This window comes from Sarcophilus harrisii, chromosome 3 (genome assembly GCF_902635505.1).
Source record: "Sarcophilus harrisii chromosome 3, mSarHar1.11, whole genome shotgun sequence".
Taxonomy (NCBI): domain Eukaryota; kingdom Metazoa; phylum Chordata; class Mammalia; order Dasyuromorphia; family Dasyuridae; genus Sarcophilus; species Sarcophilus harrisii.
Window position 1 is genome coordinate 251,767,807 of NC_045428.1, and position 60,948 is coordinate 251,828,754.

A 60,948-nucleotide genomic window follows, 5' to 3' on the forward strand; every position below is an offset into this window, starting at 1 on the left:
AACGTTTCCTCTAGGGAAAAAGGCAACAGCATAATTCCCCAGAAATTATCCTCATGGTCCCCTTCGGGAGACAACCTAAGCCAGGACTCGAAAGTGGAATGCTAAACACGGCTGGGAGAGGGAGGAGGGGGAAGGGGGGGAAAGGGAGGTAGGGAAAAGAGGGAAGAGGGAAGAGGGGGAAGGAAGGGGGAGGGAGGGGGGGGAGAGGGAGGTGGGGGAAGGGGAGGGGTGGGGAAGGGGGGGAAAGGGAGGTAGGGAAAAGAGGGGAGAGGGAGTTGGGGGAAGGGGGGGAAAGGGAGGTAGGGAAAAGGGAAGAGGGAAGGAAGGGGAGAGAGGGAGGTGGGAAAAGGGGGGAGAGGGAGGTGGGGGAAGGGGGGAGAGGGAGGTGGGGGAAGGGGGGGAAAGGGAGGTAGGGAAAAGGAAAGAGAGGGAGGGGGGGGAAGGGGGGGAAAGGGAGGTAGGGAAAAGAGGGAAGAGGGAAGAGGGGGAAGGAAGGGGGAGAGAGGGAGGTAGGGAAAAGGGGGGAGAGGGAGGTGGGGGAAGGGGGGGAAAGGGAGGTAGGGAAAAGGAAAGAGAGGGAGGGGGGGGAAGGGGGGGAAAGGGAGGTAGGGAAAAGGGGGGAGAGGGAAGAGGGGGAAGGAAGGGGGAGAGAGGGAGGTAGGGAAAAGGGGGGAGAGGGAGGTGGGGTAAGAGGGGAGAGAGAGGTGGAGGAAGGGGGGGGGGGCGGCGGCGGAGGAGAGCTAGTCTTCGGGAAAAGAGAGGAGCCTGGAGGGCTTTGACGTAGGAGCAGCAGCCTCAACCTGCACCTCTCCTAGTCAGAATGAGGAGAGGATGGGAGAGGACTGGTCCTGCGCATCAACGCTTCTCCAGTTAACCAGCCCAGCCCAGCTTCATTCGCCGCCCTGAGAACCGCCTTTTGCCCAGCGGCTGGCTCATCCCCTCTTTCTTCCCCCTCCCCCCCGCGAGTGCTGCTACGCCCAGGCCACGCCCCCCCGGCGCAAAGACATGACGGACCTCGGCGAAAGCAAGCACAAGTTGCTGTCGGAAGTCTCCTACAAGTTCCCCTTCCGCTCTACAAAACGCTTCCGGTTTGGTCTGCCAACATGGAGGCCGAGGCCTCTAGAGCGAGTGGCTTCTAATCAGTGGCGGTGCTCCTTATTTCCACCCCCCCCCTCTTCTTTTCTCCTACACCGTCCCCATTCCGGCTCCCGAGGCGCTGAATGGGGTCGGGGCTTCCCTCCGTCCGCCCCGGTCCCCGCTCCATTGCGGGACAGCGTTAGGTAGAAGCGGGTTGGCGACAGGCCGAGCCGAGGCGGCGGCAGCGGCGGCTGCGCCAGTCCCGGGTTCCAGGCGGCGGCGGCGGCGGGCGGGGGAAGGAGGCGGGTCTCCCGAGCCGCGTTCTACGGCGCCGCCGCACGAGAACCGCCCCCGCGCCTGCCCGCGCGAGCCGCCATGGCTCCGGTGCAGCTGGAGAGTCACCAGCTGGTCCCGCCCGGAGGCGGCGGCGGCGGCGGCGGCCCCGCGTCCGCGCCCGCGCCGCCTCCTCCCGGGGCCGCGGTGGCTGCGGCGGCCGCGGCGGCGGCCAGCCCGGGCTACCGGCTCAGCACCCTCATCGAGTTCCTGCTCCACCGGGCCTACGCGGAGCTCATGGTGCTGACAGACCTGTAAGTGCCCCCCCCCCCTCCGCCCGGGAGTCTCTGCTCCCCCCCGCTCCAGCCAGCCCGAGTTCCTCCCCCCCACTCCCCCCTGTCGCGACCCGGGCAGTTCCGGCGCGAGCGACGCAGGCGGTGCAGGACGGACACAGCAGAAGCTTCTTAAGCAGGCGCTTTAGTACAATCGCAGCGAAGATTGTCCTGAAGTCGTCTTGTCCCCTGCCCACCAGCCCCATCCCCCGGCGCCCCTTGACTAGAAAGGCGGTCCGTCTGTCAAAAGACGAGTCTGTCATCTTCCGCCTGGTACATCTAATCATTTTTTCTTCCAGCACCGAAGTGGGGAAAGGGAAGGAGAGGGAATCTTTCTGACTTTTTCCATCTTTTGTTTTTCTAGATGAATCTTAAATTAAGGTAATAAATATGTTCATTTACTTGTTAACAGCAGTCTCTAATTATTAAACTTAGAGGACCAACGGTTTGGATCTGAAAGTAAGTTCTTTTACAAAGGAGCAGTCAGAACTTAAAATGACTTGCCCCGATCACGTATCTAGTAAGCGTCTGAGCTCACTTTAGAACTAAGTACTCCCAACCAACTCCAACTCTTTCCAAGTAATTTGCCTTTAAGTGCTCTATAGCAACTTGTGTAAATAAACGGTCTGGGCATTGTACTTTGTGAAGAAATGGGGGGGGGCGATTTTTGAGCTTTTGAAATTCTTGAATTTTTCGTTGTATTTAGTAGAAATAAAAAGTGTTTTTTTTTTCTCACCTGAAATTTTATAAAGTAGGAATCTTAATGCCATTCAATTAAGTTATAAAGTGAGTTATGCTATAATTGACAGGTGCAGATTTTAGAATTGTAGCACATATATTTTAGACTTTTTTCCCTCTACATTAAAATTTATCCCCATAGAATGGATTTTTAAAGTTCTTCTGGAGAAAGCAGAACCATATCTTATATATCTCTATACTTTTTCTAAAGGTTCATGCTATTACTCTCTTGTGAAGCAGTGGGTTTGAATTTTATTACACGAAGCATGTAGAATTCTTTTTTTTTTTTTAATTTAATAGCCTTTTATTTACAGGATATATGCATGGGTAACTTTACAGCATTAACAATTGCCAAACCTCTTGTTCCAATTTTTCACCTCTTACCCCCCCACCCTCCCCCAGATGGCAGGATGACCAGTAGATGTTAAATATATTAAAATATAACTTAGATACGCGTGTAGAATTCTTGAAAGAAAGTTTTGAAATTCCTAAACCACAGTCCTTGAAATGGTCCTTGCTACATGATCCTTCCTAGATGCCTTAGAGGATAATGTGGTTATGTTCTTGCTTCTGTCTGACACATTAAGGCCCCAGGCAAAATGAAGAAGTAAAAGATCTTTGTGTTAACTAACCCTTAATCTCCTTTTGCCTTATAACACTTTTTTAAAAATTGACTGATTAATTATCCTTTATTTGAATCTTTCCTTCTCTTAACCTTTGCTATCAATTACATTTTAAGTGTAATATCTCAAAGTCACATAATGGATGGAAAGTTCTGGGGTCAGGGAAGTCTGTGTTACCTTTGACTCTTAGTGACTCCGAGAAGGTAATGTCACTTCCCAAAACCTCAGAAAACTCCTTCTAGACTGTATAATTTTGGAACAATTGTTGATTCTCTTAATAAGGAGACCCTCCCCACACTTAAGAAATTATAGGTCGGACCAAAAAAAGAATTTCCTGTTGTAGAACAAAAAGTTTTGCTTCGTGTAAAACACTTCTAGGTATCTGTTGGTCACTCAAATAATGTTTATAAGGCCATTTCTGAATCCCAGACTAAAGTAATACTTTTAAAATGCATGGTTTGGGGATAAAGGGTCAGAAAGGATTGATCATAATCTCTTTCTGAGAAAGAAGACAGTGGATGAATCTGATGTATCTGCTGACATAAAAATGGGTCACTTGGTTGCTTTCCTTTGCCTTTGTAGATTTGGAGTCTGAAGACTTGTGTTGAAATCCCAGGTTTGGTTACTATCTGTATGGCCTTTTGCAAGTCACTAAACTTCTTTGAGCTTCAATATTTCACCTGTATTCATTATAAAATGAAGGAGTTCATCAAGATGATCTTAAATCCCATTCAGCTATCTAATCCTATATACATTTGAATTCTGAAACTGCTTAAATCACAGATTTGATCTTTTGAACTCCCTCTTTTCTCCAGTATCTTTGTTGGTTCCCTTTTTAAATGGCATCAGATCTGTGATGTCACTTCAAATCCTCTTCTGGTAAATTGGTGCTATGACTGAAAGACATCTGGTGGCTAATTTTCTGGTAATAAAAGTTCTCCAAATTTAATTAGGTTAGTTCTTGAACAGAACTTCTCTCACTTGGCTCTACTGAAGACTTTTCATCTTGATAGGATCTGCCAGAACTCATGCTATGCAGAGCATAGTTTTTAACAACTGAGAGTAATCTTTATTAAAACAATAATCTTACTGTATGTTTCTGTATACATACTTCTCTATGATATCACATAAATCATCTCATTTGATTCTTAAAACATCCTGTGATCCAGACCTATCAAATATTTTCTATATTTAATAATTTTCCAACATAATATAATTTGTAATATTTAACAGATATATGAGTCTTAGAGAAATTAAGTGACTTGCATAAAACCATATGGATAATCAATAATAAAGTCAGAACTAGAATCTTGTTTTTTAATTTAGATACAGAATCTGAGTTAAAAAGTACTTAATACATCTCCACAATATCCCTGAAAAAGTGGTCTTTCAGTTTCTACTTGACAGCCTCCAATGATAGGAAACCTTTTATTTCCCAAGACTTTAGTTATTAGAAAATTTTTCTTTAAATTCTGCTAAAATCTGCTATTGCAACATTTTCTATTACTGTATAGTTTTGTCTTCTGGGGAGAAACAAAATAATCTTTTTCCAAATGATAATTTACATTCTTTGATAGCTATCATATCATCTGGCCTTCTCTAAATTAAAACTCCCTGTTGTTTAAAACTCATTTGATCCTTATATGTGGTCTCCAATTCCTTTCTGAGTGTTGCTATTGCCCTCTTCTTTTGAGTGCCACATCCTTAGTATCCTTCCTAAGATATAACAACTGAATTATGGTCTGAGCAGGGCAAAATGTAGAATGATCATCACCTCCTGAGTCAGGACAATAAGTTTATCTTAATGTAGCCTAAGATTATGTTCTTTTGGTTTTGATGACACCTTATTTACGCACATTGAGATCTTTTAATCTTAAACCTTTTTTTAGTTTTTCTATATTTTTGTTCTCTTGGAAATCTGATTTCCTCTAAAATAGGGCTTCTTAAACTTTTTTCCACTTGCAACCCCTTTGGCCTCAACTCTGGATAGATAGCTAAGTAAAATAGTATACAAATCAAATATTTACTGATGATCATAATTTTGTGACTCCACATGAGACCCACAGTTTAAGAAGCTTAGCTTGTGACATTGTGTCCTTGACCACTCTTTCAAGTACCAAATGCTCACTTTAATGTTCCTTTGCACACTAGTTCAGAAGTAATTTTACTGGCTTGTTCCTCACTACCACTTCCAAACCTCTCTCTCTGCCCCCATCTTTTGGCAGCTTCTCCCCTTTTTGAAGTGTTCATTCCAGCTTTTATTACCTAATCCAAATCTTCTTCAAAGTCATCCAGTGGAGGTTTATTTCCCTTCCTTTTTCAAGTAGTTCAGTACTTGGCTCCCAGTCTTCTTTATACTAACCCCTATCCTTCAACTCAGGGACTGTAACATTGATGTCCCTTAGAATGCCTCGGCCTCCCATTTCACCAACTTCTTCAAGTCCTATATACTATGATTTTACTATATCTCAGCCACCCTAGCTCTCACTTTCTTCAGAACTCTTCTTCCTCTATTAGTTTGAATTAATAAATTTATTTCTCTGATCATAACTATTGTTCTATCCATTCCAACTTACTCTTTCTAAAACAGAGTCTGTGTTCTCAACATGACTTTTTAGTCCCTTCCCTTCCCTACCCCCGCCCTTTTCTTCCAGTCATTCTAACTGTGATCTCACATTTCTCCCTTCAATAATAGTCTAATTAATCATTTTTACTGTATAATTATCTAATCTCACCTAGACCCCCTAATAATAACATTTTTATTCTTCCCTGGCTTGCTATCTTATAACCTGCAGTAGCTGCTCCAGAACTTTTTTCTCTGTTTAAACTCCTCATATCATTCTTTCTCCCTCCCTCTCTCTCTTCCTTCTTTCCTTCCTCTTTCTCTCCCTCCCTCTCTTTGTCTCTCCCTCTCCTTCCTCCCTCACTACCCCCCTCCCCCAAAGAAGTCCTTATTTCCTGCTTTGCTGAGAAAATTAAAGTCATTCCCCCCCCCCCCTTTTTTTTTCTTGAAAATGACTTTAGCATTTACCTGCGTCCAGACCTGTGGAAGCTGTGTTGTGCTCCATGGGTTTATTTGTTTGTTCTTAATTGACTTAGATTATCTCAGTCATAGTTCTCAGTTATTTCAGTGCTGGCATATAGTTCAACCCAGCCTGTCAGTTCTTTGAACATAGTTGATCCGTTATTTTCTCCTACTTCATTTGTACCGTACTATTTCTCACCTCACCTTAACAGTCCTTTGCCTGGAACTTGGAACTCATTTTTTCTTTGTCCTGTGATCTTCTAGGTTTTTATCATCTCATTCTTGCAATGTTGTTAGCATTCAGTAATTCTAAACTGACCATTCCACAACCATGGAAGCATAGCAATTCTATTTTCCTCGGCTTTTGGGTACCTAGGATTTCCTGGAATGTGTGCATGTAGAGGAGGGGAGGAAGAGATGCTGTTGGACCATAGAACACTATTCTGGATCTTTCAGATAAATGACCAAATCCAGGGAAGGGAAAGTACATAGTGAAAGGAACCTACTGTTGGAGTGTCAAATACAGGATTTAGGGGACTGCCCGTGGATTTAATCAGATAAGGATTAAATTCTATTTGGTTGGGAGGTGGGGAGAACTATAATTTTGTTGCTGATTATAGATACTAGAGTGTTATTAAGAAAAGAAAAGCTTAAGGAGTTTGGTTTATATATAAATAGTTCTAATTATAGTCATTTCTCAGTTGCTTTCATGTCGAATCACTGAAATACAGTAAGTTTTGCAATTATGTATTGATTATCTTGTCTATGTCCAATTTTATTATAGAAAAAAGTATATTCATAAACCATCATTTTGTGCATTGAATAGTCTTCACAATATTAATCTGTTCAAAAGTTCAAGAAAATGAGTGAGCATATTTATAGTTTTTTCCAATATTTTCCAGTGAACATATTTGTAGTTCTTTTGATGAAATTAACTTGTTCCTATGGGCCTATGGTTCCTGAACCTATGAACATTTCAGGTAAAAAGAAATGTCATACTAGGCAGAACTTGTGCCATAGCTCCTAACATAATGGGTGTGTTTAATAAATGCTTATTGATTAATTACTAGCCTAAAAAGTGCCAATGAAATACTTTAAGTAGAAAAATTTTAATTTTTCCTTATGTTCAAACTTGTGAAAATGCTTGTATTGCATGCAATTTTATATTCCTAAAAAATAAAATCAGGTTGCTAGCCAAATTGGACTTAGCAGTATACAATGACAGGTATTATAATACTGTTTTCTAAATTATCAATAATGCTATGCAATACTACATTTTAAATAGTGTAATGTTTTGATTCAAAAGTGATATTTATATAATTAAAATATTTTTGTTTCCTTAGACTGCCAAGGAAATCGGATGTGGAAAGGTGAGTTTTAAAGATATTATTTCTGTCCCAGCTTAAATATACCTAGGACTTTGTTCTAATATGTTATGTGAAGAGAAAGCATTAGTGAACAGATTTAGCAAATAAATGTAGATGGGGCTATAACGTGTGGTGGCTATAAACTTCTTGAATGATTTGATCATAAATGTAATTCAGATTATTTATTCACCTATGCTCATTCCTATTTCATAAGAACAAGATATAAACAAAAATTTCTTTTGTGAGTTGGATTTACTTTAGCCACTCATTACTTCATATAATAATAAGAATTTTTTTTAAGGCCCTTTAAGTAAAGCCCTCTTCTTTTTGTAGGTCTATGTAGAACTTAACTTTTAAATGTATAAAAACTTTTTTTTTTTTTTTTTTGCAAATGCAGAGGATTTGTAGGGATCAGGAGCCAATTTTTTTTGTTGTTGTTGTTGTTGAAACACTTTACTTCACCCTTGAATTCTTACCCCTTGACCTTATTATTAGAGGAGCTCAGGAGATAGTTTGGTTTCTCCATTTATCTGCTTACAGAATTTACATTATATAGGAACAGTATATAGCTGTTCATTACATACAATCTACTGTGTCTGGCAAGTTGATGTGTTGGGATATCATTATATAATCTGTTTATTGATCCTATTCAGTAAACATGTACTAAATATTTAACTACCTACCAGGCAATGTGTGAAGCACTGGAAAATTAATGAAAAGAAAGACAGCCCTTGTCCTCAAAAGAGCTTAATGACATCTAATTATGGGCAAAGAGTTACGTGGCAATTTTAAAGTCCCTTTAGTTTATCCATTGTTGCGTTTCCGTTGCAATATTATCTTAAAGAAGGGACGGAAGTACAGAATTACCTGGTTTCATGTTTTTCAAAGGCTTTTGTATAAAGGCTCAGATTTTTATGCCTTAAAAAGACCCTTTTCATTTTCTTCTCTTTTACTCTGATTTTTTCTGAAAAGGAGGCTATTCACTTCAAGGCTAGCCCCCTCTTACAAGTATCCTTGATCCTATCTCCTCCCATTTTCTCTAATAGTTGTCCTTATAACCATGATCCCTTTCTCTAAACTTCATCTCTTCCTCTCTACTGGTTCCTTCCCTCCCTTAAAAAACTCACAGTAGACTCCATTATTCCTTCAAGTCATCTTTCTCGGCTCATCCTCTTAGCCAAACTCCTAGAAAACACTGTCTACATTTGTCACTATTCCTCCTTTTCCTTGTAAGCCTTTTGCAGTCTGACTTCTGACCTTATCACTCAAAACTCCTTTTTTCCAAAGTTACCAATTGTTTCATTATTATTAATTATTAAATTATTAACCTCTTAGTCCTCATCCAAATTCATGACTTCTCAATAGTGTACTATATTCTTGACAGATAAATTCTCCTTTCTGGACTGTTGTAATAGTGCTTTCACTTTGTTCTCTTTGTGGTCTGCTTCATTTCATACCCCTTTGCTATAAGAGTACCCCAAGTCTCTTGCCTGTGTTGTGCTTCATGGGTTTATTTGTTTGTTCTTAATTGACTTAGATTATCTCAGTCATAGTTCTCAGTTATTTCAGTGCTGGCATATAGTTCAACCCAGCCTGTCAGTTCTTTGAACATAGTTGATCCGTTATTTTCTCCTACTTCATTTGTACCGTACTATTTCTCACCTCACCTTAACAGTCCTTTGCCTGGAACTTGGAACTCATTTTTTCTTTGTCCTGTGATCTTCTAGGTTTTTATCATCTCATTCTTGCAATGTTGTTAGCATTCAGTAATTCTAAGACTGACCATCCCACAATCATGGAAGCATAGCAATTCTGTTTCCCTCGGCTTTTGGGTACCTAGGATTTTCTGGAATCTTGAATTTTTTTTTTTAAATTATTTTATTACCCATGATGGAAATTAAGCTTCCTAAAGTTGATTGTGCCTCTAGAAATAGTGAAATAATAACAATATAGATTTAGACTGAAATAATTGCTTACAACTTTGTTGTCATTATTCTTTTTTGCTATGGTTTTAAATGAGAATGGTAAGATTTTTCATATTTAAACCAAACAAACTACAAAGTATACATTTTGATATTTTCTATTTACCTACAATTATGTTTTATTTTTATAGGAAAATAGAAATTGTGCAGTTTGCTAGCCGGACACGTCAGCTCTTTGTTCGATTGTTAGCTTTAGTAAAATGGGCTAATAATGCTGGGAAGGTGGAAAAATGTGCGGTAAGTTCCTCTCCTTCTCCCCTTCTCCCCTCCCCCGGAATTTGGTTCAAAATTGATTTACGGTATGTTTAATCTAGTTATGAATTTGCTTTCTAACCTTTTCATCTTCTGATTGGTTGTAAGAGGCCACATAATTATTTGAATCATCTCTTCTGGATTTTAACATTTAATGCATTCCAATGTAATTATGTTCATGCGGATTGTATCATGTCTCATTTCTACACCAGCAGTGAGCATTATGAATGTGTTTGATTTTTGGATTGAGGTATGATATATGTTTAGAGACTCTTAAGAGAAATATGATTTCAGGGATGAGAAGTTTCTATCCTTATAGCTGCTGATAATTCTGATGAGAAAGAGTGAGACTAGAGATAGAAAGATGGACATGTAGGGAGAGGAGAAATGGAAAAATAGACTAAGGATGAATACAAAAGAAAATCAAGAGCCTCTGAAAAAAGAATTTATGGGCTAAATTCTAGATTGAGCTGAGACCTGGGAGAAAACTGCTTTTAAAAACCCAAGTAAAACAAGTTTTGAAAACTAGAATATTAAGAAGGAAGAGGAAACTCTTCTATTTGAGAGCTAAAAGGCAGAGCTGTTTAGATCATTTTTTTATTTTCTATTTTCAAGAATAATAGTCTTCAAAGTGAAAAGATAAAAATTCTTATTATGAGAAGATGATTAAAACCCAAAGTTGGTGAAGAGATAAATAATAGAACTTTTAAATGTCCATTTCCAGTTAAAGATTCAAACTACCAGAAAAGTGACTAATTTCTCCCTCCCTTCCATTATGTGGCCCTGGGGCACTTTTCAATTATATTTAAGAAATTGTGGAGAATTAATAAGAGTTGCCAACAGCTTAGTGACAGATGAATATTGTCCTGGTTTCCAGAAATGTTAGATAAGTGAGCATAATATTGGAAGAGGATGTAGTGCCTGTCAAATATGGGTTCTTTTAAAAACAAGTAGTGCCAGCCATTGGGAAATCAAGGGAATACCTGAAGTATAACATCTTGAGGTTAAAAAGTATATCCAAAGTGTCTTATTTTACTTTTAGAGAAATAGTTTGTACACTTAGGTCTGTTTGCGGCTGTTTGAAAACTTTAAAAAAAATTTTTTTTGATAGTAATTCATAGTATCTACCTAGAGAGGAATCCTTCAGTGAAATGTCATAGAACACTGAACAGGTAAACATTTTTATCATCTACATAAAAGAAGCATAGAAAGTATGCTAATTATATTTGTGAAGGCCACAAAGCAGGGAAAGTAACTGATCTGATGGCTGAACAAATCAAGATTCACAGTGCAAATGGATTAGAATGCTAAATCAGAACTATAAAAATGAAAATTGACAAAGATGAACACAAACTTTTCTATCTAGGTTTTTAAAACGTCATTTGCAGTAAGTACAGAGAATACCTAACTTAATCATTCTTATGGAGATAAAATCTTTATGGATTTCCTTTAAGGTGTCACTACTCCTACTCCCACCTAGTAAACTTTAGTGGTTCTCTGTTATTTCCAGGAGCAAAATAGAATGCTTTGTTTATCTTCAAAGGCTTTCATGCCCTAGCCCCCTCATACTTTTCCAGTCCTTTTACATTTTATTCCCCTTCACGTACTCTTTAATCCAGGGACACTTGCCTCTTGGCTCCCAAGAGTTTCTCTGTCTCCTGTTCCTGGCTACAAGAAACCTTCCTGAATCTCTCTTAATTCCAGTGCTTTCCCTTAGTTAACGGTCCTTTATTTGTCCTATTTAGCTTAACTTTGTATATATTTTCTTGCATTTCCCCTCATTAAACTGTAAGCATTGTAAGGGTAGGGACTGTTTTTTGCCTCTTAGTGTAGCTCCATCACTTAGCACAGTGCTGCCACATACCTAGCCTATGTAATTTTATTCTTATACTGTGCTAAAAGTAGTATAAAGGCTGGAGACATAATAAATGGTCTGTCTGCTGGTCAGAGCACAAAGCAATAGACCAGAAATCTCATGGCATGAGGTTCTAGTTCTGGCTTTGTCAGCTACTAGCTTTATGGTCAAGGGCAAATCACTTAATTTCTGAGTCTTAGTTTTTTCCTGATTTTAGAAGAGGGGTAATAATGCTTGCTTAATTTTAGATTTTTTTTTGTGAGAGTCAGATATATGAAAATTTTTAAATTGTAAATTGTAAAGCAATAAGTGAATTAGAGTGATAATTCTGGATATAATTTCAAGAAGGAACTTAAATGAATATTCACAAAACAGGGAATCTTAGTGGAGAAGTAATGAACCACTATATTCAAATAGAGTTTAAAATAATTAAAGAAGAAGAAACTAAGGAGAAACATTTGTCTTTATAGATCTATAGAAGTTCATGCTGAAGGAGTGATAAAGTTTCAAAAGTATCAATGGATAGAAATTTCAAAACAGGAGAATTTTGGTTCAGCATTAAGACTGGACTTAATAGTGGAATACAAGCATCTTTATGAAGTTACAAGTTCAGAGCACGTAGTTAATGCAGTGGATAGAGCTTTGACCCTGGAGTCAGGATCTTGGAACTGAGTTCAAATCTGACTTCAGACTTTAACACTTACTAGCTGTGGGATCCTGGCAATTGCCTCCAAATTCCCTCTGTTCCCCCCCCCCCCCCCCCCCAAAAAAAAAAAATGAAGTCACAAGTTCTTCATTATTAAGTTTTTAAGTAGAAGGTAGGTTGACTTATTAGGAAAGATATGGAAGGGATTCATTGATTCATAGACTTAAATTTGGAAGTGATCTTATATGCCATTTGACACAACTCTTCATCCTATGGTCATCCCTAAGGTTTTGTCCTATTTTCTTTATTCTTTCCTTGGTGATCTCATTTGTTCCAGTAGCTACAATCATCACTTGTGTTACTCTTTTAAGCATTACCTTGCTGTTTCTCCTAACTTCAGTCCCATAATTCCTTAAGGTCTCTTATAATTTGGAGAGTTTGAGAGAGTTTGGTCCAGATCTTTGATTTTATCAGTATAGGAAATTCCCTGCATGGAAATTTCTACCACCAACACAGACATGCTACAGCTTATTATCTTAAGGGTTGCTGAGGCACTAAAAGTTCAAGTTAGAGATAAAGCTGGAACCTTTGTCTTCCTGACTCTTATGCCCTACCTCCTATCTTCTAACCATAATAAGGAAGTGCAGAGCAGTGACCAAAAAGTGGCATCAGTCAGTAAGACATGGACTCAAGTTTCAACTTTTCTATGTGACTGTGGACAAGCCATTTAACTTCTTAGTGACCTAGGCTACTCTGAGACTAGAAAATAGCGCTCTATATTGCCAAAGGAAGTTCCTTTCCAGGAACTCCCTACACTAATGAAAAAAGATCACAGAAGAAGTAAAAAAAATTGCATATTAGCTCATATTTTCAATCTTGCAGTATGTAAGATTAAAAAATTCTAAATTTTATTTAGCTTTTTTTTTTTTTTTTTTTTTTGCCCAGGGTCACACAGCTAGGAAGTGTTAAGTGTCTAAGATCATATTTGAACTCGGGTCCTCCTGACTTCAGGGCTGGTGCTCTATTCTGCACCAACTAGCTGCCCCAAGCATTCTTAACATAACCATTATTTCTGTTGTACTTGTAGATAAGAAAGAGAAACTAAATGGGAAGTTTTCAAAAGGGTAGTGTTAAATGATCTTTCTGGCAACTATTTTTCATTTTTTTGTCTTTTAAATTACATTGCGTTAGAACTATTTTAATTTTCATTATTTTTATTTAACATTTTAACCTAAGAATGAATAAATAGGATGACGATTAAATAGATTTCAAGAAGCATAACATTTATACTTTCCTTTAAAGATGATATCAAGTTTTTTAGATCAACAAGCAATCCTCTTTGTCGACACTGCTGATCGTCTGGCATCATTGGCTAGAGATGCATTGGTCCATGCACGTCTACCCAGTTTTGCTATCCCTTATGCCATTGATGTATTGACCACTGGATCTTATCCACGTCTACCAACCTGCATTAGGGTAAGAGTTTTTTAGTATATTTTTTAAAACATTTTTTTCTATAGTGTTGGTTATTTGGTTTTATTTTATTTTGCCACTACAAATATATTTTTACATTAAATTAATTGGAACCAAAATATAAGTACTTTAAAATCATTTATTTTGTTTTGGGGCTCTTTGGGGAAGACATAAGGAAATAACTGAACTGAACTGAAACTTGAACTGAAAAATAAATATTTAAAGTGAAAATGCCATAAACTAATTATGCCCATGATTTTTTAATGGAATTAATCATTTGAAATTATAGTGTTAGTGTTAAAATATAACTAGTGCATTTATTTTGAAGTAGTTCCAAGAATAGAATAAGAAGATAGAACTAATGTAACCGTAAACCAAATGTTGATTTTTGTTTTAAAAAAAAAAAAAAAAAAAAATTCAAATTCAAAAAACAATTGGATTTTTTCAGTTACATGTGAAAAATAACATTTTGTATCTTTCTAAACTGGCTTTTAAATATACTTTTTTAGGATAAGATTATTCCTCCTGATCCTATTACCAAAACTGAGAAACAGACCACTCTTCATCAGCTGAACCAGATTCTTAGACATCGTCTAGTAACTACAGATCTCCCTCCTCAGTTGGCAAATCTTACAGTGGGTATGGATCTAAACTTTCTCTTAAAGAGTAATTTTGTTTAAATGATTTCTTTTTCTTCCCAGCTTGATTTTGAAATGTTTAAAATATTAACATACATATCATATGTTATAATCTGTAAAGATTGTAGATTAAGACTTCTCACTTTGAAAGTAGTAGAGAATTATGGAGGCATGACAAAAGAAAAAGAGATTGAAAAGATAGTACAAGAGAAAAAGAATAATGAGAACATGGAAGATGCAGACAGAAAAAGTATTCTTTTTCTTGTTTTTTCATTAATAAAACAATATTTATTAAGTACATGTAATCAGCACCTATGGTTTCCAAAGAAGTAGCATGTTGCTAGTCTGTCAGATAATTCAGGCATTCAAGTGCCTCAGATGTTTCAGGCCTGTGCTAGGGACATAATGACAGAACCACAGTTCCTGCCTTCCGACTGGAGGAGATCACATATACAGGAAGCTAAACTTGGAGGAAATGACCTGGGAGGGGAATCTACTGGAATCTAGAGTTGAAGGCAGTGTAGGAAACACTAAAGAGGAAACACTTGAACTTTTTCAAGAAAACTAGTTTGTCCAAGAGGTGGGGATGAGTAGGAAAAAAACATTTCTGTCATAGAGGAGAAATTCAAATGTTGAAAAGATGAATTTTTATATTTGATCCCAGAGGAAATAGATAGTCACTGGAATATATCAAGTAGGATGTGACATGATTAGATTTGTAAAATATGGGGTGCAACATAAATAAGTATAAAGATAGAGTCCCTGTCTATTGACCTTTGCAGTCGAATTGGAGAGATGAAACAAAAGAACATAAAACAATTAGTGTATGCCTATTAAATGTTGTGTTGTCACAAATATTTTTCAACTGTATTTTAATTCTTCTCTTATCTAAACTGAAAAAAAAACGTTTATTCAGTAAGCAAACTAATAAAAATTCTTTTTTTTTCCTTTTTACTCTTAAACTGATAAAAATCATGCAGCAAATGGTCGGGTAAAGTTTCGAGTAGAAGGAGAGTTTGAAGCCACCTTGACAGTAATGGGAGATGATCCTGATGTCCCTTGGCGTCTTCTCAAATTGGAAATTCTGGTTGAAGATAAGGAGACTGGAGGTAAATCCAGAAAAATTATTCTTAAAGTATTGTATCATTTTTGTACCCCTGTGTTATAGGAGAAATAGCTTCTCTTTCATGGAGCAGGTGACAGCTTCCAAAACATATTCACCACAATGAAGAAATTATCAAAACAAAAACATAGGTTTTATTCTTATGCTTATAACCATACATTTAGGCTTCAGTCAAAACCTCTGAACCCTCATGAGGATTTTAGCCAGGCTTCATTTACACAAAATTGCTTCAGTGACAGAGATAATTCTTTAACATAATGCAATCTTATACATTCCTCCTATGCTATAAAAGGTAGATGCATAGTAACATGTTTTCACCAATGTCTTAAAATTTAAATAAATTTAAATAAAGTCTTAATCTCATATATTCCCTGGGAGAACAGACTTTTGTCAAATAAATTCTAATATCAGGTTACAGATGAAACTACATTTAGAAGTTCATAAATAGACTGGTTAAGAAAGAAGATTTACTTGTCAACAAGAAGTCAGGGACAGTTTAGATCAGGGGTCCTCAAACTTTTTAAATAGGGGGCCAGTTCACTGTCCCTTAGACTTTTGGAGGGCCAGATTATAGTAAAAACAAAAACTTTGTTTTGTGGGCCTTTAAATAAAGAAACTTCATAGCCCTGGGTGAGGGTGAGGGGGAAAATGTCCTCAGCTGCCGCATCTGGCCCGCAGGCCATAGTTTGGGGACCTCTGGTAAAATAGGAAATGTCCCATGGGTCATGTTTTGGTCAACTCAATAACCTCACATCTGGGAGAAAGAGAAAGGGAACTGACCTTCACTTAACATTATTATTCCATGAATCAGATTTTGATCAGATGAGATTGATAAATCAAGAATCAGAAATTCCCATTACACCTGAAATATGTAACTTCTCCCTGCTCCCCACCTTTTTTTTTTTTTTTTTTTTTTTTAATTATAGTAACTTTTTATTGACAGAATCCATGCCAGGGTAATTTTTTTTTTTTTTACAACATTATCCCTTGCACTCACTTCTGTTCCGATTTTTCCCTCCCACCCTCCATCCCCTCCCCTAGATGGCAAGCAGTCCTATATATATGTTGAATATGTTGTGGTATATCCTAGATACAATGTATGTGTGTAGATCCAAACAGTTTTCTTGTTGCACAGGGAGAATTGGATTCAGAAGGTAAAAATAACCCGGGAAGAAAAACAAAAATGCAAACAGTTTACATTCATTTCCCAGTGTTTTTTCTTTGGGTGTAGCTGCTTCTGTCCATCATTGATCAATTGAAACTGAATTAGGTCTCTTTGTCAAAGAAATCCATTTCCATCAGATTACATCTTCATACAGTATCGTTGTTGACGTATATGATGATCTCTTGGTTCTGCTCATTTCCCTTAGCATCAGTTCATGTAATTCTCTCCAAGCCTCTCTGTATTCATCCTGCTGGTCATTTCTTACAGAACAATAATATTCCATAACATTCTTATATCACAATTTACCTAACCATTCTCCAATTGATGGGCATCCATTCATTTTCCAGTTTCTAGCCACTACAAAACAGGGCTGCCACAAACATTCTGGCACATACTGTGGACCTATAATTTTCACATCTGCATATCAGTGACATTTCAGTAATTTTTAATCATAGAGAGTTGCTTGAGTCACTTAGGTTGTGACTTCCCTTTGAACATGTATTCAGTACTTGTCAGAAGCAGAAGCTGCACTATGGTCTTTCAGGCACCAATGCTGATTTTCTATCTACCAAACTATAGTGGCGTTACTTTTCATAGAAATATGTTCTATGGAATAATAATAATTCTTTAGTTTTTTCTGTTTGTTTAAACATTTTTGGAAGTTTATCACAATTAACTGTTAATGAATGAAATCTACTAAAAAGATGTATTTCTCTTTTTTAGTCTTTGAAGTGTGTTTTGGTTTCCATTGACAATAGATTGCATTTCTATTTATTTTATTTCAATTCATATAGCATTTATTTCTCTTTACTTCCTGTTTATTTTTATCATGTAGTGTAGAGGATGGGGACTACAGTCTTGTGACTTTATTTAGATAAGGAATTCTCAGTTGAAGAAATTTCCTTCATTATTTCAGATCATGCATTGCACATTTGCTAAGAGAAGTGAGGGTTTAAATGATTTGTGTAGTTTTACAGGATGCATCAGTCAGGACTTGGATCCCAGATCTTTTAAGGCCAGCTTTCTAGTCTCCCTTTTTTATCATATACTCGTAAAAATGTTTTCATATTTCCATAATTTGTAAAATTGTGATTAATTTGTTTTTCTTGCTTCCTCTTCCTAATATAGATGGTCGAGCTTTGGTCCATAGTATGCAGATCAGCTTTATTCATCAGTTGGTCCAATCTAGGCTGTTTGCTGATGACAAACCTCTTCAGGACATGTACAATTGCCTACGTATCTTTTTGAAAATAGAGGCTGGTAGTTCCAGATACAGCTTTCTTATTATCTTTTTTGTTTTTAATCCTTAATTGTGGTAGGCTATTTACTGATTGTTTTTTAATACCCAAATAGACTGAAATTCCACTTATAAATTAAGATTATATTGGCTTGACAAATGTGGGGAAAAAAAGTTATTGATAGAGAACAGTGAAAAGTAGTATTAATAGGTCTGTCTATACTACATAAATGTCTATACATTTTTATAGCATGGAAATGGAAATTCTTAACATTTCCATAAAGGGGTTGGCAACTTGAGAAATTAAGTTCTCATTTAAAGTTGTATTGATGATAATAGTTTCTTTAATTTCTCAAACTTTTGAAAAGATGGGAAAGATGATTTCAGTCTTTTCTTGACAGGATAGAGAACCAAGTTGCCAGTTTGTAGAAAGCCAGATAAATGTTAAAGAATAGATCTTTCTCAGAAATCTTGCTCTTTCTTTAGGGAATGTTTTCTGCTATTTGTATTTTATAACTTTTTTTTTGTGAAAGCGGAACAGTTATTTTTACTTTGTAACCTGATTTTTTTAGATTTGGTAGGAGGGACTTACTCTATTACTTGATATTCGTTTATATTGTGTAGTGATAGGGCCAAAAGTAGTCCCAAGCTCTTTCTCCTAATTCTATGATGTAAGTCAATGAGATGACATGATTCAAACGATATAAATTTGTTTTCTAGCCAACTTTTCTGTCAGGTGGTGTTTTAAAAATAATATACACCTCTATTTGACTGAAACAAAGTAGCCAGTAATTTTTGAATAAGAGACTTTTGCTATTATTCTTAACTTTGTTTATCAGATTCTTTCTGTTTATCACTTCAATTAGAAGTGTTACATTCACAAACTCTAATGCTAATTCGAGAACGTTGGGGTGATCTTGTTCAAGTAGAGAAATATCATGCTGGAAAGTGCCTCTCACTCACAGTTTGGAAGTAAGTAAAACTGTTTCCACTTACCTTTTTCTATTAAATCACATTTTTCTATTTCTCATTTCTGTTATATATTTATGCAAAGTATAATCCTCATCATTTAAGTGACATTTGGGTCTCTTCAGCTCATGATCCTGTGACCAATACCTCTCTAAAATATAAACATTTCATTTTGATTATATTTGATTTGTTCACATTTCTCAAAACTTTGATGAACAATATAATTCTCTTCTAACTTAAGCTGGATTTTTAAAAGAACTTGTTAATTATTTGACAAGTTTCATGTCAAATAATTTTATTAATCTGTTGAATTTTCCTGTCTTTATATAAAAGTGTCCCAAAAAACTTAGCAGTTTTAAGCTTTCATGGCCTAATTGCTTTAAACTGCAATAAGAATTTTAGACACCTTGCATACTTTTTATAAACATAATTAAAATAAATTGTTATATATATACACACACTTGAAATGTTGATATTCTCTAAAATTGTCTCTTACAGAAGGTTGTATACTGATAAAACTTATTCTTTTTTAGGATTTTGGAATAAGTATCAATTAGACAGCTACTATCCTTGCATTCTTCATCATAATGTATGACTGGTATTATTCTTTTATTGTAAAAGGATGAGAAATAATCACAGATAAACATAGAAGTTTGTTTTGTATGTACTTTAAATTGTACCTCCATGGTAGCTAAAAATGTCAAGCAAATACAAATGTAACATGAAACATGGCTTTCAAAAATGCATTGTAACATCGAAAGTTTGTTCTCAAAGCAAACATCAACATACTTAACACTTTAGTTTTCTGTTAAGCCAACAGGTCCTTGGGAGAAAAACAGGTATTGCCTCAGTCCACAAGGTCACAATCAAAATTGATGAGAATGATGTCTCCAAACCTTTACAAATTTTTCATGATCCTCCTCTGCCAGCTTCCGACTCCAAATTAGTAGAAAGAGCCATGAAAGTAAGTACATATTTGTATTAGCTATTTAAGTGAGTTAATCTATCTTATTTTGAGTACACTTGCCTTATCAGAAACTCTTCAACAAACTCTTCCTAAAACCATTTAGGAAACTTGCTAAACTTATTTATGTGGAAGACTTTGGGAATCCAGAGATGATAATTGGTTAATTTTAGTTCTCGGAATTTTCAGCCTAGAAGGCATAAAACATATATGATAGTAATTCCAGATAGAAATTGCCATTTAATTTTGAAATTTGATCATTTCAAATTCATTAAAATATCATTTTAAGCATAAGAAGATTTTTCTTTTCCATTTAACATAAGAAAAAAGGCCCCCAAGAAAGTGAGTAATTTGTCCAGAGTCTCTCAGAAAGCAGGTAGGAACCTGAAGGAGTCATACCCTAAGGAAAAAAAAAAACAAGAAATGAGGGTAAAGGACAATAAGAAAGGGGAGGGGAAGAAGGGAGAGCTTGACTTGTGTGGGGGAAGGCAGAGCAGAGCCCTGGGGGTAGTTCACAGGCCTGAACCCTGCTGACAGAGGGTCATGTTGCTAGATACATATACTAACTGCCCCTCACAGATAATTGTAGAGAGCAGTAGGAAGGTGGGCAAGCAGGCATCTATGCCTGAATAGAGATAGCTTTTCCTGTGATAGAAGCGGGTTCCACAGTCAGTTTATTTAGGAGAATCTGTGGGTGCGGTAGTTCCAGGCTTCCTCTGTCATTGAGAGCTTCAGTAAGAAGAGAAATAATGACCTGGAAGGCCTATCTCCATATGGCTCTGGAGCCTAGACCTCTGGGGTCCTTGGACACATTGTGCAAAGTACATAGCTTTACTGCTGCTATAGGTTCAGATTCCATTCAGGATTTGGCTTCGGTTCAGGACAGATCTGGACCTGGGCCTCTAAGGCTAGCAGCTGAGAGTTGGAGAGAGTACTGTTGGGCTCCAAGTCCTGAAGGCTCCAGGTTGAGACAGCATCTAGTACCCTGACAATGAATGTAGGGAGAGAAGAGGATCAAGGGTAAGGGCATGGCTTAGGAATTGAGGGTAGATGGGGAGAGGAGTGGGAAGCCATATAGGGGAAGGGTTTTATTGTTCTCAGTTCATGGGGGTACATGTCATGGTAGTTCTCAAATAAAGAGAACTGAGACAACAACATGACAGTGACGATGGCTGCTAAGTCAGGAATTCATGCCACCTTTTTTAGGACTCCAGGCTATAGCCATGAAACTCTCATGGGTCTCAAGCAGACTGTCACAGGGGACTCCTTTGAGTCTGAATGAGGCTGCCAGGGTATTACTGATTAAATTCACTCCTGTCATCCTAGGACCCTTCTTCCATAGTAACATCCATGGGGGTGAGAGGAAGGTATTAGCAGGCGTAGTGCTGGGAAAACTGGGGAGCTAGAGGTGGCAGGGAGGGTGGAAAGTAAAGGACTCAAGGTAAATTCCTGCTCTTACAGCTCCCAAGGCCCTGAAATTGCCACTTTAAAAAAAGATTTTGTGGTTTAAAAGGATAAAATAGATCCATAGTATAATGCATAGTTAGTCTCGGAATTAAAAAGACTTTGGTTCAAATCCCATTATAATTGGCTGTATGATCCTGTACAAGTCACTTAATCTCTCAGAGCTGCAGAGAATATAAATTGCTGGATAGTTACTGATCTGCATTGGTAGGGACAGTTGCCTCACAAGGAGTTTCTTACAAAGATGAAATCTCAGATCTGACTCAAACATAGTTTAAAAGGCACTCTGTAGAAATTATCTCATTATATATAACTTATGAGTCCTGGGAAGTATAGGGTATAAAGTACTAAATATTCAGTACTTGATGCAATTGGGATTTTATCTCTGTGACTATCTTTACTAATTAAGATGAAACATGGAAAGTAGTTGCAACCACTTTTCTGTAGGCCCCCAAATTCTTCATACTTTGGATAAACTGGTTGTGAAACTTTTAGCAGGGAGGGGACTTAGTTCCCAAGCTGCAATGAGACAACAGATGCAGATTCTAGCACAAATTTAATGTAAAGATTAGTATCCCCGTTTTACAAATGACAGAACTAAGGTTTGAAAACATTGTGACCTGCTAGTATTATACATGAGAACAGAGCTAGAATGTGAAATTTCTTCATGTTATTTTGCAAACTCTGAAGTTTATCTTTTTTTAGTATATTCTATTAACATGTTATAAAGTTTTAGATGTAATCCATAAACTGAATTTAATTTGAAAATTAGCTTAGCCTTTTCATAAAAGGCACATTTAAATTATTGAAGATTTGGCTAATTTTGCTTTAAAAAATTCTCAAGGAACTCTTATAATGTTACCTAGCAAGTGTATTTATTTCAAGATGATTGTGAGGTTTAAAAAATAAAGATATGAATTGTTAATCAATTTTAATGTTTTAAATTCTCTTAATTTGGGCTTAAGTTCTTAACAGAAACTTAAAAAGTTGTATTTTTCTTATTTCTGCAGATTGATCACTTATCAATAGAAAAACTTTTAATTGATAGTGTACATGCAAGGTCTCATCAGAAACTCCAGGAACTGAAGTCCATTCTTAAAGGTTTCAATGCCAATGAAAATTGTATGTCCTTTTTATTAACATTTACTCATTCTTTTGAAATAAGTTCGTTCTTTATGAAAGTTTTGCATTAAAATGTGATTTCAACTTGACTGCTGGCATACAGTAATTTGTATTCAAGGGTTAGACTTTGATTAAGTAGAAATTCTGTTTTGTGTATGTATGCTGGTATTATTTTTATTTAATCAGATATATTCATTAGCAAAGGCAGCTCCTGGACCTGGGCACATTGATACCTTCTCTGCAACATGTAGTCTTAGAAAATTGCTAGAGGCACTCAGAAGTTAAATGACTTGGCTAGGGTCACCCTATTCATTGGACCAGTAGTGGGGGGACTTGGCCCTGAAACTTAATATAGACTAGTAGTAATAGTTATAGTACAAAATCAGTAGCTTTGAGGATAGGAACCATGCTTTGATAATTATTTGTGTGCCCCTTAAGCCCAATGTCTGGCATGTATTTGAAATGAAGCTGTGAGTGCTTTTCATTAGATTTTTAAAGGACTATGAATTCAGATAAGTGGAGGAAGCTAATATGAGTTTGTTATATCTAATTTATTATAAAAATAAATTTGGTTTTATTACTTTCAATTACATATAATAATACAAAGTAGAATTCTTCGCTTCCTTCAAACTCAGCTTGTGTTCAACTTAATTCCTGTAAGAAACCTGTCCTGATTCCCTCTAGTTATTAGGGTTCTGTCTCTTATCTTTTTGCTATTTTTGCATGTTGTAACCCCCAGTAAAATGTAAAGTTTTTAAGGACAGGAACTATTTCATTTTTGTCTTTATATCTTCTGCCCAGGACAGTGTCTTTCATGTAATAGACACTTGATAAATGCTTGCTAAATAAAATATACTTGAAAGTGGGAGGCTGCATGGTATATTGGAAGGAACATTTAATTTATGAATTCAAGTCTTACCTCTGGTAACCTCTCTGGGTCTCAGTTTCCTCAGCTGTAAAATCAGGGGAGATGAACTAGGTGAGCGCTAATGTTCCTTACAACTCTCAGTCTGATCTAATTATCCAATAATAAAAAGGTTTTTTCTAATTTTTCACATATATCAGATATTTTTTCTGAAGTCCTAATTCCCAATAATTTACTTAGTAAATCCTATTTTCCTTGTTAACTTGAAAGGAAACTACATTCCAACTGTGCTTGAACTGTCAACATTTTTTAATTTAATGAGATTTTGATATTTCAGATAAGAATTAAGAATAATATAATAATAGCAATAGAAGTAGTAGTATTTGAATATTGAACTATACTATACATTTTTCAAAGCATCATCTTGTTTCAGTTCAGCATTTATTAAGTGTCTGTTGTATGCATGTAATTGTTGCACCCTTAAGGTTAAAATCTAATAGGACAGCTACAGTATATACATTTTATCCTGACAGTTGTCTCTGAGATAGGTAGCAGATATTTTGTTCCTTTCTGAGGGGCTGCAGTACGGTAGGCAGAGCATTGACTCCAGAATCAACAAACCTTAGTTCGGATCCCCCTCTGATGGATAGGAGAGTAGCTGTATTATTTTGGGTAAATCATTTCCCTGGCCCTCCATTTCTTTTTCTGACAAATCAGGGGGTTTTACCAGATGATTTCTGGAGTTGTTTCCAGTCCTAGTTCTTTGGTTTTGAAGTAATTAGTACAGAGAAGGATCCAACTTGCCCATTGTCATAGAGTTGGTTAATTAGTGGCAGAATCAGGACTAGATTCTCCTGAGAACAATGTTCTTTCTGGTGTACCATTATTCTAGAGGGCTTAGATCATTAGAGCTGTCATTTCATAATATTTTTTGCCCATAACTTCCTAATGCCTTTTTTTATTCTTGGTCTGACTGGCACTTGGTTTGCATGTACTTCCTGCTAATGTCTCTGGATTTCTGCTATGTATGATTGGGGGAATAAAAGAAAAGTTAATTAGACCTTTTAGAAGCGCTTAGCTCTGTGGTATACGTATAGCAGTTGCTTACATTCCAATCTCATCTGTGACTTTAAACTAAAGTGTACATTTAAATTTGAGGGCTTTTAAAATGAAAGATTTTTTTTGTTTGTTTTTAGTTTGACTTTTTAAATGTGTATATGCGTTCAATACCTTCTGATAGTTTAGGATTTTTTTAACAAGATATTTAGGTTTTCCTAAATATCTCTTTCCTATTCTTCCCTTTGTAATTGGAAGGTGAGGTTAGGAATGGGGAGAAATGGCCTGAAAGAAATCTTTTCAAAATTAACATTATAGCAGCACAGAGTAGGGTAGTAAGTATAGTAAGTAGATCCCAAAAGGCTAAGAAGAGTATTCCGTTCCAACAAAAGATATATATTTTTTCTTTCTTATTTTTACTGCAAATTTTGGGAGTAGTACATTTAAACTCTACTTGAAAATTCCCTTCTTCCTATTTATAATATAGTAGTGTCCCATATTTAACAAACTTGCCTGTTTTGTTTTTGGCATGCATTGGATATAACTTATTTGTGTTATTATTTTTTTTAGAGTTGATCTTTAATTAAAAATATGGAGATGTAAATTTTAACTTTTGACTGTTTAGCATTCATAGAGACTGCACTTCCTACTCTTGTCGTTCCCATCTTGGAGCCCTGTAGCCGCTCAGAATGTCTACATATTTTTGTAGACTTGCATTCTGGAATGTTCCAACTGATGCTTTATGGACTTGGTAGGTTGATAAACTATTACAGCCACTCAGTGTATAGTTATTTAACCCATGTCTATTAAAAATGGAAAAGATGTATATTTTCCCAGGTATTTGGTGTTGAAAGAAGTGGCAATAGTGAAAGGATATGACATGACAGAAAGAATAACCCTAAGTTTAAATGAGCTATTGCTTCTGTTAATATATTACCACTATATTTGTAGTATTTCAGTTTTATTGAAATATTTTAAGAATTTACAATTTGCTTAGTATTTATGCTTCAAAGTAAAAAGCTAATTTGTTTAACTAACAGGTCCTGCCTATGATTTTTAAAGAAGGAAATTGTTCTGGAATTACAGAAGTCTTACTTTATAACTAAACCAAGCTCTGTAATATTTTAATATGAAAATATTTGTGATTAAAACACTTTAATAATTTTTGGAAACTAAAATGATGCATTTCTCCCCCTCCCCCCCCCCATGAATTTCCTCCAAACAGAACAAACTTATTGAATTAAAAACTTGTTCTGACAGTTCACCCATAATGTACCTTGCCTTTTGACACTAGTGTTATAAAAAAGTTATATTATGTTGATTTTTATAATTCATAAAGGTTAATAATCTTGAGCCCCAATTTGAATATGCATTTGTCTTTTAGAACTAATGGTTCACTTATCAAAAACTTTGAAAATTTTGTGTTATTGCTCACTTTCAAAATATTGTCTGTGATAGTTAATATGTTTAATACATTAACATTTCCTTGAAAAGATTTCCCCTAAAATTAATTTTAGCTTTGTGTTTAGTTTTACTGAGAGTTTAGCCTTCTCCATCATTGTTTCCATGCATCACTATGCCTGTTGTTATTCCAGTAGTAGCCTGGGGAAGGAGAACTTGGCTGATTCCTATTAATGTGGCTAAAATGTGACTTAGTTTTGATATGGGCAAAAATTAGGCAAACATAACTTATGATATATGATCATTTAAATGTTTCATTTGTTCCTTGCTGTTTATTTGACCTCATATTTGTGATTAAAAAAAAATAAGACTTTTAAAAACTATTTAATTTTTTTTATTCCATTCTTTGAAAGGTTTGTGTATAAAAGATTTTATTCATTTAAGCAACTAATGAAAAAGCTTTATCCCTTTAGACCAGGCAACTCTGGATGACATAGAAAAATCTGTGAATGATGATATGAAAAGAATCATCCCTTGGATTCAACAGCTCAAGTAAGCTTTATTTTTTAAGACAAATGAGAACTAGCTTAAACTTTATTTGTTGCTTTTCACATTTTTTTCCTTTCCTTCAGTTTAATTTTATTGCTTGGAAATCTGCTTTTTAATTTATTCTGAGGTTAACTAGTATTTTTGCATTTTAATTATATTCTAGAAAGGTTTTGTTGTTGTTTATTTTAAATGAGGTTGTATATAAATATACACACATACATATACACACACATATATTCATATAAAGGAAACCAATTATGTTGAAATATAGTTATTAATATTTTTAAAAGTTCATAGACCACAGGTGAAGAATCTCTCTAAAAGGTTACTTAGTTTTGCTGTTCTTAAGCTAAAAGAAATTCTGTGAATTTCTCTTACCAATCATTTCTACTATCTCAATTGAAATCCATTTTTCTTATTTAAAGCTTGTCTAAAACACAGATGAATAGAGAAGATAACCATTTGAAACTTTTCCCCTCTGTTTATTAATGTGTCCTTTTAGTGGTACGTGAAATTTGTATTTACTTGAATGGTTGCTTATAATGAGAGTGATTTTTGTAGTCCTTATCTGTCATTCCAGGTTAACCAGAATAGTCTGTTTTTCTAATAACTACTTTGTTTGGGGTTTTTTTTTGTTTTTGTTTTTGTTTTTAATTAAGATTTTGGCTTGGACAGCAGCGTTGCAAACAGTCTATAAAACATCTCCCTATAATGTGCAGTGAAACTTTACAGCTTTCTAATTACTCAACTCATCCTGTTGGAAATCTTTCGAAGAATAAACTGTTTATCAAACTCACTCGACTCCCACAATATTACATTGTAAGTAACTAGTAATGGAACTTTTCTGATAAATCTTTATAGGGTTCATTGTTTGTCACTTCCCTGACTTCTTTATTACTCTCAGAGTACCATGATTTCATTGATGTGAATATTAATTTCCTGCAAAGAAAGCTCCATTGTGCCTTAAAAGATTATTTTCTTTAGTTACTGAGATTGAGAATATTCACTTGATGGCCAAGTTTAAATTGTGGTATACCTTGACATAAACCCTGTTTACTTTTTAATATGGAGTTCTACTCATATTTCCTGCTTTTAAAACATCTTAATGTGGTTAACACACACACACACAATTTTCTTAAATTTCAGTTTTTTTTTTTTTTTTTTTTTTTTTCTGGCAAGGCAGTTAGGACTTGCCTAAGGTCACACAGCTAGTAAGTATCAAGTGTCTGAAGCTGGATTTGAACTCAGGTCCTCCTGACTCTAGGACAGAAGCTCTATCCACTGCCCAACTACCTGACCCCCACCTCCTTTTTTTATTTTTAAGGAGTATGTTAGACTTCAAATAAGATGATTCTGCTCTCAGTATACCTGAGGCTTTTGTATTTTGTTTATCAGTCACACACTAAATGGGATGAAAAGATGGTTTCTAATATTTGAAATTGTACTTGATTTATGATTGTATGTTTATTTATAAATACTATATACTAATGCACTAGATTTATCACCTAAATTAGACACAAAAAATAATTATGGTACCATAAATTTAGAACTATATGGTACTTCAGAGGCCATCTGGTCCTATCTCTCATTTTACCGATAAATAAACTGAGTTCCAGGAATGTAAGTGACTTGCCCAGCATCATACAACTAGTAAATGCCTGAGACAGGATTTGAAAATATTTCTTGGTGACTCAGAGTACAAAGTAAAAAAGACTATGGAAACATGAATTAAAAAGAGGAGAGGGTACACTAGTATTTGCTACTAAGTGGTAGATTTTGTTTATTTTTCATTTTCTTGCCTCATCTGCTAGGTTTCAATTCTGACAGATTTAGTAACATGAATTTTTGTATATTTTGTATATATAATTTGAAATGACTCACTGATCCTTATGTAGAATCCCACATTGGATTTTTATTTCATAGCACCATTTGAAATTAGGAAAGGAGTAAATAAAATGCCTCATTAAGTAAATTGTTTTAATTGCTGATATTTAATTTTCTGTGTCTGAGATTTTATTTATTAATGTTTAGGTGGTAGAAATGTTTGAAGTTCCTAGCAACCCCACAGAGCTGGAGTACAAGTATCATTTTCTCTCTGTGAGCTCTGCAGAAGGAGATGAGAGTCCAGCCACCGCTTTGTTATTACAACAATTTAAAACGAATATTGAAGAGCGACTGCTGGACCCAAAAGCTGGGAAACAAGTAAGAGCAGGTGTCAAACGCAAGGTAAGGGAGGCCATTTATCATGGAATTTGGTCTTGTTGAGAACTTATCAATGTTGATGTTTTGTGAAACTAATCAACCCTAATCTTGGAAAGAATTAGCTTGAATTTATGAGGGATAGTTTGATTTATGTAAAAATGGAACATTTTCTTAAATATTCGGATTTTATAACTCATTAAGAAACCAGAAGCCAACTTGGTGATACAGTATTGTTAAGTGTGTCATTCTAAATATTTTGTAGCATGTCTTTTAAAACTGAATTGTGATGTGATAACTTAGAAAATTGTCTTAAAGCAGTTGTTTAAAAAGAATTTTTATTTACTTGTATTCTTTACTTCAATTTTAGTTATCTGGAGATCCAAATCCTGTAGAGCCCAAAAAACTCAAACAATCAGGAGAAATGTGTGCCTTCAATAAAGTTCTAGCTCACTTTGTAGCTGTGTGTGACACAAATATGCCATTTATAGGACTTCGTATGGAAGTAAGATTTTTAAGTTTGTTTTGTTGCTTTCCCTTTCCCTGCTTTTAGGTTAAATCTTTTCAAGTCTAAATGGTTCCCTTTAAGAAAACTAAAATGTTTGCAAATTATATTTGTTGTTGTTGTGAAATTATTACAAGTTGTGTAATATGCATGTGATTCTTATGATATCATCAAAAGCAAATATTTATACTCCTGACATCTTTTCTTTATCACTTTGACATTTTTTATATGTGTGAAGTTAAATTCTTAATAGGAGAAGATTAGCATTCTTGCTAGCTGAAGACATTTGAACATAAATGATTAGTTTTATAACCTTTTGAGTAAGTAATTTTTTACTGTAGGAAATGGTAGGACAGAGACTTTCTTCTAGTAGATGAAATTAGCATGGGATGGAGGATAGAGTTGCCAGATTTGGAGTCAGAAGACCTGGATTCCAATTCTGCCTTTTACTCTTGTGTAACCTTGGACAAATCATTTAACTTCTCAGTGCCTCAGTTTCCTTCTCTGTAAAGTGAGAGATCTAAATTTGATAATCTCTAAGGCCCCTTTCAGCTCTAAAGCTCTGATTCCATTTTCTTATATCACTTAGGAATGTTTGCATTCTACTGGTAGAAACCCTAGAAAAATGTCAGGACACTTAAAATAATTTGACTAGAACTTTGTAGAAATATAAAAGCTCTCAAGCCATTGGCCAAAATCTAAAGCTTGTCTCATTCAACATGAGCCAAGAGACTATAAGAGGAAGTTATCGGTGTACAACTTCTAGTGCTTGTGGAAGCCATGGGGAGTAAATTCCAGAAGCAGCAAGAAATGATTCATTTGCAGCCTGTCCATGCTCTTCACCACTCCCACACATTGGGAATGGAAACTGCCCTCTCTAAAACTGGAGGAAGGCATGTTCTTTGTTGGAAGAAAACATTAAAAATTTCAAAATGTGGAACTCACAAGTCATTGATAATATTACAGGTTATTGGTGGGGGAGAATAGAGATCGTTGAAGTCCTTTGAGCACTTATAGACCAAAAAAGAGGCTTAGCAAATTGACCTTGAGTGTAGTTGCTCCATTTCTCCTATTTTCTTTTCTCTCTCATCATTCAGTAGCTGTGACCTAGGACCTAGAACTATCTTCTGTTCAAGCTGCTGAAGAGAATGCAGCTATATTTTTAGCTGACTTAGTGTGTGCTACTACCTATTTTCATGCAGTTAGTTGAATTAACAATGTGAATTGACACATGTGATATACAAGATAATTTTCTTTGATTTTCTATAGAGGGCCTAAGCTAAGATTTTCAATGAGTCTCTCCTCATTATCTTGGCACCCTTCTTTCCCAGCACTCAGTTCCCCCATTCTGCCAAATTGCTTACTTTTCTCTATCAAAACTCCTATTCTGTGGTTTGCTGGGTGCCAAAGAAGAGTCTAGATCATTTAGTGTGTAGAATGCTGGATCTGGAGTCAGGAAGATTCATCTTCCTGAGTTCTGTTATGGTCTCAGACACACTAATTGTGTGACTTTGGACAAGTCACTTAATCCTATTTGTCTCAGTTTCCTCATATATAAAATGAGCTGGAGAAAGAAATGGCAAACCCCTCTAATACCTTCGCCAAGAAAACCCCCAAAGAGTTTATGAAGACTCAAACACAACTGAAATGACTGAACAACAAGATGAACAAGTAGAGTTGTTTGATTAAAGTAACTCATTGTGATGACTGATACAGGCTTAACCATTGGGGTAGGAGGCATTATTTATATTTTAGAGGAGCTTATTAATGAAATTTGAGTTGATAACTCCTGTGTTAGAAAAGACTTGGATTTTAGTCTTCTCCTTTTACCACCCGGATAAATAGTTTTTACATTTTGAAAAAATAGACCCATTTTTGGATTTGGATTGAAGCATCTTTTAGCCTTGTATGTATTCTCTAATCTAGAAAAAATGTCCCTGAGCAGCTTAATAATTGCCTCCAATGAATTATTCTAGTAAACTTGGTTAGTTCCAGGATCACTTTAGACAGTAAACCATAGTTTCAGGTATGAAACTATATAATAAATTCTGTATTTAGATTCATTCTTTTTCACATATCTATATACAATTGGATTAGACCCCTGATCAAATAAAGACAGTTGGTAAACTGTCTTGTTTCTGTTTAAATAGATCACACAGGAAATATGTTTAATTTGGTAGAAATTTGTGTATTGTGAGAAGTTACAAGCTAGTTGGTATAAAGTTTGAGTTAGAAATGAGATGAGAGTAGAGTAATAGAAAAAGTTCAGTATGCTGCATGTCCCAAAATTCTTAGTGCAGCTTGCAGCTTTAATTGTTAAGAATAGTTTTAATAACTTAATTCTGTGCTTGGACTTTTGGGACATGTAGGGTTCACACAGAGGTGCATACACATATGTGCATGTATGCCTGTTTAGTAGAACTACTTTGTAAACCTCACAGAGTCAGTTACATTATTAGATTCATCTTATTTTTGTTTTGCCAAAGACAATTATGCAGCATGATCAACAACTTTATTTGCCAGACTTGGTTCTAAATGACTTTTGGCTTTTTAAAAAAAAGTAAATTCTTTCCTTAGGGAGATTAAAATTTGACTCTCATCTTTGAGAATATTCAAAAGATTGTGTTACATTCTCTGAAAGTAGTTACATACACTTTTGAGGAGTGGTTACATCATTTGAACAGATATATCCACAGAGCTGCTTGGAAAGGGATGGCATGAATGAATGAGAAAAAACAGAACTTAGACATCTGCTCCTTTAGGTGTATAAGTTCTCCTGTGTATCAGTATTTTATAGTTAATATTTCCTAATGCACATGCAATTTCTCATTTCAAAAGTGTTAATAAAAACTAATATCCCTTTACTAAAAGAAATAAGACTTAAGGGAGTTTGTAAAAGGTTTTGTATAACTTGACTGATTTTTTTCTTTTAGTTATGTAATATGGAGATTCCACATCAAGGAGTACAAGTAGAAGGAGATGGTTTCAGCCATGCTATTCGTTTATTAAAGTAAGAATGTTTTAATGAATTTCATTTTCTGAAGCAAAATGAGTAGCACTTCCTAAAGAATTGCTTTTTTTAAAAAAAACCCTAAGGAAATGGAATTCCTTTTCTATGTAAGAGTCATAATTACAAATACTTGTTTTACTTATATATAAAAGTGTGTGTGTATGTGTATGTGTGTGTGTGTATAAATTTAATTACTTACGGTATCAGTTATCTCACAGAATCATTGAGGGATTAACTGGGTGGGTGAATGAGACCAGTGGTAGTGAAGAATTGATTCTTAACCTAAAAAATTTTGAGGTCCAGCCGCTGCCTTAAAAGTTTTTCCCTCAGTATTTTTGTACCCTGGGGATTGCTGCTGGTACACACAGATGGCACAGATATTATATAATTATATTAGCAGTCCCATTGCTGAACCTGGGCAGGTCACTTAATCCTGTTTGTCTCAGTTTTCTCATATGTAAAATGAGCTGGAGAAAAACGTGGCAAACCTCTCTATTATCTTTGCCATGTTATCTTTAACCTCTCAGGGTTCCAGGCTGACCTTTGGTAGAGGAAGTCTCACAGATGAGTTTCCTATACCAATTAAATCACAGATCTAATTCCTGTCCCCTCCAGATATATGAAGAAATGAGGCTAATTGTTAAGTATGAAGTATTCATTGTATAGTTCTGTTACTTTTCCAGTTGTTGCTTTATAATATAAATCACCACATTGCTTAAATTATTGAATTTATTATAATTTGTCACAAGATTCCTTGTAAATTCTTATTCTTTTTGTATATAATTATGGGGGGACTTTGTTTGAAGTATAATCACATTGTAAGGATGGTCACACCATTTCATGATTTAAGATTTCCTAAATTCTTTTACCTAACCATTAATGAAGAAACCGTCCTAAAATCAGGCTGTACTTTTTGCTTTTACTTCCTCTACTCCCATTTCTCAGATCATTGTAATCTGGCTTCTGACCTCAATAATCATCTGAAAATACTCTTTCTAGAGTCACCAATTCTCTTTTTAAAAATCTCTGTCCTCATCCTTCTTGAACTCTCTGTGGCATGTGACTGTTGACTACCCACTCTTTCTGTATATTTTTTTTTTCTCTCTGGGTTTTGAGACAGTGCTTTCTGTTTGTTCTCCTACTTGTCTGATTGCTCCTTCCCAGCCTTCATTGCTTGGTCGCATGATTTTTACTCCTAGATATACCCTAATAGTCTTTCTTCTTTATCTAAACTCTCTTGATAATATCCATGGATTCAGTTATCAATTATCAATGCAAATATATTATCCAAATAATTCTCAGATCTATATATTCTCATCTAGCCAGTTCCCTAAGCTTCAGCATTTTTTAAACTCAGTATGTCTAAAACAGACCTCATAATCTAACCCACCTCTTTCCCAAGTACCCCAGTTTCCTTCAAGTCTCCCGGGTCTCAAGCTTGAAGTCATCCTCGACTCTTATTCTTCATATATCGGCAAAACACTGTCTTTTACACTCCCACCACTGCTGACCCCTGTAGCATCTCTCCTCTTCACCCATTCATTGAAACATCACCCTGGTGCATATCCTCATAGTTACTTGTCTGGACTGATGAAATAGCTTCTTAGTTGTAACCCCTGCCTCAAATCTCTCCCTTTTTTACTAGGTCATTTACATAGTTGCCAAATTGATATACCTAAAGCTTAGGTATATCATGTTATTTCCCCTTGGATCTGAATTTTGGCATTTAAAGCCTTTCACAATCAGTTTCAACATACCTTTGGAGTTCTATTTTAGGTAATTCACATTCTTTGCAGCAAAGCCAAACTAGCCTTTGCTATTTCTCTCACACAACTCTCCATATCCCATCTCAGTATCTGTCCCCTATGCTTGGAGTGAGCATCCTTTTTACCACTCTCCCTTTAAAATCCTTAATTTCTTTTGCAACTCAGTTCAGTTGTTACTTCTCTCTGAAATCTCTCCTGGGTTAATTCCTTCTCTCTCCTACTCCCAGCTAATAGTGCTTTTCCCTCAAAAAAAAACTACATTGTGGTTATTTTGCATAATACTTGTAGCTTATTTTCCCTGTTCAAATGATTAAGGGCAGGAACTGTTTGATATTTGTTTTTGTGCCCTTACCACTTAGATATTTGATGCTTAAAATGATTGTTGCTAGAATTAGCTTGCTTTTTTGACCTTGTATACTTCCCCAACTCCCCAGTTTAAAAAAAAATACATATAGTAAATATACTTGAGAAAGAAAAGAAAGATTTGGCCAAAGAGTCTTAGCTGTCTATTCCCCTGCCCAACTCTTATCCTTCAGAATCCCATCTGACCTTTCTAGAATATCCAAGTGTGACTTCCATTTTAATGCTTTGCCTAGTTTTCAGATGTGAGAAGAGTTTTAAGTCAGTGGCTTTTCGAGATGCTTTCCAGTTGTAAACCTGTGATCACAGATGTTTTTGTAGGAGGTGTCAGGTGATCAGTTAGTGAAGACTTTGTAATTTTTTGGAATAGATTGTTTTTAAGCCAGTATGAGAATTTGAACAAATTAGAAAGGGAACATGAAGAGTATGTGAAGAAGTAGTCTTTATGGAATGAACAAAAGCACAAAGGTTAGGAAGGGCAGGGCATATACACAGAATAACAATTTGGTAAGGTTATGGGATACATGGAAATATTTTCATATTGTGAATTGGAACTTGAAAGGTACAAGGTTGTATCAGACTCTGGAGGGATTTGAATGTTATAGCCTAAGTAGTTTGATCTTTATTTGACAGGCAATAAAGAGCCAGTAAAGGATTTTTTTTTTTTTGTTTATTGTTTTTACTTAAATTAATAAGCATTTTATAAAGTTAACCTGATCCACTTATTACCACCTGTGTTGACCAAATAAATTATATAAAAAGAAAGAAAACAAAAGCCCTAAGTACGTAGATAAATGGTCCAACAAAACAAATTCTCACATCAGCCATGATCTTTCTCTGTCTGTGGTTTAAGTTCATCCTCCCTCTGTAAGGAGGTGTGTATAAGTACTTCCATCTTCATTCTTTTAGATTTAACTTAGCATTTTGGTGATTTTGGTGGTCTTTCAAGGTTATTTTTCTCTAAGATGTTGCCATTGTTTAGATTTTTCTATTCACTTCTCTGTATCAGTTCATGGCAGTCATCCCAGTTTTCTCTGTTGCTACTGTTTCCTTTTTTCTTATAGCAAAATTACATTCCATTATACGCACCACAATTTATTTAGGCATACCCCAAAAGGTAGATATCTTATAGCCCTTAGTTTCTAATTTTCGGTTACCTTGAAAAGAGCTGTTGTAGATATATGTATTGGTTCTTCTTTCTTTGGAATATTAATCTAATAGTAGTGTAACTGGATCAAAGAGTATGCTCAGTTTGATAATTTTTTTAGACATAATAGTTCCAAAATGACTGGAATCTAGTCACAAATCCACCAGTGAAATAGTTAGAGATTTTTCTTGCAGCTCCTCCAACAATTGTCATTTTATTTTTTCGTCATCTTTAATAGTCTGATACATGAGGGAGGAGGACCTCAGAGTTGCTTTCATTATTGTAATTTTTAATGATTTTTAGAGCATCTTTTATTTATAAGATTGTTGATAGCTTTGATTTCTCCTTTTTGAAACTGCCTGTTCACATCTTTTGATGATTTTTAAGGTTAAATAGTTAAATAATAAGTGGATAGAGCAGTGATCCCAGAGTCAGGAAGACCTGAATGCAAATGGCAGAATTACATGTGTAATGTTGGACAAGTCATTGTGTAAGCCCTGAGGCAAGCCCTAGTTTTCTCATCTGCAAGATGAGAATAATAGTACCTTTAGTCCAGGATTATTGTGAGAATGAAATAAAATAATACTTGTTAATTACTTTGTAAATCTTAAAAGCATTATGTAAATGCTAGCTATTACTATTATATTTGTCAATTGGGGAATGGCTCTTAATCTTGTAATTTTGAATCAATTTTTTATTTATCTTGGATATGAGACCTTTATCAAAGAAATTTGCTCTAAGAATTTTTCCCCCTTGTCTCTCTTCTAACTTTTAAATTTGTGTGATGCTGTCTCTATCACTTCTTTATCCTCCATTCATAGATACAAAAATAATTTCTTTATATACAGACATAATTATTTTATATGTTGCAATTCTGCTGAAGCTATTATTTTACTTAATATTTTAGTTTTCTCTCTTGGGTATACTCTAAGTCTATTTTAATATCTTCAAAAAAGTGATTTTACTTCCTCTTTCTTATGCTTATTTATTCTACTTTTTAAATAATGATAAAAGCCGGCATTTCTGTATTACTTTTAAGGTTTGCAAAAAGTCTTAAAGTATCTCATTTCATCTTCACAACAACCTGAACAAATGAGTGCAATTGTCAACATTTTGCAAATGAAGAAACTAAGGCAAAAAGGCTAGGTGGGACTTGCACAGGTTCACATAGCTAATAAGTGTCTGCGACAGAATCTGGGCTTTAGTTCTTCCAGAATGTAGCTCTCTGATCCGCTGTCCATTCTGCCATTTAGATGCCTTTTTAAAAAAACTAATCTTTTCTTGTTTTATTGTTATAATTAACATTTCTAGCAGTGTTAAATAGCAATGATGATCATGGACATCTGAAGGTTTTTGACCATAATGAAGATACAGTATTATTTTTGCATGCTGAAAATTAATCTGATAGTGGTATAAGGGATTGTGGAGGAGAAAAATTAGAGGCAAGGAGTTCTGTTAGTGGTTATTACATTTGTGTAATTCCTTTGAGTAGAAGGTGGTTATAGAAATTGAAAAGAAGGCTAAATAAAGGAAACATTGACTTGTTATCAGTAAAACCTGATAAATTTATGATGTGAGAGGAAAGATAAGGGGGAAAAGTCAAAAGTTTATTCCACATTTACAAAATATATAGAGAATTGACTCTAATTTATAAGATATCAAGCCATTCTCCAATTGATAAATGGTCAAAGGATATGAACAGACAATTCTCAGACGAAGAAATTGAAACTATTTCTAGCCATATGAAAAGATGGTCCAAGTCATTATTAATCAGAGAAATGCAAATTAAGACAATTCTGAGATACCACTACACACCTGTCAGATTGGCTAGAATGACAGGGAAAGGTAATGCGGAATGTTGGAGGGGATGTGAAAAAACAGGGACACTAATACATTGTTGGTAGAATTGTGAATACATGTAGCCATTCTGAAGAGCAATTTGGAACTATACTCAAAAAGTTATCAAACTGTGCATACCCTTTGATCCAGCAGTGTTACTGGGCTTATATCCATCCCAAAGAAATCTTAAAGAAGGGAAAGGGACCTGTATTGTTCATGAATGTTTGTGGCAGCCCTCTTTGTAGTGGCCAGAAACTGAAAACTGAGTGGATGTCCATCAATTGGAGAATAGCTGAATAATGGCTGTGGTATATGAATATTATGGAATATTATTGTTCAGTAAGAAATGACCAACAAGATGATTTCAGAAAGGCCTGGAGAGACTTACATGAACTGATGCTGAGTGAAATGAGCAGGACCAGGAATTCATTATTTACTTCAACAACAATAGTATATGATGGTCAATTCTGATGGACGTGGCCATCCTCAGCAATGAGATGAACCAAATCAGTTCCAATAGAGCAGTAATGAATTGAACCAGCTACACCCAGCAAAAGAGCTCTGGGAGATGACTGTGAACCATTACATAGAATTCCCAATCCCTATATTTTTGTTTGCCTGCATTTTTGATTTCCTTCACAGGCTAATTGTACACTATTTCAGAGTCCGATTCTTTTTGTACAGCAAAATAACTGTTAGGACATGTATGCTTATATTGTATTTAATTTATTCTTTAACATATTTAACATGTATTGGTTAACCTGCCATTAGGCGAGGGGGTGGGGGGAAGGAGGGGAAAAATTGGAACAAAAGGTTTGGCAATTATCAATGCTGTAAAATTACCCATGCATATAACTTATAAATAAAAGGCTATTAAAAAAAATTATTCCATAAGACAGAATCTAGTGGTGAAATAAGGAGGGGAAGGAATTCTAGAGACAAAGATACTATAAGTTTCATTTTATAGTCCTTTTCTTTGTAAATTATATCCTAGGATCACAAGATCTCAGAATTGGAATGGACCTCAAAGACCAACTAGTCCAAATTCTTGTACCTGATTAAGAACTCTTTCTATCCTCTCTTTATAAGGCATCTGGCCTTTATTTAATGGACACATGGAAAAGTTCTAGTTCCTCATTGTTACCCAAATTTAGGAAGTATTTGTATAGTACTTCATGTTTTCCAAAATTGTTATTTTCATTTAAAATTTTGTTCTAAAATACAGAAACATTGGAAACATTTTTTCTTCAGATGCTGCTTTCTAATAGAACAGGAAACATATAAATAGAGAATACATGGAAACAGTTGTCCTATTATGATGTGTGCATAATTTTCAATTATATATTTAGTAATTAACAAACTAAGGTTGAACCTTCAAAATTATTGCTACTGTGACTTATCAGTTCTAAAAGAAATGGCTGTTTAACAAATTTAACTAATATATTATTCAGGAAACCTAGAAGGACTTTTATGACTCAATGTAGTAAAGTGAGCAAAACCAGGAGACTTTATAGGACTTTCTAATTAACCCAGTGAGCAACCATGATTCTAGAGGACCCCATAATGAAACATGTTCTCCACTTCCTGACATGGGCGGGGGGGGGGGGGGGGGGGGGGGGGGGGGGGGGGGGGGAGCGAGGTGCATATTGAGATGTATATTTTTGGACATTGCCAATTTGACCATGTTTTTGTTTGTGCATATTTGTTGGCAATGAGAGAGGACAGATTTGTTAACTGATAAAAAAAATTTTTTTAAAGGAAAAAAGAAATAACCTTACCATTTGAGGGGAGGATGAATTTTGGAGCGCAAACTTGAGATAGGGAGAACAATCAGAAGGTAGTTTTCACCAAGCAAAGAGGAGATGAGGAGCTCCACCATGATTCAGTAGTTGGTTAGATATGTGGAGTGAGTCACCTCAGTCATGTGTGGGTAACTGGGAGGATGCTAGTACCCTAGACAATAACAGGAAAATGAAGGAAAAAGGATTGAGGTAAAGATAGGGAATTCTGTTTTAAATATGTTGAGCATAAAATGTCGCATCATTTATTTTGAAATGTTTAAAAAGACAGTTCTAGATTAAGGACTAGCTTGGAAGATAAATTAGGATTGCTATATTAGGATATATTAGGAATTATATATATATATATATATATATATATATATATATATATATAGGATTGCTATGGGAACTGTGTGTATAGCAATGACAAATTCATGGGAACTGATGAACCAAACAAGATAGTATAGAGGGAGAATGGGGCCCAAGACATGGTGAGTAAACTTAATCTGAATGGAGAACTATTAAAGGAGACTGAGAAGGGAGGAGTCACTCTTGCTAGAAGAGGAGCAGGAGAGAAAGTTAGGGAAATCTGTAAGGGAGAGAGGATTCAGGAGAGTTCTTCAAGACACCAGGTTGATAGAATAAATTGTCATGGAAGACACTAGAGGAAAGCTAAGTAGTACCATAGTGCACATAGAACTAGTCCTGGAGTCAGGAAGATTCATCTACCTTCTGACCTCAGACACTTGCTAAGCCATGTGATCTTGGGCAAATCACTGGCTTCATTGTATTCATCTGTAAAATGAGCTGGAGAAGGAAATGGCAAACTTTTCTAATATCTCTGCCAAGAAAACCCCAACAGGGATCACAGAGAATCGGATAGGACTGAAAGTGACTTTAACAACAGCAAAAAATGCTAAGCCATAAAAGGGTCTTTAGAAAACAACTAGTTGAGGGGTTTTAAACTTTGTTTGGTAGTCTGATGGACTTCTCAGAATAATGTTTTTAAATGCATAAATTAATAAGAGAATCAATATTGAAAAATAGTTATCAAAATATAGGAAAAAGAAGTTTAAAGGGCTAACATTAATTAACTTTTTTAGTTGTATTTCCATCCAATCCTGTCCCTTATTTTTCTCATGAAGAATCTGAAACTGAGAAAGGTGAAAATAGTTGTCCATTAGCATTAGATAAGAAGCAGGGTAGTGTTTTGAATCCAAATCCATAGATTTTCCATTTGGCCATGTTTCCCTGTGCTCTGATTTTTTTATGATGCCTACATAATCAAAACTTGTTTTTGTAAGTAATTTAAAAAATCTTTGCATTGCAGTCACTCTCAGAATTCACTACTAAGCAATTTTTTTAAATGTGCTTATTGGAAAGTATTCCCTGATTAATCACTTTTTTCATTGAAATGAGTGTTATACCATATTAGATTACTGACTAGGATTAGTGTCTCTTTGCACAATTTGACCTTATACTTTTTTTTTTTAACTAATAGCATTTTTTTTTTTTGCAACAAGTTACTTTTAGTGCTGTTACAACTGAAGCTTCTTTACAACCTAGTTAAGTGTGAACATTTTGCTATTGATGTAAATATATATTTTATATGTAATTTTTTTCATCATCAGAATACCTCCATGTAAAGGCACAAGTGAAGAAACCCAGAAGGCACTAGATCGTGCTCTTCTCGATTGCACTTTCCGGTTGCAAGGTAGAAACAACCGTACATGGGTGGCAGAATTAGTGTTTGCAAATTGTCCACTTAGTAGCACTTCTACCAGAGAACAAGGTGGGATATTCTATATACTTTGCATGAATTTTAATAAATTTATCAATTTTCATTTACCAGTTATCAACAGTTTTTTTTTGTTTGTTTTGTTTTGTTTTGTTTTGTTTTTTGCTCTTAATACCTCAGGACCAACAAGGCATGTTTACTTGACATATGAAAATTTATTGTCTGAACCTGTTGGTGGTCGGAAAGTTGTTGAGATGTTTCTTAATGACTGGAATAGTATTGCACAGTTATATGAATGTGTATTAGAGTTTGCACGTTCTCTACCAGGTAAGTGTGATTTTTAAGATTCTTTTTAGCTTGTTCATTTTTTTGTGTATATCATGACCTTATTTCCTTTTCTCTTTTCTCTTTCCACTAGATATACCTGCTCATTTAAATATTTTCTCAGAAGTTCGTGTCTATAATTATCGCAAGCTTATTTTGTGTTATGGCACCACCAAGGGAAGCTCAGTAAGTGATTTAAGTCCTTATTATGGTAGCTGTGGGTTTTTAAATGAGTTCAGAAAGTTGGAAATCTAAAGTTTCTTTCTTACGGTAGGAGTACAAATATAAGGAAGACTTTTGAGACTTACTCTTAGGACTTAACCTCCTGGGAACTTAATTTTCTCTTCTTTGGAATGAGGGCCCTATTAGATGGCCCTTTGATACCTCTTCCATCTCTAGAGCTATGTCCTATGATCCAGTAATTTTTTTTAGATTTCAAAATCATTTACTTATAAAGGATAAAAAGCTTTTATTAAATAAAATTTCACAAAGCATAAAGTGCTATGATTTTGAATTTTTTTTACCTAAATAATGCCAAAAATAAATTTTCCTTAGTTTTTTAATTTAAAATATTTCATCAATACAATACATCCAATGCTGTAAAGTTACCCATACATATAACTTGTAAATAAAAGGCTATTAAATAAAAAATATAAACCAAGCAAAAAAAAAAAAAAGTAAATTAGTTTTTAGAAAGGACAAAAAGCAAGCTAGCCCAAAAGATGAAATATGAGATATCTCCTTCCCCTTCGTCTTTATAAAATTTGGGAATGTTCAAATATGGAATTTTGCATACACATAAGATTTTTTGATGTGTTAATTTCTTTGGGAAAAATTCTTTGTGATAAGGGGTGGGTCTTTTCAAGAAGAGAAAGAGATTTAAAGAGAAAAATATAGGCCTCTAGCAAGAAAAGTCTCAATAAAGAATCTATGTCAAGAAAGAAAATGCTAAATAGAAGTATCAATATGCTGGCTGGATATGGAAGCTTACTTAGCTACCATTGACTTCATTCATCACCTTTGAGAATTTTAGTGATTTTGAGTGGGTGCTACTTGAGCCATAATTGAGATCCAAAAGACTTAAGATATTGTTAACCAAATGTTTTAACAACTTGAAAGTTATAAATTCAATCCTGTATCTTGTTTTTTCAGTATAGTGCCAAATAAACTTTGGGAAAAAAAAATACAATACATCACTGAAAAGTGTAGGGCAGGATTTCAGTATGTTTTCTTAAGAAGTTTTATGGATCCTCTCACCAAGTAGTTCTGATAATAATAAATATTATTATTGTTATTATTATTAATGCTTGGTGCTTTAAGATTTACCAAGTGCTTTAAAAAATTGTATCTTCAAACTTAGGACTTTGGGAGGTTAAGCCCTGTCTTCATCCCTATTTTTAAAGTAACTGAAACTCAGAGACACTGAATAACTTTGCCAAAGCCATACAATTATTATGTATAGGAAACAGGATTTGAATTTCATTCTGTCCTGACTCTTAAGCCCTGCACTCTTTCTGTACTACATTATTTTTCAATTCTGCTTTTTACTGAGACACAATTAAATTCATTGGGCAGAGGGAATAGTTTTATGTTCTTAATTGTATAATACATCCTTTCCAATGAGTATCTATAATTTTGGGGACTTTTCTGTTTACTTTTTGACTTAATGCAATTTTTATTTCTACAATGATTTAGTGACCCTCTTAATTCAGGAAGCAGGAAGACTTATAGTTTTAAAGTGACCACTATAGAGGAAGTTTGAGTATTTTATAGTTATAAACATATTGTATAAAAAGTGGTGGGGTTTGGTTTTATTTTGAAAATTCTGACCCTAAACAAATTTGATGAAATCTTAGAATTGATGAAAACACTGCTGCTTTTTTAACTAAAGGGGCACTTTGGGGCAGCTAAGTGGCACAGTGGATAGAGCAACAGTACTGAAGTCAAGAGGACCTGAATTCAAATCTGGCCTCAGACACTTGACACTTCCTAGTTGTGTAATCCTGGGCAAGTCACTTAACCCAATTGCCTCGGGGGAAGGGGGAGGTGGAAACTTAGGGGGCATTTTGATGTCACTTAAAAATTTTTATCTTTTTCAATTACATAAATTTAAAACTAGATATCTTTATACTAACATTCAATGGCCTTACTTCATAATGGTATTTCTAAGAATGAAAGAATAGATTTTGAGATATTCAAGGAAATAATATTAACTGGATAAGCATGTCTTAGGGTATAATCAATAGCTCCCTTTGTTTAAGTGCTCTCTGGTATTGTAGAGTAAGAATCAAAAGATTGTTTCATTCAGAAAAGAAACTGGATAAACTCAAATACCATTTTTACGCATAACATTGGATTGGAAATTTGTGCATTCTGACCTCTGTAGTAATTTTTTTATCAGCCAAATTTTGCTGTCTGAGAAGCTGATTTATTAATTCTTTACCAACTGTCCTGACTTAAAAAGCAAAGCGCTTAAGCTCACCTATATTAGTGTCTTCCTTAGTTTTTTAACTGAGAACTTACTCTACATAAGAAAACTTTGACTTTCACATACAGATCTTAGATTTTCTACATTTCTCTTTCTTTGCTGGGGTTTTTTTTTTGTTGTTTTTTTTTTTTTTTTTAGCCTAATCTAAATTAGCACTTCTTAAGTTTTGAAATTTATGTTTTTTGTTACTTAGATTAGCATTCAGTGGAACTCTTCACATCAGAAATTTAATATTTCACTGGGAACCGTTGGTCCAAACTCAGGTTGCAGTAACTGTCACAATACTATCCTCCATCAGCTCCAGGAGATGTTCAACAAAACCCCAAATGTGGTCCAGTTATTACAGGTAACCAGTATAAATTCCTGGGATTTAATTAAAGTCAGAGTTGTATGCAAAAATTATTCATAAGTTGAGGAGGAATACATTTGTCACTTGGGGTCTTTTTGAGAACTTTAAAAATTTTAAAACAGCACAGGTGTTTAATTTGTTTGATGTGTCATTGTGTTTTAGATATTGTCAAAGGGGAATTTTGATGGGTAGCATCAAAAGGGCCTTAGAAATAGTGCTTTCCAGCTTCTTCATAGAATGAATCTGAAGGTAACAATTGCTAAACATTGAATGCTGGTGTATGTGTTAATGATCATTTAACTTTTCTCAATGTGTATGTGTGGTTTTTTGTTCTTATATAGGTACTTTTTGATACCCAAGCTCCATTAAATGCCATCAATAAGCTCCCCACTGTGCCAATGTTAGGCCTGACTCAACGAACTAATACTGCCTACCAGTGCTTCTCAATTCTGCCTCAGTCATCTACTCATATCAGGCTGGCTTTTAGGAATATGTATTGTATTGATATATACTGCCGGAGTAGGGGCGTTGTGGCAATACGTGATGGAGCCTACAGTCTTTTTGACAACAGTAAAATAGTTGAAGGTTTTTATCCGGCACCAGGACTGAAGGTAATAGTCTTAAGTATTCTAGCAATATTAAATATGTGAGGAAACATTAAAATGTACCCTGAAATATTCCTTTGCAGAGGAAAATCATTTAAGTTTTTTTTTTAAATGGAAAAAAATGATTCCATCTGCTTTATCTAAGCTGAATTCATCCTAAAAACATTATGGGAATTTTATTAAATTACATGTGTCTGCTTGGATTTTGTGGCAACCTTTGTCTTTTAGAAATACTTTCTTTTTTTAAAATGAGATGACCAAAAAATGATATGTCCTTAATTTCTCTTCCATCTGATTAGGAAATGACATTGAAAAGAATGGTGCTGCCCATTAGAATACTTCAGAAGGCATTAAAGCCAGGAAAGTAGATTTTATTTAGTAGGGTTTAATTCAATTCAGCAAGTCTATAATTAAGTACTTATGTGCTAATTGTAGTAGTTCCAGTGCAGCATGACATAGTGGATAAAGGGCTAGCCTTAGAGCCAGGAAGGTCTAGATTTTCTAATTGTACCTCTGACATCTACTAGCTGTGTAACTGAACAAGTCACTTAACTTTCAGTGCTTTTCAATAACTAAAACTGTTATGTTTAAGAGAAAAAAAACAGCCTGCATTGGTGGAGGAAGTTCCTTCATTTTGGAACTCCCTATATCTTTGAAGTCATGAGTCAAACTTTGTCCCTATCCTGTTTATTAGGTATTAGGGTTACAAAGACAAAAAAATTAGTTCCTGCCATCAAGGAAATTTACTTTCTCCTGGGAAAAGTTTATTGGAACTCATTTTTGTCCTATTTGAATCCTCATCCCTCTTGGAGCATCAGAAAAGATGCTACAAACCTCTGCAGTCAAGAAAACTTTTCCATCTCCTGGTTCTTATCAGACCAATTATGATGGGAAAAGAAGAGGAAGAACTTAGTACTTAACTGTGACAACCTCACTAGCACCCCAGACACCCCAGAATCAGCTGGAGTCAGGATAAACAAAAGTCCCTAGTTTTTATTCTTGGTCTTTAGGGATAGAAATGAATAGGATGGAAGCAGAATCTCTGCAACGGTCTTCTTCCTCGTCTACGCCTAAAGTGACCCTGGCTAGTCTTACTCCACCCCCTAGTCGCTCCTACAATCCTCTGTATATACCAATCATTGAGCTAGCACAGATAGTGGGAAGGACCATTTTCCAAGCACATACTCATAGAGTATTATCCAATCAGTAATTAGCCCTAAGTGCTTGAACTGACCTCAATGCTCTCTACACTTAACAATGTTGTTCTGCTCTCCCTCTGTAGTATACTTCCAATTTTAAAAAAAGAAAGAATTTTTAAAGTTGCTCAAAGGTTCATATAACGGCTAGAAGGGTTTTTAAAGATCATTTAATCCAACCATTTTACAGATTAGGCAATTTAGGCCTAGCTAAATCCCAGCCTAGGGTATACTTAGATCTGTTATGTGACCTGCCCAAGGATCACTAGCTTAATTAGTAGCAAACGGATTTGTGGGCTAGGCTTAGGAGTTTTTCAGGTCTTAATACTTGAATACTTAAATTGTCAAAATAATTGTTTTCATTTCTGAGCAAGAGTGAAAAATTTGTGTGATTGTACTATAACCAAGAGTGAAAACATTTGTCTGATTGTACTAACATACACTTAAAAGCTTTCTAATCAGAATGCTTTTTGGTGGTCATGTGATAAGGTACTTATTCTTTAGATTTTGACTTTTTCCACCAATCCTGAGGGTATCTGTTTTAGGGTGTGAATTTGATGTAAGAAAGATTTCTCTTTTGGGGCCATGAGATCTAAGTCTCTGTTGGCTGATTTTTAGACATTTTTAAATAAATTAAAAACATTTTAAATAGTGCATTCATCCTGTAAACAGTGCATTTCTGTGTATCAACAGACATTCCTGAACATGTTTGTTGATAGCAATCAAGATGCTCGAAGACGATCTGTAAATGAAGATGACAACCCCCCATCTCCAATAGGGGGTGATATGATGGATTCTTTAATATCACAGCTACAGCCCCAAGCACCCCCTCAACAACAGGTAAGTATGCTAACAGTTTAAGATTATATCATATACATATAATCTGTTTTTCCCTTAAACCAATCTTATTTGAATAGAAGCTTAAATGCATCATGTGATATTAAAACTTTACCCCCCCCCAAAAAAAAAAAAAGCTGTCACCTTGTATGTAAATGACAAGTTCTAAATCAGTATATCGGTTTAAAATTTTTCCTCCCATTAGAAGTTTATTTCAGGTATATAGGTGACTTTATAGTATAGTATTTTCTCTTTGTAGATCCCACAGGCAGGATAACTAATTTTTATGTCTGGTCAGAAAATCTTGACCTTATTGCAGAATCAGAAATCAAATGCCCAGCCATCTTCCCAGAAAAGAAACTGCTTGACTGGTTCAATTCATAGAGGATCGCTTAGTTTCCAGGTGCTCCTTTTATGGTATATCCAGGCATTGGTTACTTTGCCCTTCCTATTCTTCTCACCTTCAGTTGAAGACAACTCAAAGGACAAGTGTCCTTTTTCTTACACTTACATAAAATGGGGAGCTCTGTGGAGGAGTTTCAGACAGTTTCTAGTAATAAAACATGATCTAAGATACTGGGGCCCTAGAAGCATGAGATTATTGTTGATTTAGCTGGGTTCTACTGGGTGCCCACATTGCATTACCTGTAATTAAATAATGGGCCTAGATATCATGTCCTTTTTCCATTTATGATGTTGGGCAAGGCACATCTCTATCTCAGTATTTCTGCTTCTAAAGTGGTGGTACTAGAGGAACCTCTAAAGTTCTTTAGAGCTCTATATTGTATGATCTCAGATGAAATAACAGAACCCCACATCAGAATGCGGCCTTTTGAAGTTTTCAGAGCACATAAGCAATTTGATCCACAAAATCCCTGAGAGTTAGGTGTTATTTTTATATCTGTTTCACAACTAAGCAAACTGAAGCAGGCAAAAGCTGGAGTTTAACTCGGGTCTTCCTGACTCCAGACCCATTGTACTATCTACCAGTGTTTTCCTGTGGTTAAATTATAACGTGCTTCATTCAGTGAGCTAAAAATATTTAAAACCAATGAACTTTAAGCTGGTTGTCCTTAGCCAACCCAATCTTGATTAAAAATGATGTAGGTTTTCCTGCTGGTTACCCTAGTTTCGTTTTTTCCTACACACTTTCCTGAAGAGTCTTCTTAAATTTTCTTTGTTGAATTCTTACATGAATATTATCTTCAGTCCCAATAGGAAGCAGGACATTTCTCTTATGATCATCAGTCAGTTAATAAATAAGAATAATAAATGTTTATTAAGTGCCTCCTGTATGCCAGGCATTGTGCTAAGTGCTAGAATTACAAAGAAAGGGAAAATCCTTCATTCCCAAGTTATCTAATGGAGGAAATGACATGCAGATAAATGAACAAACAGGCTATATACAGTATAAGTTAAAAATAATCAACACAGGAAGTCATTTAGAAATAAGAAAAGCTTTTCTGTAGAAGATGGAATTTTTGTTGGAACTTGAAGAAAACCAAGAAGTAGAAAGTTAGAGCACAAGCATTTTAAACATGAGGGGTAGCTATTGAAAATGCTAAGTCCAAAAAAAAAAAAAATGTTTTGATCAAGGAACAGCAGGGAGGCCAGTGTCCCTGGATCATTGAGGACTGTAGGGAGTAGCTATGACGTAGGAGAGAATGATGTCACAAAATCTAGTGATAAAAGGGCAGTATAGTAAAGATAAGAAGGTGATTGACAGCACAGAAGTCGAAATATAAGCATTGACAAAAATCCATTAGAATTGATGATTTTGGAGAGAATAGTTTAATGATGAAATTAGAAGTCAGACTAGAGAATGTTAAAAAGAGATTAAGGAAAAATTTTAGACATCTTTCTCATAGCATTTAGCCACAAAAGGAAAAAAGAGACATAGTGGCCACCAAGGATGGGTGGATTTAGTAAGGATTTTTTGAGAATAGATAGACATAATATGTCTACCAGAGAAGATGGGAAAGAATGAGACCCGTTATGCATGTGGAAAAATTCATCTTGGTATGAAGGGCCACCTCTTCATGAGTAACAGATGAAGATGATATTGGCAAAGGGTCTTTGAGTAATGTGAGATAAAGAGGAAGAGAAAAGAGAAGAGTTCTCAGCAAATGGCCTCAAATTTTTTATTAAAATAGGCAAAGTTCCCAACTGAAAAGGTGAGGGAAATGGAAACCAAGGATTGAGGGGCAATGAAAACATTTGGAAGAGCTGCCATGCTAAATGGGATATGAGTTAATTAGCCTAGCAGCAATAAAAGCTTAGTTGAGGTTATATAAAAGAAATTTGTATTAGACCCAGTTGTGATTTTCTCCAATTTTATTCAACAGCATAGGAGTAAAGGCAGTAAGTAATGGAAGTGGCTGAGATTTAACAGAGCGGGAATAGTAATATCAAAAATCAGTCCTTTGAAGAAGGACAGCATAGAATTGAACTATGGGCCAACATGGAAAAGAAAGAAAATATTAACTAGTATACCAGCAAAGAATGCACAAGAGTGTAATTACTGGATAGTTGCCACAAAATTTGATTCATTTACTTCTGTGGAAAAGTCACAAGTTCAGATCCTAGACTTATTCTATAAAATAACAATTATGGTTTTTTGTTTTTGTTTTTTTAAGAAAAGGAACCAGGGGGAGTTAGTTTCAGGCCAGAGCATTAGATGTTTGAGGAATAGAGGGTTTTAAAAAAAAAAGCTTTAGGAATGTGTTAAATTATCTTAATTTGAAGTAGCATTGTTAAGTGGTTCAAGGATTAGGTTGGAAAGGGGTGTGGGAGGTGGGGAAATCTCTGTTGTACTTGGGATGATAGGCGTTATAGCCATATAAGACTCAAATTTTTAAAAATAGATTTCATAATAATGATGTGTAGGAGGACTATCCTTTCCTCCCATTTAATAAGGAAGATTTTTTTTTTAATGGTTTGAAAGCTTTTTACAAATCTGAAAGGAAATTTTTGAGTACTTATTCATTTGGAGTTAATGTTAATTGTATTATTTCATATCATGTGTGTTTTCACTTTTATTTTTAAACTTTTAGCCATTTCCAAAGCAACCAGGGTCATCAGGAGCTTATCCTCTTACTTCACCACCTACATCTTATCATAATACCGTCAATCAGTCTCCTTCTATGATGCACACACAGTCACCAGGTAAAATATCACTCTTTGTATTGTTATGTTTATTTAGCCCTCAAGTAACATTAGAAGCAATCAGTATATTGATAAGCAATAAACAAGATTTTGATGTTATTTGCCCTAGTCATGTAAAGGTTACTTTTCATCCAATGTTTTCCTTCTGCTGATTTATCTGCTCTCTTTCTCTGAATCTTTATTAAACTCTATTGCTTATTTCTTTATTATATGAATATTTAAAATTATATATAATGATCTTCCACAAATTGTCATTTGTGACAGTTAATCTTCTCTACCAAATTGCAAGGCATCAGATTCTAGCCCAGCGGTGGACAGGTAGCCAAACAACCAGTTTGGGATGAGGTTTTTTTTTTTTTTCAATCAGAAAGCTGGCTATGAAGGATGTTATTTTTTTTTTTCCTTACCATAGACATTCAGTAGTCTACATCACAATCTAGATCTGTGGATCAAGTAGCTACACTGATACAATGATACATTTCTTTAATTATTGAAATATGTACAGTATAATGAAAGCTGCTCAATAATTACATCTCCCTTGGTTAGGAAATCTGCATGCTGCTAGTTCACCTAGTGGTGCTTTGAGAGCTCCATCACCAGCATCATTCGTTCCAACTCCTCCCCCCTCCTCACATGGAATCTCTATAGGACCAGGGGCCAGCTTTGCCAGTCCACATGGTAAGTTCTCATATAGAAATCAATGATAAGACTGAAAGATTTTTCTGAAAGAAGACATTTTGGGAATTTAGACTAATAAACAAAGCCAAAAAAGAATTAAACTTGGAATATTTGTAAGAGACAATTTCTGGTCCCTTTTTAAAAAATGTCTTTTATTTAAGAATATGTACAAAAATATCTACAAACTCAGCCAATGTATGCATTTGTTTTGTTTGATCATTTATTTGTAACAAGGGAGGGCTTTTATTTTGTGGTGAAGAGTTGTAGGAAAGGTTAATGACAGTGATACCCCAAAAAAAGAGAATATAAAGAGCAAGCATAAAACATTTATAAAATATGCAGAAGAGAGTCAAAGGAAGTTGAGTAGACAGACTTGTAGTGTAGAATTGGTACTGCCATGTTAAATTTAATTTATACTTTTGAAAAATAAAAAGTTATAATGTATTTCAGATCTGTGGTTTCACAGAAGCCTTTTTTTCATTTCTTAAGGAAATGTTCATATTTGTTGGTGTTTGTCAAGTTCATAATAAGAAAAAGTTACAAAAGTATCGAGAAAGAAATGATTAAATAGATTCATATCCTTCAAAAAGATTTTGGGTTTCACAGCATCATAAATCTAATCACGTTAGCAAATTGAATATTTGTCAAATGAAGAAAATCTTAATCATCCTTTTTTCAGCTTTGTCAGCCTTACCTTGGAATAATAAAACATATCCAAAACAGATATGTCATGAATATATACCTTGGATGGAGGCATAATTTTAGCTGATTAGTCATCATTTATTGAGCTCTTGCATATTTTACATGCACTTGTGGAAAAAGAACTGAGCAGAGAATCTGAAGATGTGGGTTCTAGTCTCAGCCCTCCCATTTCTTTGCTATGTAACTTTGAACAAGTCATTTAGATTCAACTTTGGCCAAGCTTGGTTGTATGGATCAAAAGACCTTTATCTGAAAGCACCTTATAAATATATTAGGTGGTGTGGAGGATAGAAAAGGATGTAAAATGAGGTCCCTAGTCCCCTGGAGCCTTTAGCATGCTCTTTGAGTCTAGTGAGTTAATTGGGTAAGGCATTGATATTACTGCATAAAGTATTTGTTTAGGTGAATTATACCCTTTCTCAGTCTTTATGAAGATGGTGATATCAGGTATTACTCCATCTGGTTAATTACACATTAGATTCTGAAGTGTGGCGGGCTAGGATATTGTCTTCAGTTAAAATGTCATTTTTAAAGGAAAAAAATCAAATTGGGTAGCATTAATATCTTTGCTCTGAAAAGAAACATTAAGGTTTATTGTTATGTTGATCCAGGAATAGATTTCATTTTTAACCTTTTGTTTGAACACTTTCTCAGTATGATGGAAATAGTATATTGGAAATAAATAATGAAAATTTTGCAACTTATACAGGTACCATTGATCCTAGTTCACCATATACTATGGTGTCACCAAGTGGAAGAGCAGGAAATTGGCCAGGGTCTCCTCAATTGTCTGGTCCCTCACCAGCAACACGAATGCCTGGAATGTCACCAGCCAATCCATCTCTACATTCTCCTGTTCCAGATGTTTCTCATTCCCCTCGGGCCGGAACAAGTAAATCTCATAACCTTATTTTGTACAGATTAGCGCCTTGTGTTAATATTATTTTCTTTGTTCTCATAATAACTGAATATATTGTGTTCTCACATTTAAAAGAATTTAAATATAATGACCAAAGCTCATTAATCTTGACCTATGTAGTAACTTTTTTATAAAGGATTCATCATTTTTAAGTCATTTTATATTCAATTGAAAATTTAAAGAATAAAAACTTGAAATATTTGTAGGAAAAAAAATAAAAAGAAATCAATAATATCTGATAAGTTACCCTAAAGGATCAACCCATCCATGCTGTTTTTTTGGGGGGAGAGGGGACATTTTTCAATCATTTCTGACTTTTGTGACTCATTTGAGGTTTTCTTGACTAAAAGTACTAGAGTGGTTTGTCATTTTCTTCTTCAGCTCATTTTACAGGTGAAGTAATTGAGTCAAACAGGGTTATGACTTGCCCAGAGTCACATAGCTAGTGTCAGAGGTCAGAATTAAACTCAGATATGTGAATCTTCCTGTCACTAGGCCCAGCTTTCTAGGCACTATAAACCTAACTGCCCATCCAGGTTTTCAAATGTTTTTCCAAAAGTTTATCACTTGATTGACTTAAGTTTTCCTTTAATGAGCTGGATTTTTGTGACTTTGGACAAGTCACTTCTATCTGAGCCTCAATTTGCTCATCTGTAAAATAAGGGAATCATTTTAGATATCTGAGGTCCCTTCTGTCTCTATATGTTAAAATTTTATGAGCCTTTGCACTTATCCTTAAGTTTATACTGACTGTGGTCAGTTTGAAATCTAATACTGTGTTGCAATATTCAAGATTATGATTTACACATTTTAGTGTTGTGGCCCATCTTTTGAAATAGATTACTGAGTAATAATCCTTTTCTCATATAATAAATTAATAAGAGTAACTATTTATCAACAGTACTTTGTGGCCTTTTTAAAATTCAATAAAGTAAAAAAATTGTAATGACTGCACTAGTACCCAGGACACCCCAGAATCAGCCGGAGTCAGGATAAGCAAAAGTCCTTAATCTTTATTCTCGGTCCCCAGACACAGGATTGAACAGGATGGAAGCAGATTCTCCACAACTGCCTTCTCCCTCGTCTACCGCCGAGAGTGTGCCTGGCTAGTCTTACTCCACCCCCTAGTTCAATCTCCTATACAACAATCATTGAGCCAGTACGGACCATTTTCCAAGCATATGCCCATAGAGTATTGTCCAATCAGTAGTTAGCCTCAAGCGCTCAGCAGTCCTGACCTCAGTGCATCAACCCAATAGTTTCAGCCCTCTACAAAAAATAATGATTCGAATTTTAAAATTGTTTTTATAATTCTACAGCTTTTTGGTTTTGGCGTGTTCTAATTTTTCAGATTTGCTGCCACATTGAGTCCTATCTAATGAATGCCTTGTGTACAGAATGGGTTATTCAATTAAAAAAAAAACCCAGTTTTTTAAATAGTAAGGATTGTAAAGTTGAAAATAGAGAAAAATAAAATTGTCATTGAAAATTGAAATTAGCAAGTTTTTTTTCCTCCAAAAAAAGGTTCTCAAGCAATGCCAACCAACATGCCTCCACCTCGTAAACTACCTCAGCGCTCTTGGGCTGCATCCATACCTACCATCCTCACTCACAGTGCCTTGAATGTTTTACTTTTACCCTCTCCTACTCCGGGACTTGTACCTGGCTTGGCTGGTAGTTATCTTTGCTCTCCACTTGAGCGATTCCTTGGATCAGTTATTATGAGACGACATCTTCAAAGGATTATTCAACAAGAAACGGTATTTGATACTTTATATGTAATTTCACAAGCAAAAGGAATTATTCTAAATTATAGAATGTGGATTTTTCCTTCTCATGGCGGAATTAAAATCTTTTCCCTAATCTTACTAAGCTAGTCAGACTCAAGTACTCATCTCTTAATATTAGCATTATAAATAGGTTTTATTTATGTTGTGATTTCTGATGTGATGGTGTTGTGCTTCATTGTTTTATAGTTGCTCTGTGACAGATGTCATCTTCAAGCTGAAGAAGTACTTAACTAGACTTCACTACAGATTCTACCATTAAGTCTGATTAAAACAAGGATATTTGCTTTTTTGAAGACTTAAAATATTCTAACAATCTATATATCTGATTTTAAAATCAAATAAGTAATGTCATCTAAGAGTGATAGTTATTTTTACAGGTATAAACATGCTTGGGGGAGTGATTATCAGGCACTTTTGATTGTAAAACTTTCAAATAATACATGTGATTAAATTTATGTGACATTTGTGACCCAGTCATTACAAATATTATTGTTTATTTAAGTTTCAAAGCAAATAAACATAGTGAGTTTTAAAATAATTGTCATTTAATTATAACTTTTTTAGTCATAACCATTCACATTTTTAAAATGTTTTATGAAAAATTAAGATGTTTGAATAGACTTTTGGCTGTTTATAAATATTAGTAACTACTTATCAAGTTTCTTATTTTGAATATAGTTGTCAGCTGTCCCAACATAATTCACTTCTCCTATAGTCTCTTGAATATATTAATATTTGTGTAAATTGTTTTTGTTTTGTAGCTACAGCTGATAAACTCCAATGAACCTGGAGTAATAATGTTTAAGACTGATGCCCTTAAGTGCAGAGTTGCCCTCAGTCCCAAGACCAACCAGACTCTTCAGCTAAAAGTAACACCTGAAAATGCAGGACAATGGAAACCAGATGAACTTCAAGTTTTGGAGAAATTCTTTGAAACAAGGGTATGTATAGTTTTAGTAAGTTAAATATTTCTAAAAATGAAATGTGAAGTCATGTTAGAAGGAAAAGATAATTGCTTCTCTTAATTCTTTAGGTTGCAGGACCACCATTTAAAGCCAATACACTAATAGCCTTCACCAAGCTATTAGGCGCTCCGACACATATCCTCAGGGACTGCGTGCACATCATGAAACTAGAGCTGGTGAGTTGTAAGGAAAGAAGCTAGATCTGTTAGTGGTGATTCTGAGTACATCCACATATATGCATGTGTATATATGTATAAACAAAAGTGTGACTTGAATAAATATAGTGTCTTCTATTTCTGTGATTATTCATTTACCTTTCTGCCTCCTTTCTTTTCTTTTTTCTTTTTTTTTTTTTTTTTTTTTGGCTAAGGCAATTGGTATTAAGTGACTTGCCCAGCTCCACACAGCCAGGAAGTGTTAAGTGTCTGAGGCCAGATTTGAACTCAGGTCCTCCTGACTTCAGGGCTGGTGCTCTATCCACTGCACCACCTAGCTGCCCCCTCTTTTTTTTTTTTTTTTTTACTTAGAGGTATTTTACAACTACAAATAGGAATAGGGATCATTCAGCTAAATTGCCTTTATTATGAACTTAGTCAGCTTTTAATTTCTTCATTAATGGTGATAATCCCAGTTGCCTGTGAGAAGTTATTTAGAAGACACTGTGGAGGACATGCATAACTAGAATTGGAAATAAGCCAGCCAAGTAGTGAGAATTCAAGTCATTGCATTGGTACCCTTAAAATAAACAAAGAACTTGTTGGATGAGTCTTGAGTGCTTTTACATAAATACATATCTCATATTGCAATATTAGAGGGTCCAGAGAGGTTGTGTTACCTGTACTAGATAGGGAGTAGCTATGAGAATGTGATCATCGATTTATAAATCTAAGGACATTTTCAAAAAAACCTTTGATTCATAGTTCCATGTGGCAAAGTTTTAATCTTAAATGTTTTGAAACACAACAGGATACTTGACATAAAGATGGGAAACAGAGGTTTAGCCAAATCAACATGCAATATAAATGTCTGTTATTAAAAACTTGAAAGAAGTGAATATACAACAAATTAAAGCAATCACCATATAGCATAGTAGAAAGAAAACTACAGCCTGAGTTGGTTCTAAGAAAGTGGGATAGGCTGAAAAGATGATAATTACCTTAAATAAAATTTTAACAGACTGGTGAATGTTGGACCTCAGAGAATCCTTTTTTGTTTTGTTTTGTTTTGTTTGCAATCGGAGTTAACTGACTTGTCCAGGGTCACACAACTAGGAAGTTTTAAGTGTCTGAAATCACATTTGGGTCCTCCTGACTTCAGGGCTGGTGCTCTATCCGCTCAGAATCCTTTGAAAGAAAAAGTACATTGAATAAAGTTAGACAAACCCACCCTTCTAAGCCTATGTTCTTTGTGAGGGTTAGAAAGGGAATCCTGGACTAGGTGGGACATCAGTTTGACCAATCATGTCACTTTTCGTTTAAATTGGTAAAGAAAAACAACTTTCTCCAGTAGAGCTTTTGCATTTTAGAGCAGTTAGCTCTTTTGAGATAGTGATTCACATCACTTAAGATTAAGCAACTTAATACCTTGACCGAGTTTTCAGTGTAGTTTGTTGGATTTTCTAATCAAGATGAATTGTCTAGTTTACTGGGGAAGATTTTATTTCTTGTCAGGGAGTAGATAAGATAGTTATATATAAATCCATAATTAAGTTTTTAAATTATAAATTCATCAAAATGTAGGATATAACTGATATTTTTGTGATCTTGTAACAAATGTTCAGTCTGAAAAATTAGAACATATTTTGCCAAATTGAGCTACCATTTAACATAGCCTTATCAATTATTTTCTTCTTATTTCTAAATATAGTTCCCTGATCAAGCTACACAATTAAAATGGAATGTGCAATTCTGTCTTACCATTCCTCCCAGTGCACCACCTATTGCACCTCCCGGGACACCTGCTGTAGTACTCAAATCCAAAATGCTGTTTTTTGTAAGTATTATCCAGTAGTACAATTAAAAGTGACTTAGAGGTAAATGAGATCTTTTTATGGTGACTAAGTAAGTTTGTATCCCTTACATAAACAATCAGATATTGCCAAATTATAGGCCTCTTTCTGTACTTTGAAAGCTTGAATTTCATGGGTCAATTCCAAATTATTCAGTCAGTAGACTATATTTTAGATACTCTGTTTCCTTGCCTTGACCTATTCAACTTTTGCAGGTTGTCTTGTGTCTCCATAGCTTTGAAATCCATGAATCTTCATGGTATTGAAATCATTTTCTAACACCATGATTTTTTTATTTCCAAATAACACACTTCAAATTACACTCTATTCCTTGCACATTCCACTTTTCACTTGGCTTACTCATGCTTTTTTCCCCCCCTACTTTCTTCCCAAAACTTCTAGACCTGTATTTCCAGATACCTCGTGGATTACTCCACCAGAATACCCTGGCAGCTTAAAGTAGTAGTTTTACTTGTCTTAAGAGTTAGATTTTAAGTTCCTATAGAGCAGTTAGTTCTATATGTCTTTTTTATCCCCAGTGCCTCTCAATGAATGTTGGAATGGACCAACAGAAGTTAATTATTTGGTAGCCAAGTCTTGAAATAGTTAATTTACCTCTCTAAAGCAAATATTTTAAGCTTACTTTGCAAGAAAGTAAAGAATTGAAGTTTATAAACAGTATCTCATTTTTTTCTATATAGTAATAGCAACTTTCTTAAATTAAGATAGTTACTTTCTTTTACCTTTTTAAATCTTTAATTCTTTCTTTTGTGTGTGTTGTATCACTTACAGCTTCAGCTAACTCAGAAAACATCAGTACCTCCCCAGGAACCTGTTAGCATTATTGTTCCAATTATTTATGACATGGCTTCAGGTACAACACAACAGGCAGACATTCCCCGACAGCAGAATTCTTCTGTTGCTGCACCAATGATGGTTAGCAACATTCTAAAGAGGTTTGCCGAGATGAATCCACCGCGACAAGGTACATGACCAGTAGATGGTATTTTGTTACATGGGTCTTAAAATTCTGATGAGAAAGCGCCCTCCTCCTCACTTCTCTTTGTTGTGACCCCCCTTAATGTCTGCTTTCACTTTATCTCCTTCCTCACTTGTTATTTTTGTTCATTTCTCTGCTGCCAAGACTTTACTTTTGTTCATGATTTAATAATGGGACTGTCCCCATTGCTACTACCAGAAAGTTATATGTATAGCACGTGTTGCCAGAGGATTGTAGTTAGGACAACAAAATTTTCCATTAGCCCTGCTTCCCCCAGCATTGATACTTACTCTGTAACTCACAAAGTTGAAGTGCATGTTTCTTTATCATATTTCATGGCTGATGAATAACAAATTAATAGAATTATCTTTAAAAGTTCTGTATATTCATATGTTTTGTGAAGAATAAAAACTGATACAACTAGCATCACTGCTGTACGGGCTTCTTATGTAAGTGTCAGGTTGGGTGCAAGTGAACATTTTCACCAAGTGCTCAGTGAAGCTCTCAAACCTAACCTTTTCAAGGAAACCAGAATGTTATTAAATGTCAAACCCCTTTAATTTTTATTTTATATGGTAGCATTCAATTTAAAATTTTTGACTTCTGGCAGTGTTAAATTTTGTTTTAAAAAAAATTTTTTAATTCAAAAGGGGGAACTTTCCTCCATTTGACTCATCCCAAAGAAGACTCTCTTTAATCTGAATAAGATAGCAATTTACAATTTGAAATGAAGTGAAATTATTCTCAAAAAGATTGCATTCAATATATTCTTAAAGTTACATAAAAATTCTCTAGGACTAAGAATCATAGAAGAAATTATACTTAGCAGATTGTTTTTTTTTTTTTCCTCACATGATGGAAAATTGTGGTTTCCCATATTATGCATGCTCATAACTAAGGGATTGAGAAAAAATACTTTTTTATTTCAGAAGTAACCACAGTAGTCTCTTCTTACCTCTTAAGTTTTAACTGAATTAGAACTTAAAAGAAATACAGTAGCAGTAGGGAGGGTTATGCTTTATTTATTGCAATACTTCCTCAACTTTCATATTGCTATCTTCATTTCTTCCTTTGGCTTCTCACCTCTTTGGGCGAAAAGTAAAATTCTTCAAGAATCAAGATTGAATACTATCAGATCTAACAATCTTCATTTTTCACAGGTCAATGAATGGCATTACTATATTTTGTAAAATTTAAAATTATACTTTCTTGGGGAAGGGAGGGGGGGAATTATTTCAAACTGTATTAACCAAGTAGACTTTTTCACTTAGAGTGATGAATTTTCAATGAACTACAAAAAATTATACACTAAGAATCATGAAGATAAATGGAAGCTAGAAAGCTTTTTGGAGTTTAGAATTACTTGCATTATTCTGAAGGGAAATTTTTAAAAATATAATTTAGTTAAACTTTCATATGCCAGTTTCCTTTATCTATCTAGGTAACTAAAAATCATTGTCTTACTAGAACAATTAACCATAGCTAATGTCTGATTCCAGTTTCTTCCAGGGTGTTACGTGTGTTTAAAGTAGACTATTTATTCTGTGTAACTAGTTGCACTCTTTAACTATTGTATAATCATATATAAGTGACCAAATTAAGAACAGGGAGAAACTGTCAGTTTGTTTTGTTTGGCCAGAGCAAGTCAGGTAGGGGGGTCGGATGCAGAAAGACATTAAACAACACATCCCAACCTCAAAACTTTTCTTCTATTTGTATTCTTGGTTAAAATCTCTTCTCAGAAGCTTTTGATGGATATAACAGTTTTCTTAAAGAAATCTCAGTTTTGATAAAAAGATTTCACTTAGTAGAAAATGTTCATGTATCTTTAAAGTTACTCTGAGAAGCATAACCATTTACTGTAAATTTTTATTGAAAACCCTGGTAGATTTCCTAGACGATGCTAGTGGGGTTTTAATGAAAATTTTGCATCAAACACATTGATATTGTGTGGGTTAATTAACACTTAGGAAAAAAATAACCCTTTTATTTGCTAGGTTCAAAGGATAGAAATGAGTATGGCTTTAAAACCTAACTTCTATTAATGCTTAGTCGAGGCAAAGGTTTTACTATGGAAAATTTTCAGTGTTGCCATTATTGAGTACCTTTTTAAGTTAAAACCCTGGATTTGAATTAACTAGAAATTTGTTCTAAATCCCAAATATTGCCTTATAGCTGATAACCTATGAAGTTGTTTTTTAATTTTCCAATTTTTTATTACTCTTACAAGTTAAACACTAACCCCACCACCAGTTGTGTTAAGATCCTCTTTCCTATGTTGCGAATAGCTAATTAACATTTTTCTCTGTTACAGGTGAATGCACAATATTCCCAGCTGTTCGTGATTTAATGGCTAATCTTACACTGCCCCCTGGTGGGCGTCCATAGACACTATTGTTTTTAAACAAGGCTGAAAAATGAAACAAAACAACAAAAAAAAAAATCAAAAGCCTTCAGTTTAAAAAAGGAAAAGGACATTTTGACATGATTTTTTTTTTTTAAGAGATAAATATACTAAACTGGCAAAAAAAAAACTTTCAGGGATGCACTTCTTTCATCACAATGCGCATCAATCTTTTTGTACAGTGATCTTGTATAGTGTGTTTAAATGGGACACATTTCAAACTAGATTATAGGTCAGTGTCAGCTTGCCAGTAATAGATTTAATATTATGTTTTATACTACAAAAATTATGAAAAATGCCAAACTTGTTTATTTAATTGTTTTCTTATGTTTTGGGTGTAATAGTCCTTTTTTTCTTTTCTTTTTTTTTAAGGCAGGTCTGTCATTTTGAATACTGTAAAACTGTGATAAACTTTATATTGAAGCTGTATTTTAATATGACCGCTTTGAATCCTTACATGAAAATGTTCTGGGGTTTGTTATAAACATATCCCAAGGAAGCAATATTTAATAAAACTAGGTTAAAAAAAAAGTATGATAGTACTAATGTGTGTGTATAAACTCTATATAAACTCAGTTCCTCCCCTGACCTTTAACTTGGTGGGAGCATTCATTTGCAATAATATATGACTGAAACTTGACTACAAATACTTGATTGTATATTTTGAAGTTGAGCCAGTTTCCTTTTCTTTAAACCTTCATGGCTTTTCTTAGTTTGTCTTCACCAAATCATGGCTCTTTTTTGTAGGGTTTGAGTGGGTAGAACACATATTATGAGTGCTACATATGACCATGGTTTATAATTATTGCAGTAATAATTCTCATCCATTGAGAAAATGGAAAATTTCCCATTGGATAAAATTAGTTCCCACGATATTTTGCCATGCACCAGTGGGAAATACTCTGTTTCTAAAATCAAGAAATAACACTAAGATGTTGCAGCCTTGAAAGAAATTTCCTTTATTTCACTCAGACAAC

The 60,948-nt window shown here is 35.0% G+C and overlaps 1 protein-coding gene across 1 annotated transcript; it reads left to right on the forward strand.

Annotated features, from left to right (window-relative positions):
* Positions 1–1,375: 1,375 nt before the first annotated feature.
* MED14 (mediator complex subunit 14) lies at positions 1,376–60,611 on the forward strand. Its single transcript, XM_031959414.1, has 31 exons — positions 1,376–1,664; positions 7,412–7,438; positions 9,549–9,654; positions 13,473–13,646; positions 14,153–14,282; positions 15,262–15,390; positions 17,698–17,805; positions 18,646–18,778; positions 19,589–19,739; positions 22,214–22,325; positions 24,872–24,997; positions 26,121–26,199; positions 26,856–27,015; positions 28,228–28,422; positions 28,766–28,900; positions 31,834–31,910; positions 40,435–40,595; positions 40,722–40,868; positions 40,960–41,051; positions 43,547–43,699; positions 44,044–44,313; positions 46,197–46,343; positions 49,394–49,505; positions 50,052–50,183; positions 51,595–51,777; positions 53,329–53,564; positions 54,356–54,535; positions 54,628–54,735; positions 56,426–56,551; positions 57,360–57,552; positions 59,882–60,611. The coding sequence occupies exons 1-31, from the start codon at positions 1,453–1,455 to the stop codon at positions 59,953–59,955; spliced, it is 4,368 nt and encodes a 1,455-aa protein (XP_031815274.1). The 5' UTR covers positions 1,376–1,452; the 3' UTR covers positions 59,956–60,611.
* Positions 60,612–60,948: the final 337 nt, after the last annotated feature.

Bases quoted from the DNA above. Each gene is read 5' to 3' on its own strand.
- MED14 (XM_031959414.1), top strand. From the start codon at position 1,453: ATGGCTCCGGTGCAGCTGGAGAGTCACCAGCTGGTCCCGCCCGGAGGC. The intron at 26,200-26,855 runs GTAAGCTTTATT...TTTTTAATTAAG, and splicing joins CCTTGGATTCAACAGCTCAA to ATTTTGGCTTGGACAGCAGC. The intron at 28,423-28,765 runs GTAAGGGAGGCC...CTTCAATTTTAG, and splicing joins GAGCAGGTGTCAAACGCAAG to TTATCTGGAGATCCAAATCC.